At 39.1% G+C, this 72,089-nt stretch overlaps 1 protein-coding gene across 1 annotated transcript; it reads right to left on the bottom strand.

The window, feature by feature from the left end:
* Nucleotides 1–20,432: 20,432 nt before the first annotated feature.
* Nucleotides 20,433–53,874, bottom strand: LOC136374241 (coiled-coil domain-containing protein 171-like). Its single transcript, XM_066339546.1, has 26 exons — nucleotides 53,791–53,874; nucleotides 51,778–51,952; nucleotides 49,366–49,547; nucleotides 46,483–46,629; nucleotides 43,821–43,945; nucleotides 40,180–40,438; nucleotides 37,966–38,154; nucleotides 36,274–36,778; nucleotides 35,416–35,532; nucleotides 34,362–34,588; nucleotides 33,547–33,726; nucleotides 32,160–32,336; nucleotides 31,552–31,697; nucleotides 29,376–29,430; nucleotides 28,009–28,125; nucleotides 25,660–25,798; nucleotides 24,988–25,062; nucleotides 24,100–24,168; nucleotides 23,537–23,599; nucleotides 22,924–22,992; nucleotides 22,605–22,679; nucleotides 22,308–22,364; nucleotides 21,999–22,064; nucleotides 21,234–21,334; nucleotides 21,042–21,104; nucleotides 20,433–20,498 (listed from the first exon to the last, which is right to left on the bottom strand). Exons 1-26 carry the CDS (start codon nucleotides 53,872–53,874, stop codon nucleotides 20,433–20,435), a joined length of 3,528 nt encoding a protein of 1,175 aa, XP_066195643.1.
* Between the last annotated feature and the right edge of the window lie 18,215 nt (nucleotides 53,875–72,089).

The raw sequence follows: 72,089 nt of genomic DNA, 5'->3' as shown, positions 1-72,089 counted from the left end.
ACAGCTTTTGGTAAAAAAAAAAAAACTAAAAAGAAAGAATTTTAAAATAGTAATAAAATAAAAAATAAAAAATGAAAAATAAAAAATAAAACACTACACACCTGCCACCAATTCTCCACAAAACTTAAAAATGCAAACCAGGCACACTCCAAACACAATCAAAAATAAAAATATCCAAGCAATTGGGGACTAGGAAAAAAGATACTACAAAAAGTTAATTACAAAAAATCACGGAATTTTAATCCCTGCTTAGATTTCAGCAACAGCTTTCTGTTTTGGAAAAAGTCTCACAACCTTTCAGTTGACACTAGCTCTATTGCTCCTTTATGTTTAGATGTAAGTATTGTTGTGTTTGCCTACAGAAGCTGTGCAGCATGAAGGGAGGTGCTGTCTGGGAACCCACATCCAAGTCACTGTAACTGTTTGAAAAGCAGACTTACCATTAGGAGCAGCAGCAGGAGCAGGAGGTGTACTTGGTGCTTGGGGTGAAATGTGAGGCTGAAAAATATCTGTCCAGAGCAGGTAAATTTTAGAAAGCAAGTAATTATACAGAACTGAAATGGTTATGGTTGGAAGGAAAGGGTATTACAAAAATGTTAATGGTTTATAACAGGAAGAGAGGAAAAAGCCTTTTAGCTTTTGGTTAAAATAAAAAAGAATGGTAATTGACAGCAGTAATAAAAGAAAAAAATTAAAAAAATAAATACTCACCCACCCACCATGACCACTCCACAAAACAAAAAAAATCCATCCAACCAAGCAAGCAAACCCAAACTAAACTGAAACATACCCAAGCAAATTAAGAACCAATAGAAAAAAAAAATCACCATTCCAGTAGTAATTTTAATTCCTGTTTTAGCTAACACCATCTTTCACTTCTGAAAAATGTCTTTGAATGTTTCTGTTTGCATTAATCTTAATGCCAAATTATCATTACATGTATGTATTGCTACATTTGCCTACAGTGGAAAGCATGAAGGGAGATGTTGGCTCTGACCCACATCCAATTAACTATAATTCCTTGAAAAGCAGACTTACCTTCAGGAGCAGGAACAGGAGCAGGAGGTCTCTGGGCTGCTTGGGGTGAAACACGAGGCTGAAAAATATCTGGTCAGAAAAGGTCAGTTTAAAACAGCAAAGAAACACATAGAATGGAAATGGTTATGGATGCAAGTAAAGGGTCTAAGAAATGTTTAGGGTTCCTAACAGAAAGAAAGGAAGGCAGGGAGGCAGGGAGGAAGAAGGAAAGAAGGAAAGGCAGGCAGGAAGGAAAGGAAGGAAGGCAGGAAGGAAGAAAGGTAGGAAAGAAAGAAGGCAGGCAGGCACTCAAGAAGGCATGAAGAAAAGAAGGAAAGAAAGAGAGAAGACAAAAATTATAATATAAAAAATCAAAAATCAAACACCCACATGCCATCCGCAAGCAATCCCCAAAAACAAATCTGAAGAGCAACCAATGATCCAAACCCAAACTAAACCAATAAAAAATATTACCCCAAAAGAAACAGGGACCAAATAGAAAAGAAATTACAGTAATAATTTCAATCCCCATGTTAGCTTTAACCATCCCTTTTCTATTCTGAAAAAAGTCTCAGAACATTTCTGTCAGTACCAGTATTAAGGTTCTGTGATGTTTACAATTAAAGACTGTGGTATTTGCCTACAGAAGCTGTGCAGCATGAAGGGAGGTGCTGTCTGGGAACCCACATCCAAGTGACTGTAACTATTTGAAAAGCAGACTTACCATCAGGAGCAGCAACAGGAGTAGGTGGTGTACGGGGTGCTCGAGGCTGAACAATAATCTGAAATATTTCTGCTCAGAGAAAGGAAATTTACTTCAGAGGAGGCAAATTTTAAAAAAGCAAGGAAATGCACAGAAGTGAAATTGCTATATTTGCAAGGAAAGACGATTATAAGAATGTTCATGGTTTATAACGCAATAAAAAGAAAAAGCCTTAGGGGAAAGAAAAAAGTAAGAAAAAATGTAAAAATGGTATTAAACCATCGAAGACCAGCCCCCCACCCACCCACTACTGCTATTATGCAAAACCAAAAGATCCAAGCAACCAGGTAACCAAAGCCCCCCAAAAGATCCAAGCAATCAGGTAACCAAAGCCCTCCAAAAATCCTAAGCAAATAGGGACCAATAGAAAAAAAAATTCCAGTAGTAATTTTAATTCCTGTGTTAGCATTCAACACAGCCATTCTCTTCTAGATAAATCTCAGAATATTTCTGTAATCAATAGTTTTAATACTCAGTTATGTTTACGCTTAAACACCGTGGTATTTGCCTACAGAAGCTGACAGCATGAAGGGAGATCTTGGCTGGGAACCCACATGCAAGTTACTATAATTGATCAAAAAGCAGACTTACTCTCAATTTCAGGACCATGACGTACAGCTCCTTTGGGCACAAACTGGAGCTGAAAAGGTTCTGTTCAGAGAAAGTTAATTTTTGAAAAGCAAGGAAATGCACAGAATTGAATGGATTGTGTTTGCAAGGCAGGCCACCTACAGAAGGTTAATTATAACAGAACGAAAGGGAAAAAATAAGGAAGGTTGGAAGGAGGGAGGGAGGGAGGGAAGGAAGGAAGGGAGGAAGGAAGGGAGGAAGGAAGGGAGGAAGGAAGGAAGGGAGGGAGGGAGGGAGGGAGGGAGGAAGGGAGGGATGAAGGAAGGGAGGAAGGGAGGGAGGGAGGAAGGGAGGATGGAAGGAAGGGAGGAAGGAAGGGAGGAAGGAAGGGAGGAAATAAGGAAGGAAGGAAGGAAGGAAGGAAGGAAGGAAGGAAGGAAGGAAGGAAGGAAGGAAGGAAGGAAGGAAGGAAGGAAGGAAGGAAAGAAGGGAGGGAGGAAGGAAGGGAGGAAGGAAGGAAGGGAGGAAAGAAGGAAGGGAGGGAGGGAGGGAGGGAGGGAGGGAGGGAGGGAGGGAGGGAGGGAGGGAGGGAGGGAGGAAGGGAGGAGAGGAAGGAAGGGAGGAAGGAAGGGAGGAAGGAAGGGAGGAAGGAAGGGAGGAAATAAGGAAGGAAGGGAGGAAGGAAGGGAGGAAAGAAGGAAGGGAGGAAGGGAGGGAGGAAAGAGGGAAGGAAGGAAGGAAGGAAGGAAGGAAGGAAGGAAGGAAGGAAGGAAGGACGGAAGGAAGGAAGGAAGGAAGGAAGGAAGGAAGGAAGGAAGGAAGGAAGGAAGGAAGGGAGGAAGGAAGGGAGGAAGGAAGGGAGGAAGAAGGAAGGGAGGGAGGGAGGGAGGGAGGGATGGAGGGGAGGGAGGGAGGGAGGGAGGGAGGGAGGGAGGGAGGAAGAGAGGAAGGAAGGGAGGACGGAAGGGAGGAAGGAAGGAGGAGAAGGAAGGGAGGAAATAAGGAAGGGAGGAAGGGACGGGAAGGGAGGAAAGAAGGAAGGGAGGAAGGGAGGGAGAGAGGGAGGGAGGAGGGGAGGAAGGAAGGGAGGGAGGGAGGAAGGGAGGATGGAAGGAAGGGAGGAAGGAAGGGAGGAAAGAGGGAAGGAAGGAAGGAAGGAAGGAAGGAAGGAAGGAAGGAAGGAAGGAAGGAAGGAAGGAAGGAAGGAAGGAAGGAAGGAAGGAAGGAAGGAAGGAAGGAAGGAAGGAAGGAAGGAAGGAAGGAAGGAAGGAAGGAAGGAAGGAAGGAAGGAAGGAAGGAAGGAAGGAAGGAAGGAAGGAAGGAAATGGTAATAAAAATAAATCAAAACGAAGCATCCACCCATTGCCAAGACTCCCTGAAAGCAAAAAATCCCACCAACCAAACAACTAACCCAAATTAAAATATCCAAGCAGATAGGGACCAATGGAATAAAATATTACAGCTGTATTTGTAGTCCCTGGTTAGATGTTACAATCCCGTTTATGTTCAGAAAAAAGTCTCAAAATGTTTCTGTTAAAATTAGTTTATTTGCTCCATTATACACGATTTAAATGTTGTTGTATTTGCATATAGAGGCTGTGCAGCACAAAGAGAGATGTCAGCTAGGAACTCATATACAATGGACTACAATTTCTTTAAAGACAGACTTACCATCACTCTCACGAGCATGTGCAGGAGGTGTTCTATCTAGTTGCCGTCCAATGCGCCCCCAAAAAGATTCTATGCAGAGAAAGTAGTTTTAAAATTAAAATAGGTTTAAATTTTATACAACAAGGACATTCACAGAAATGGAATGGTTGTGATTGCAAATACAGAATGTTACAAAAATGTTTTTCGTTTATACCATAAAGGAAGGAATACATTTTTACCAAAAACCAAGAAAGAAATATAGGAAATTAAAGTAATAAAAGAAAACACAAAAAAAACCGCATAAAACAAACATGCACCTGCCCATCTTCATAACACCCCAAACCCAAGAATCCAAACAAACTAGAAACTAAACCCAATTTAACATGAAACATGTCCGAGCAAATAAGCAGCAGTAGAAAAACTCCTGAAAGTAGTAATTTTAATCCCTGTGACAGCTTTCAATATATTCTTTCTCTTCTGAGAAAAGTCTCAGAACGTTTCTATTAAGTGTACATTTTCTATTTCATAATGTTTGCAAATAAGTATTTTTGTATTTGCCGCCAGATTCTGTGTGGCATCAAGGGAGGTGCTGGCTAGGAAACCCATATCCAAAGGACTGGAATTGCTTGAAAGGCTGACCTACCATCAGGAGCAGGAGCAGGAGCAGGAGGTACACCAGCTGCTGTGGGTTCAAGGAGAACCCCAAGAGATTCTGTTCAGAGAAAGTAATTTAAAAAACAAGGATATGCACAGAACTGGAATGCTGGTGGTTGCAAGGAAAAGTTATTACAAAACATAAATGGTTTAAACAGAAAGAAAGGGACCGTCTCATTTAAACAAAAACAGAAAGAAAGTAATTAAAGAGGTAAGCAAAAAAAAAAAAATCAAACGCCAACCCAGCTACTACTACTCCCCAAAACCAAAAGCTCCAGGCAAGCCAGCAACCATTCCCAAATTGAAATCAAACATATCCAAGCAAATAAGCACCAGCAGAAAAACCTCTTACAGTAGTAATTTTAATCCCTGTAATAACTTTCAATATCATCTTTGTGTTCTGAGAAAAGTCTCCCAATATTTCTGTGAACAGTACTTTTTCTACTTCATAATGTTTGCAATTAAGTATTTTTGTGTTTGCCTCCAGAACTGGTGTGGCAGCAAGGGAAGTGCTGGCTAGGAAAACAACATCCAAGTGACTACAATTGCTCAAAAGGCAGACTTACCATGTTTAGCAGAACCAGGAGCAGGAGTAGGAGCAGGAGGTGTTTGAGGTAAAACAGGAAGCCAAAATGAGTCTGTTCAGAGAAAGCAAAATTACATCAGAGGAAGTAAATTTTCAAAAAGAAGAAAATGAACAGAACTGAAATGGTTATGGTTGCAAGAAATGGCTATTTCAAACTGTTAGCAGTAGTTTTACTCCTCCATTATGTTTGCAATCCAATCTTGTTTTATTTGTCTGCCATAGGTGTGGAATATGAAGGGAGGTGCTGGCTAGGAACCCATATCCAAAGGACTGGAATTGCTTGAAAGGCTGACTTACCATGTTGAGCAGGAGCAGGAGCAGGAGGTACACCAGCTGCTGTGGGTTCAAGGAGAACCCGAAGAGATTCTGTTCAGGGAAAGTAAATTTGGTAGTTGCAAGGAAAAGTTATTACAAAACGTAAATGGTTTAAACAGAAAGAAAGGAAGAAGTGTCTGGTTTCAACAAAAACAGAAAGAAAGATATTAAAACAGGTATATTAAAAAAAAAAAAAAAAAAAAAATCATTGACCCACCCACCTACCACTACAACTCCCCAAAACCAAAAGCTCCAGGCAAGCCAGCAACCATTCCCAAATTGAAATCAAACATATCCAAGCAAATAAGCACCAGCAGAAAAACCTCTTACAGTAGTAATTTTAATCCCTGTAATAACTTTCAATATCATCTTTGTGTTCTGAGAAAAGTCTCCCAATATTTCTGTGAACAGTACTTTTTCTATTCATAATGTTTGCAATTAAGTATTTTTGTGTTTGCCTCCAGAACTGGTGTGGCAGCAAGGGAAGTGCTGGCTAGGAAACCACATCCAAGTGACTACAATTGCTCAAAAGGCAGACTTACCATGTTTAGCAGAACCAGGAGCAGGAGTAGGAGCAGGAGGTGTTTGAGGTAAAACAGGAAGCCAAAATGAGTCTGTTCAAAGAAAGCAAAATTACATCAGAGGAAGTAAATTTTCAAAAAGAAGAAAATGAACAGAACTGAAATGGTTATGGTTGCAAGAAATGGCTATTTCAAACTGTTAGCAGTAGTTTTACTCCTCCATTATGTTTGCAATCCAATCTTGTTTTATTTGTCTGCCATAGGTGTGGAATATGAAGGGAGGTGCTGGCTAGGAACCCATATCCAAAGGACTGGAATTGCTTGAAAGGCTGACTTACCATGTTGAGCAGGAGCAGGAGCAGGAGGTACACCAGCTGCTGTGGGTTCAAGGAGAACCCGAAGAGATTCTGTTCAGAGAAAGTAAATTTGGTAGTTGCAAGGAAAAGTTATTACAAAACGTAAATGGTTTAAACAGAAAGAAAGGAAGAAGTGTCTGGTTTCAACAAAAACAGAAAGAAAGATATTAAAACAGGTATATTAAAAAAAAAAAAAAAAAAAAAAATCATTGACCCACCCACCTACCACTACAACTCCCCAAAACCAAAAGCTCCAGGCAAGCCAGCAACCATTCCCAAATTGAAATCAAACATATCCAAGCAAATAAGCACCAGCAGAAAAACCTCTTACAGTAGTAATTTTAATCCCTGTAATAACTTTCAAGATCATCTTTGTGTTCTGAGAAAAGTCTCCCAATATTTCTGTGAACAGTACTTTTTCTACTTCATAATGTTTGCAATTAAGTATTTTTGTGTTTGCCTCCAGAACTGGTGTGGCAGCAAGGGAAGTGCTGGCTAGGAAACCACATCCAAGTGACTACAATTGCTCAAAAGGCAGACTTACCATGTTTAGCAGAACCAGGAGCAGGAGTAGGAGCAGGAGGTGTTTGAGGTAAAACAGGAAGCCAAAATGAGTCTGTTCAAAGAAAGCAAAATTACATCAGAGGAAGTAAATTTTCAAAAAGAAGAAAATGAACAGAACTGAAATGGTTATGGTTGCAAGAAATGGCTATTTCAAACTGTTAGCAGTAGTTTTACTCCTCCATTATGTTTGCAATCCAATCTTGTTTTATTTGTCTGCCATAGGTGTGGAATATGAAGGGAGGTGCTGGCTAGGAACCCATATCCAAAGGACTGGAATTGCTTGAAAGGCTGACTTACCATGTTGAGCAGGAGCAGGAGCAGGAGGTACACCAGCTGCTGTGGGTTCAAGGAGAACCCGAAGAGATTCTGTTCAGAGAAAGTAAATTTGGTAGTTGCAAGGAAAAGTTATTACAAAACGTAAATGGTTTAAACAGAAAGAAAGGAAGAAGTGTCTGGTTTCAACAAAAACAGAAAGAAAGATATTAAAACAGGTATATTAAAAAAAAAAAAAAAAAAATCATTGACCCACCCACCTACCACTACAACTCCCCAAAACCAAAAGCTCCAGGCAAGCCAGCAACCATTCCCAAATTGAAATCAAACATATCCAAGCAAATAAGCACCAGCAGAAAAACCTCTTACAGTAGTAATTTTAATCCCTGTAATAACTTTCAATATCATCTTTGTGTTCTGAGAAAAGTCTCCCAATATTTCTGTGAACAGTACTTTTTCTATTCATAATGTTTGCAATTAAGTATTTTTGTGTTTGCCTCCAGAACTGGTGTGGCAGCAAGGGAAGTGCTGGCTAGGAAACCACATCCAAGTGACTACAATTGCTCAAAAGGCAGACTTACCATGTTTAGCAGAACCAGGAGCAGGAGTAGGAGCAGGAGGTGTTTGAGGTGAAACTGGAAGCCAAAATGAGTCTGTTCAGAGAAAATAAAATTACATCAGGGAAAATAGACTCTAAAAACGGGGGAATTGCACGGAACTGAAATGGTTATTGTGATAAATGTAATGTATAAATTCATGTATATAATATTGTATCAAAAGTTTGAAGTGTTTAAAAGCTTATCGATGCCGTCTCCAAGATTCCAAAGCCTATAGTGCAAGCTGTGAAACTGCAAAATTTACAACAGAAATTTCAGTGCTGGACTACAGATGGCCCATTCATCAAGGATGGGCCTCCACTTCACGGCTGCTCAGCATCTGATATCAGTCTTGGTTGAGGATCCGGAGGATGCTCAAATAAACACGCCAAATAAGAAATCTGGGAAGACTCTTGAATCGTCTTTTATACTTATGGGAACCCTTTTAAAACCTCGCTTGGAAAAAAAAGGAATACATGAGTATTTGGACTTTCAATGGACTTAGTCTCGGGATAATAAACTGTATAAAAACCGTACGCCAAGACCCAGTATTTGTAGTCAGAGGTTGGATGGCACATTTGCTGCTGTCGCTCTGCCCACCCAACATTCGATTGATGTTTTCTGATTTTATTGTGGCCTTTCAATTTGATTTTGGGAAAATTACTATATAAATTCTTTTATTTTGAATTGGCTTCTAACCATTTATAACTGATTGGTGCTGTGACGCAGATACAATATCAGCACCCTGATTTGTATGGGAGGCGCCGCACCAATTTTTGGTGACCTGGCAAAGGGGGAAACTCCATATTATCTATTGTATCATGAACAAATTTAGGTCAAGAGCTACAATAAAAAGGAGAGGTTCTGGATCCAGAAAACAGCAAGGAACTCAGGAAGTATCTAGGAGGGTCTTTTGGAGCTGCGGTTACGATTTTCACTCATAAAATTTCTCTGTGCATGAAGATTCCACGCAAGAAAATGGCTGTAAGTATTGCTGGTTGAGTGAGGGTGATTGGGTGAGTGAATGAGACGTGACCTCGTCATGATGTGAGTGTGGACCTGAACGCTGCAGTTCCAAACTCCTGCGAGGGATTTGGTTGGCTGACAGGGAAGCGAGTTAGAGAAAACTCATTTTGCTCATCAAACCTAGATTCGGGGGAGTCTTGCTAAACAATCACAGGGAAGCTAAAAGGAAGGATATGTTCCTTTGAGTTCAGGAAATTGGTAAACCTTTTAGCTATGGGCTTGGTGGGAGCCCAGGACACAAAACAGAAGATTCATCGCTGGCTGAAAAAGCAGCTCAGCTCGCAGCTCAGCTCGCTGCACGGGCAAGCAAAAAGCGGAACCCAGTTTGTGACAAAACAGTCTGGGAAAAGGTTTCTAGTTCTTAGTGGAAGCCAAGAAGGAATTCAGTGCGAGACCCACCAAAAAAGTTAAGAATTTTTTTTTAGATCAAAATATAATGGGGCAAGGAAAAAACAAACACCAAAAAGAGCCCAAAAGAAAGTACACCAAGTACACCCTTGAAAAAGAGAAGGGTGCTCTCAAAATCCCATAGGACAGCCCACTGGGATGGATACTGGAGCACTGGGAGGAGTGCTCCAGAGGAAGAGGTAAGTCAAAGGAAAAAATGGTTTACTATTGTATAGAGGTTTGGGGAGGTAAGGAAATAAAGAGTCATGTAATTTGGCCCACATTCGGCACATTTGAGAAATGGGTCTGCAAGGCATTATGCAGTTACATGAATAATAAGAAATCGCAGGACCATGAGGAAAAAGAATATGCTCTATTATGGATAGGATCTAGGATAGAATTGTTTGCCATAAAAACTAAGACGAGGACCTCAGCTCAGAGAGATGAATGAGATCCTCTTGAATATCTCCCTCCCCCATATCTTGTATTGGCGCCACCACCTATACAGGCTCAGGGACCTCCCTCCGCAGCCCCAGGACCCTTGAATCAGTCTATACTGGCACCGGGTCCTTAGCAAGGGGCTCCGATCATGGGATTGGACCAAGCCTCCGTGTCCCTCCGTCCTCCAAGTTTCGAGGTGACACCTCAATTGCCTCTCCTGCTTCTACCCCTACCACTGAATGGGCCCTCAGAGCACACACCCCCCCTCACACCCCTTGTAGTCCCATTGAAATCCTTGGCACTGTCTCCTCAAATTCCAGAGACTCCACCTTTGCAAGCTTCGGGACTACAAATCACAAAAACCTCCTTGAAAACCCCATTTTTGTTTTCCTCATAAACATCGCTGGTATCTCCTCCCTTGGCATAAACCCTGATTATCCCTCAGATGCTTTTTCCTCTGCCCCCACCAATCCCGCAGACCATGGGAGCCAGAAAACCAGTGTCAATGAGTTCTCCTCTAGGAAGCCGAACCTGGAGAAGGGTAAAGCAGTTGAGCAAGGAGGGGAGTGAGAATGAGGATGAAAAACACCATCTTTTCCCTTTATGGGAAGTGCCTACAGCACCTAGAATTATTTGATTCGTAAACATTCCAATTAGTACTGGGGATGTGAGAGCTGTCAAAAAGGAAATGGGTCGATTATTGGACGATCCATTCGGAGTGGCAGAAAGGCTAGATGATTTTCTGGAAAGTGGCATTTACATTTTTGAGGACCTTATGTCCATCTTAAGGTCACTATTTAACCCTGAGGAAACGGACATGATCCGACAGGCAGGGATCCGAGATTGGGAACGCTGCAACCCCAAGGATACACCCGGAGACCAGAAATGGCCTAGCCAAAGTCCAGGATGGAATTCCCAGATTGAGGAATGTAGGCGAAATATGATAGATCTTAGGAATATCATGATCCAAGGTATACGGGATGCAGTACCAAGGGGACAAAACATCAGCCAAGTGTTTGGGGAATGTCAGAGGAAAGAGGAATTTCCTTCAGAATGGCTGGATCGACTCCGGAAAAATTTACAGGTTTATTCTGGAACAGATCCTGATTCAACAATTGGAGAAGTGCTGTTAAAAACACAATTGTTGCAAAATCTTGGAAGGACATAAGGAGAAAACTGGAAAAAATGGAAAAAATAGCGAGAGAAAAATTTGCAGGAACTACTAAGGGAGGCTCAAAAGGTATACATAAGGAAGTATGAGGAAAATCAAAGAACACAGGCCAAAGTTCTTGTCACAGCAGTAAGAGAGGTGCAAAAGCAGGAACGCTATCGGGACCAGGTAAGAACAACGCGAAAAAAACCAAATAGATCCGTCAAATAGGAACTCAGGATCTAGAAAGGATCCTGAGTGTTTCTACTGCAAAAACAAAGGGAACATGAAGGAGGATTGTAGAAAGAGAATAAGGGATGAAAGGACTTTTCAAGAAGACTAGAGTTGTCAGGGGCTTTTTATTTTGGGGACCAGAACATCAAATGAGCCCTTGGTAAAGCTAAGGGTAGGTCTCCAAAAGAAAATAGTACGATTTTTGGTGGATACGGGGGCAGAATGAAGCACAGTGCAAAAACTGCCTCCAGGTTGTTTTAAAAGCCAGGAGAAGATGTTGGTCATCAGTGCAAAGGGGGACCCATGCAAAGTATCCATGATAAAAAATGTAGAAATAGAATCTGATAGCAAAATTTGTGTAGGGAATTTGCTTCTGGTGGAAGAAGTGGATTACAATTTGATGGGAAGAGACATGATTATAGCCCTAGGAATAAATCTGACTGTAAAATATTCACAATTAGTTGTACATTTATACAAGCTAACTATGAAGGATGAGGACAAAATTGATCCAAAGTTTTAGTATTCTCAAGGAGAGGTGGGGAGGTTGTAAATTGAACTGATTTCAACTGAAATAGAAAAACCTGAAGAACCAATTAGAATTAAGCAATACCCTATAGCCATGGAAGGGAGGAGGGGGCTGAAACAGGTCATCAATAACTTAATCAAAAAGGGAATCTTGGAGCCTTGTATGTCAAGGCACAACACACCTGTCTTGGCAGTAAGAGAGACGGATGGGAGATACCGGTTGGTACAAGATCCCTGAGCAGTAAATTAAAGAACAAAAACAAAGTTTCCTTTGGTGGCCAATCCCTATACCCTTCTGAACAGAATCTCTTTGGAGGATGTGTGGTACAGTGTAATAGATCTAAAGGATGCTTTTTTTACTTGCCCTCTGGCTGAGGAAAGTCAGGATTCTTTTGCCTTTCAATGGGAGGATCCTGAAACAAATATAAATCAGCAACTTACATGGACATCTCTGCCTCAGGGATTTGTGGATTCTCCTAACCTTTTTGGTCAGGCTCTTGAACAATTATTAAGTCAGTTTGTGCAAGTAGAAGAAACTAAGTTATTACAATATGTTGATAATTTGTTGATAGCTGGCCCAAGGGAGGAGGAAGTGAGAGAATGTACAGTCTCATTGTTGAATTTTCTGGGGGAAAAGGGATTAAAGTTTTCAAAATCAAAGTTACAATTTTCTGAGTCAGAGGTAAGGTACCTAGGACACAGGATATCAAAAGGTAAAAGAAATTAGACCCTGAGAGGGTAGCCAGAATTATAGCTCTTGCCCCCTCAATGGACAAAGAGGGAAATCAGGCAATTGTTGGGACTATTAGGATACTGCAGACAATGGATTGAAGGATATAGTGAAAAGGTGAAGTTTCTTTATGAGAAACTAAACATGGATAGGGTGGAATAGACTGAACAAGATGAATTAGAATTTAAGAGGTTAAAGGAGGCATTAATAACTGCTCCTGTGTTGAGTTTGCCAGATGTAAAAAGGCAGTTTCAGTTGTTTGTGGATGTTAGTAATCACACTGCTCATGGGGCTTTAACTCAGGATCGGGCAGGGACCAAGAAGCCTGTAGGATATGTTTCTAAGCTTTTGGATGCAGTAAGCAGGGGATGGCCCACTTGCTTGCAGGCCATTGTAGCAGTAGGCTCTGCTGGTGGAAGAAGCTAAAAAGGTAACATTTGGGGCTCTCCTGGTAGTGTATTCACCACACAAAGCATCCTGCAACAAAAGGCAGATAAATGGCTCACAGATGCCAGGGTCCTGAAGTATGAGGCTGTCTTGGTGCATTCACATGGTTTGGAATTTAAGACAGCAGCTGCCTAGAATCCAGCCCAGTTTCTGTTTGGAGAGGCACTGGGGGAAACCTCCCATGACTGCACAGAAATGGTGGAACTGCAAACCAAGGTAAGACCAGACCTGGGAGAGGAAGAATTGGAAGGAGAAAAATGGCCTGTAGATGGATCAGCAAGGACAACAGAGGGAAAAAGGAAATCAGGATATGCCATAGTAGATGGCAAATCTGGGGAAGTGGTGGAGTCAGGGCCTCTGAATGCGAATTGATCTGCCCAAACCTGTGAATTATATGCAGTGCTGAGGGCAGTAAAAAGATTAAAAAGAAGAAGAGGCACTGTCTTCACCAACTTGAATTACGCTTATGGGATTGCACACACTTTTGGTAAAATATGGGAAGAAAGAAGTTTAATTAACACTCGAGGGCGAGGACTAATTCATGGGGAAATAATAAGGCAAATCCTGGAGGCAATCAGGGAACCCAAGGAAATCTCCATTGTCCATGTCAAAAGACATCAGGTGGGTATGCAATTCCAGACCAGAGGTAATAATTTGGCAGACAAAGAAGCAAAACGATCAGCATGGCTCACAGTAAGTATCTCTGAGGTTAGGGAAGGGAGGGCTCTGGAATATCCCCCTTACTCTTCTCAGAAGGAAATTGAGGAATTTGAGAAAATGGGGAGTAAGCTAGAGGAAGGAAGATGGAAATTAACTGATGGAAGAGAACTGGTATCAAAAGAAGATACCAGGAAAATCCTGAAAAGATTGCATCAGCAAACACATTGGGGAACACGGGCTCTAACAGAACAATTTTTGAAATTTTTCAGATGTAAAGGAATTTATGAATTGGCTAAACAAGAAGTGCATGGGTGTATGATTTGTCAGAGGGTCAATCAAGCTAGATCCAGAGAAACAGCTTTAGGAGGATGCCCAGTGGCCTATTGCCCATTTGAAAGGATCCAGGCGGATTTCACCGATTTACCTAATGGACGTACAAATTTTTATTTGTACTAGTGGACAAATTAACCCATTGGGTGGAAGCCTTCCCCAGGGCAAGAGCTACGGCCCAAACAGTATCAAAAGTGCTATTGGAAGAAATCCCTCGCTACAGGATAGTGGATTATATTGATTCTGATCAAGGAACACATTTCACCTCCAAAATTATCAAACAAACTGCAGAAGCCTTAGGAATCCAATGGCAATATCACACCCCATGGCATCTCAAAGTTCAGGGCAGGTAGAAAGAATGAATCAAACACTAAAAGCCCAACTATCTAAATTAATGATAGAGACAAAAATGTCTTGGGTAAAATGCCTTCCTCTAGCTCTTTTGAACATAAGAACTATGCCTCATTTAGAAACAGGATTGTCACCATTCGAAATGCTTTATGGAATGCCTTATAAACCTGGAATGCCGGCTGGGCATCCTCAAATAGAGGATACCCAGATTCAACCATATCTAATTGCCATAAACATAAATGTACAGGACCTACAGAGAAAGGGGCTCATTCTTCAAAGCACCTCTTTGGCATTTGCTATCCACAAAATAAATCCCGGTGATGAGGTCTTGGTGAAAACCTGGAGGGAAGACCCTCTGGCATTTCACTGGGAAGGTCCTCTCACTGTCCTTCTCACCACAGATACAGCAATCAGGACTGCAGAAAAAGGGTGGACGCACGCTTTGAGAGTGAAGAAGGTTGAGCCTCAAGGCACTGCCCCGAAGTGGAGTGTCGTCTCCCGGAGACTTGAAAATCAGATTACAGCGTCACCACAAATGAACAGAAGGGATCACGTAAGTTGTATAAAGCCAGATTATGAATGTTTCCCCTTTGTTTACTTTAAGTGTGTATCCTATAAACAGATTTGGGTGGCTCATTGTAAAGGGGGATGTCGACCAAGTGGGCTGTGTACTAATTGTTTGGAGGAAGAACAGAAAGAGACTAACCATTTCTTAGTAATTGCCACTAATTTGGGTCTACTGGAGTTAGATTCTCCAGAATGGTATCAAATATATAAAAAAGGGAATAAAAAGACAATTGGATGCAGAGGCCGAAGTGCTCGATGTTGAGTGATGAAGGACAATCAAAGTACCTTGCTACTCAGATACAGTTGAGATATTAATTTTAAAGAATTAATTACAATTCACCATGATACAGAGACCATCAAAAGAGTTTTTAAAATGTTCTTCAAACATTTGTCTCATCATTGGTGGGATGTTCTTTTTGGGTGGTCTCCAACAGCAACTGGTATACTAAACACCTTAGTCCACCCCATAGTTGTGTTGCTTATTTTAGTTAGTATAAGTTTAATTTTTTTGTGGCAATACTTGTTTGGAATTGGAGGATGCTACGACGAGTAGCAGCCTTAACCTCACTATCAAAAGCATATGGCTTAGTCTTGAGAGACACTAGCTGTGTGGCTTGCATAAATGAAGAAAACTCTCTATATTGAGTAAAGGAATTTACTCACTTTAAAGAAGAAGTGGGGAATGAGATATTAATTTTAAAGAATTAAGGACTTTAGTTAAAGTAGACGTGGACTTGCTGACGTAGACTTCCCTTTACATTTTGAAGAATAAAGGACTTTAGTTAAACTAGACATTGCTGACGTAGACTCCCCTTTTACTAACTAGACATTGAAACTTCCTTTTTTTAACATAAGCCGGATTTAAGGAACCGATAAATCAGGAGACCTGTCAACTTAATCAATAGACTGCAAGAACACAATGTGATCATAAATCAGATAGTCTTGAGAAAACAGGATCCAGGTGTCACCAACACTAAAAGGTTAAAAAGGCAAAGCGAGGAAGACGCATCTTACTTCATCATTTTGAGACCCCACCCCATAAAAAGGACCACCGACCCATTTCAAAGAACAAACTACGCATGCTTAATTGCTTTTTGGCTAATTTCCATACGAAGCGGGGAATGGGATGGACCAGAGTCATGAATATGCATTTGTGTTTTGGGTATTCAACACTTTTGTACATAAAAAGACCCTGTGATCATCTGTAAATTGCGCGTGTGTATTTGGGAGCTATCCCGCACGCTGCCCAGCGTCGTAATAAACATACACTTTCTAACTTCAAACTGTTAGATAGTCTTTGTCCGTCATAGTTGGATATTTGTATTAGATCAATATCCATATTTTTTTAACAAATCACAGTCAGGTTTTCCCGGTGGAGTGTCTTTAAAAGGAGGTTTGTGGCTCGGACCAACAGGACCCCAGAAACATACACCTGCTGCCAAGAAGATGGGTTACCCTGCTGTGGACTTCTATCCCACCCGTGGGCGAAGGGAGAGGCAGAGGAGTGTTGTGGTGGAAAGTCCTCCTAGTCCTGAGCCTAGTCCTGAGCCAAGCAGGGGAATTCCATCCTCAGAACCTGCAGAGGCTGACTCCCATGAAGGAGTGTGAACCATGCCTAGAGGTTACACAAAAAGACAAGCAAGGAAACTGAAGTATCAACCATTATGATTGCCCAGGGAATAGAAGAAAGGGGTATTGTTTCTTTAATGGTACTCAATATAAAATTTGTGAATCAGAAAAAGGGGTGGTATGTCATGACCTGAGAGCAATTACTAAAGACGGGCAGTCAAAAGCACATGGAATTCATAAACGGGAAACCGAAAAGATGCCAACTATCCCCATTTGTGACTGATGTAACTGGACTTTGTGGATAGGTGGGAGAAAGAAATCTACTTTTCTGGGGTACTATCAAATCAATAGTACCTGTGCTATGATAAAAACAAATTAGAAATGTGTACTATGGGTGGAAAGATGTATTGGGTAGGAAAAAGCCTAAAACATGAGGTAAAAACACTTTCAGGAAATGAACCCATAGTATTGGATCTCCTCAAACAGGATGATGATAGGAAATGTTTACAATTTGATGAGACCTTCTGTTTTTCAAGAAATGAGGAAGGGCTCAACCCTGAAAGTAAGGCGCAAATGTTAACACAAGAATTAAGGAGACAGGAATCAGAGGCAAAAAGAAAAAGAATTGAACAGGAAAGACTAAAAACATTAAGTGAACATTATGAGCAGTTGGAAAAACAGTATAAAGACTGGGGATTGCCTGCTCCAAATCAGAATCAATTTACAGATTTGATGCAGGAAATCACCACGGAATTCGGTCTGTCTAATTGCTGGATATGTGGAGGATTGAAATTGGCAGAAAAGTGTCCAGGGAAAGGGGAGGGCTTAACTCTGGAACAACTCCTAAAATGGGACAATACCCAGATCTCAAAAACTATTCAGAGACCTGAAGGGTGGATTCTAGACAAAAGAATCCTTGGAACCATTTGTATCAGCAGGGAAGTAAGGAATACACTGAGTTAGTAGGCTACACCCCTGCATATCCACCCTAGCAATAAATTCAAATAACAATTTGAAAGTCTGGCAGCCTGAACCCCCAGCTGGGCTTTGCAGCCTGCCGAAATTATGGAATTACTTTGGAATTACTGGCCAAACAGCACTCCCAGATGAGGGCATTTGTTTACCAAAATAGACTGGCCCTCAATTACTTATTGGCGGAAGAAGAGGAATCTGTGGGAAATTCAATGAATTGGAATGTTGTATTGAAATTGATGATTATGGAGAAATAATAAGGGGATTGGCAGCTGAAATTAAAAAGGTAGCCCATGTGCCTGTCCAGAAATGGAATTCTATATCTCAAGCCTCATGGTGGGACCAGCTGTTTGGGAAAGGTACGTGGTGGGAAAAGGTAGCATTTTTCATCTTATGCTCATCTTATCAATAGCTGGAATCATATTTCTACCTTGTCTCATCCCCTGCTTCATTCAGCTGATTCACTCAGTGGTACAAGGCATGCAAATTGCGGCTTTACCCACTGACCCTGAACTAGCCGGAGGAAAGACTGGACAGTTTTCCAAAGCATCTAGATTAATGAAGTTGGAAGAAAGGAACATAGCAGCAGAAGCCTTGGAAAACTTTGAAAATAGTGTCAAGGAAGAAAATATATCCTCCCAGAAATACTGTGAGATAAGACAGGAAGAATGGGATGAGTATGATATATCCAAGGATGATTGGCAAATAGAAAATTAATATTTATAAAACACGAATTTAATGGGTAAATAAAAAGGTGAGGGACTGTGATAAATGTAATGTATAAATTCATGTATATAATATTGTATCTAAAGTTTGTACTATTAAAACTACTCAAGGGCGTCTCCGAGATTCCAAGCCTATTGTGCAAGTTGTGAAACCAAAAAATTTGCAGCAGAAATTACAGCGATGGACTGGAGATGGCGCGTTCATCAAGGATGGGCCTCCACTTCACAGCTGCTCAACATCTGATATCAGTCTTGGAGGAGGATCCGGAGGATGCTCAAATCAACATCCCAAAGAAGAAATCTGGGAAGGCTCTTGAAATGTCTTTTCATACTTACAGGAACTTGGAGACAAAGGAATACATGAGTATTTGGACTTTCAATGGACTTAGCCTCAGGATAAATAAACTATATAAAAACCGTACGCCAAGACCCAGTATTTGTAGTCAGAGGTTAGATGGCACCTTTGCTGCTGTCACTCTGCCCACCCAGCATTAGATTGATGTTGTCTGATTTTATTGTGGCCTTTCAATTTGATTTTGGAAAAATTGCTAAATAAATTCTTTTATTTTGAATTGGCTTCTTAGAATTTATAACAGTTATAGTTGCAAGAAATGGATATTTCAAACTGTTAGCAGTAGTTTTAATGCTCCATAATGTTTGTAATCAAATCTTGTTTTACTTGTCTGCAGAAGGTGTGGAACATGAAGGGAGGTGCTGGCTAGGAATCCATATCCCAGGGACTAGAATTGCTTGAAAAGCAGATTTGCCAAAAGGAGAACAAGCAGGAGCAGGAGGTGTACGGTGTGCTTGGGGTTCAGTGTGATGCCAAAAGGTGTCTGTTCAAATAAGGTAAATTTACTTCAGTGTTTTAGGGTATAATGTAAGATGTAACCAAAAAGTATGTGTCTTATTACTCTCTACATAAGCTGTTAAGATAGATGGGCATCCTCTACATCCTTGATTACTCTATCCAGGGGGCTATCTCCACTAATGGGTCATCAAGGCCTTACTGCATGACTTAAAAGATTACATTATCTCATTGTGAGACACTCTGCCCAATGGGGAGAACCAAGTATTCCTAGATGGATCTAATCTGAGATTTAGGAACACCAGAGCAGCCTTACCAACTGGATTCCTAGAGGACCAGAACTACATAACTGCCACGGGACCTTCAGAGGAGCAGCAGACCCTTCTACAGAATCGCCACTTCAACAGAATCACATCTATCACTTCAACAGAACTGCAGCCAGTTGCATTCAACTGGACTGCTACCAATACTCTAACCAACAGAGTGTCAGGTTGTATCCTGACTCTGACAGTCTAAGCCAGTGTCTTCTGCCTTTATTTTAATTTTCCTATCAAACTGTACTTCTGATTTGGAATCCTCGGCTGGTTTGTTTTTCAGCTAGTACATAGCATACGGCAACGGCTGTTTGGGGTTCAAAGTGCTGCCAAAAAAAAATCTGTTCAGAGAAAACAAATTTACTTCAGAGAAATTAATATAAAGAAACAAGGAAATGCAGTAAGTATTGTTGTATTTGTCGATAGATGCTGTGCATTATGAAGAGACACGCCAGCAAGAAAACCAAATACAAGGGCCAGGAATCGCTTGAAAAGCAGACTTACCAGAAGGAGCAGCAGCAGCAGGAGCAGGAGCAGGAGCAGGAGCAGGAGCAGGAGCAGGAGCAGGAGCAGGAGGTACACCAGCTGCTGTGGGTTCAAGAAGAACCCGAAGAGATTCTGTTCAGAGAAAGTAAATTTACAAAACAGATCTGGAATGTTGGTGGTTGCAAAACATAAATGGTTTAAAGCAGAAAGAAAGAAAGAAGTGTCTGGTTTCAACAAAAACAGAAAGAAAGTAATTAAAAGAGGTAAGAAAAGAAAAAAATCAAAGACACACCCACCTACCACTACTACTCCCCAAAACCAAAAGCTCCAGGCAAGCCAGCAAACAAACCCAATTTCAAATCAAACATATCCAAGCAAATAGGCACCAGTAGGAAACCTCTTACAGTAGCAAATTTTAATATCTGCGACAGCTTTCAACATCATCTCTGTCTTCTGAGAAAAGTCTCACAACATTTCTGTGAATAGTAGTTTTTATACTTCATAATATTTACAATTAAGTATCTTTGTATTTGCCTCTGGAATTGGTGTGGCATCAAGGGAGGTGCTGGTTAGGAGCCCACATTCAAGGGACTAGAATTGCTTGAAAGGCTGACTTACCATCAGGAGCAGGAGCAGGAGGTGTACTAGTTCCTCGAGGTACAGCATGAAGCAGAGATGGTCCTGTTCAGAGAAAATAAATTTTAGAAAACCAAGGAAATGCACAGAACTGAAAGGTTTATGGTTGGATGAAAAGGCTATGTTGGCTCCAGAAACAAGACAGATTGTGCAGAGTGTCACACCAGAGGGTATGTCGGATCCAGAAATACTGTAGGTTCCATAAGGGGTCACACCAGAGGGTATGGTGGTCGCAGGCACAGTGTAAATTCTGTGTCTAGGTTCTCTTGTAGGTGCTGGAATAAAACAAAGAATAAAAAACAAATCACGAGAGAATCTGCATTTGCAGTTAAATACCTCTCACAAAAGTACGTCTGTGAAGTACTTCTAACTGTTTGCTTCTTGTTCTAAATGTTTATTTGAAGCATAAGACACCTGATTCTGGACACTAATCTTTAACAGACAATGGACATTAGAACAAGTATCCTACCTTAGGAAGTGTTGGAAAACAATAACACTTCATATGAAATGGCAGAAATACTTACAGAGATCTTTTACCAATCATCATTATAATACCAAGGCTATGGTTTTTAATGAAATAAAGAAAGTTATTCTATATTCTCTCTGCTAAAAATTCTAATTGCACTGTTTACTTCCAGAATCCCCTTTCTGTTCTGAAAAATGTTTTAGAATGTTTCTCTTAACACTAGTTTTTTTCCTCCATTCTGTTTACAGTTAAGTCTTGCTGTATTTGTCTACAGAAGCTGTGCAGCAAGAAGGGAGATGCTGGCTAGGAACCCACATCTAAGTGAGCAAAATGGCTTGAAAAGGAGACTTACCAGCAGGAGCATGACCATGAGGTGTACTAGTTCCTCGAGGTACAGCATGAAGCAGAGATGGTCCTGTTCAGAGAAAATAAATTTTAGAAAACCAAGGAAATGCACAGAACTGAAAGGTTTATGGTTGGATGAAAAGGCTATGTTGGCTCCAGAAACAAGACAGATTGTGCAGAGTGTCACACCAGAGGGTACGTCGGATCCAGAAATACTGTAGGTTCCATAGGGGGTCACACCAGAGGGTATGGTGGTCGCAGGCACAGTGTAAATTCTGTGTCTAGGCTCTCTTGTAGGTGCTGGAATAAAACAAAGAATAAAAAACAAATCACGAGAGAATCTGCATTTGCAGTTAAATACCTCTCACAAAAGTACATCTGTGAAGTACTTCTAACTGTTTGCTTCTTGTTCTAAATGTTTATTTGAAACAGAGGACACCTGATTATAGATAATAATCTTAAAAAAGTAAATTTTAGATAAGCAAGGAATTGCACAGAATTGAACGTATTTTATTTTCAAGGCAGGCCACTTACAGAGGGTTAATTATTCATAACAGAAAGAAAGGGAAAAAAAATGGGAGGGAGGGAAGGAAGAAAGGAAGGAAGGAGGGAAGGAAATGGTAATAAAAATAAAATCAAACTTCCACCCACTGCCAAGAGCCCCTAAAAGCAAAAAATCTAAGCAACCAAATCCAAATTAAAATATCTAAGAAGATAGGGACCAATGGAATATAATATTACATCTGTACTTGTAGTCCCTTGTTAGATGTCACCATCATCTTTCTTTTCCAAAAAAACAGGTTTCTGCTAACACTAGTTTAACTGCTCCATTATGTTTACACCATCATGTTTGTGCTCCATTTAAATAAATGTTCTTGTACTGGCCTACAGAGGCAGCACAAAGGGAGATGTCAGCTATGAACTCACACCCAAGAGACTAGAATTGCTCAAAAGGCAGACTTACCATGTCGAGCAGGAGGACGAGCAGGAGCAGGAGGTATTTGTGGAAAAACAGGAAGCCAAAATGAGTCTGTTCAGAGAAAGCAAAATTACATCAGAGGAAGTAAATTCTCAAAAAGAAGGAAAGGCACAGAACTGAAATGGTTATGGTTGCAAGAAATGGCTATTTCAAACTGTTAGCAGTAGTTTTATTGCTCCATTATGTTTGCAATAAGTCTAGTTATACTTGTCTGGGAAGCTGTGCAACATGAAGGGAGGTGCTGGCTAGAAGCCCACATCCAAGCGACTACAATTCCTCAAAAGGCAGACTTACCATCTTGAGAATGAGATGGACGAGGTGTTTTGGCAAAAACAGGAAGCCAAAAAGAGTCTGTTCAGAGAAAGCAAAATTACATCAGAGGAGGTAAATTCTCAAAAAGAAGGCACAGAACTGAAACGGTTATGGTTGCAAGAAATGGTTATTTCAAACTGTTAGCAGTAGTTTTATTGCTCCATAATGTTTGCAATCAAATCTTGTTTTACTTCTCTGCAGAAGGTGTGGAACATGAAGGGAGGTGCTGGCTAGGAACCCACATCCCAGGGACTAGAATTGCTTGAAAAGGAGACTTACCAAAAGGAGGAGGAGAACAAGCAGGAGCACGAGATAGACGAGGTGTTTTAGCAAAAACAGGACGCCAAAAAGAGTCTGTTCAGAGAAAACAAAATTATGTCAGAGGAAGTAAATTTTCAAAATTATGGAAATTCACAGAACTGAAATGGTTATGGTTGCAAGAAATGGCTAGTTCAAACTGTTAGCAGTAGTTTTATTGCTCCATTATATTTGCAATCAAGTCTAGTTATACTTGTCTGGGAAGTTGTGCAACATGAAGGGAGGTGCTGGCTAGGAACCCACATCCCAGGGAGTAGAATTGCTTTAAAGACAGACTTACCATCACTATCATGAGCATGCGCAGGAGGTGTTCTGTCTAGTTGCCGTCCAATGTGATCCCAAAAAGATTCTATGCGGAAAAAGTAGTTTTAAAATTAAAATAGTTTTAATTTTTATAAAACTAGGAAATTCACAACAATTAAATGGTTTTGGTTGCGAGGAAAGTATGTTAAAAAAATGTTTTTGGTTTATATCATTAAGGAAAGACACTTTTGTGAAAAACAAAGAAGGAAAAGAAAATAATTAAATAATAAAAAATACAAAAAAAAACCCATAAATGAAACATGCACTCACCTAGCTACACCACTCCCCAAACTCAAGAATCCAAGCAAGCAAGCAAGCAAACCCTAACTAAAATCAAACATATCCAAGCAAATAGGCACCAGTAGAAAAACTCTTAAATGAGCAAATTTAATCCCTGTGACAGATTTCACCATCACCTTTGTCTTCTGAGAAAAGTCTCACAACATTTCTGTGAACAGTAGTTTTTCTACTTCATAATGTTTGCAATTTAGTGTTTTTGTGTTTGCCTCCAGAATCTGCATGGCATCAAGGGAGGTGCTGGCTAGGAACCCACATCCAAAGGACTGGAATTGCTTGAAAAGCAGACCTACCATGTTGAGCAGGAGCAGGAGGTACACCAGCTGCTGTGGGTTCAAGGAGAACCCGAAGAGATTCTGTTCAGAGAAAGTAAATTGAAAAAACAAGGATATACACAGAATTGGAATGCTGGTGGTTCCAAGGAAAAGTTATTACAAAATATAAATGGTTTAAAACTAAAAGAAAGGAAGAAGTGTACGGTTTAAACAAAACCAGAAAGAAAGTAATTAAAAGAGGTAAGAAAAAAAAAATCAAAGACCCACCCACCTACCACTACTACTCCCCAAAACCAAAAGCTCCAACCAAGCCAGCAACCATTCCCAAATTGAAATCAAACATATCCAAGCAAATAAGCACCAGTAGAAAAAACTCTTACAGTAGTAATTTTAATCCCCGTGACAGCTTTCACCATCATCTTTGTCTTCTGAGAAAAGTCTTAGAAATTTTGTTAGCACTAGTTTTAATGCTACATTACCTTTACAGTTAACTATTTTTGTATTTACCTCCAGAATCTGTTCAGCATGAGGACTAGGAACCCACATCCAAGAGGCTAGAATTACTTGAAAAGGAGACTTACCAGCTGGAGCAGCAGCAGGAGTAGGAGGTATACCAGATGCTTCAGGTTCAAAGTGTACTCGCAAAGATTCTGTTCAGAGAAAGCAAATTTTAAGAACCAGGAAATGCTCAGAACTCAAGCAGTTATGGTTGCAAGAAACGGCCATTACAAAATCTTAATCATTTATGGCAGAAAGAAAGGTCAAAGCCTTCATTTAATAAGTAAGGAGGGGAGGGGAGGGAAGGGGAGGGGAGGGGAGGGGAGTTCCGGGAAGTTCCAGGAAGTTCCGGGAAGTTCCGGGAATTTCTGGGAAGTTCCGGGAAGGGAAATTCCGGGAAGTTCCGGGAAGGGAAGGGAAGCTCCGGGAAGGGAAGTTCTGGGAAGAGAATGAAAGTTCCGGGAAGGGAAGTTCCGGGAAGGGAAGTTCCAGGAAGGGAAGTTCCGGGAAGTTCCGGGAAGGGAAGTTCTGGGAAGTTCCGGCAAGGCAAGGCAAGGCAAGGCAAGGCAAGGCAAGGCAAGGCAAGGCAAGGCAAGGCAAGGCAAGGATTAAAAAACATAATAACAAAAATTAAAAAAAATTAAAAACTCCCACCGGACCATCACCACTATTGCCCAATACAAAATGATCCAACCAACCAAGAAACTAAATCCAAACTAAAACAGAAAATATCCGAGAAAGTATCTGGGAAAAAAATTACCGTGGTAATTTTAATCCTTATGTTAGTTTCACCATCCCCTTTCTCTTCTGAAAAATATCTCAGAATCTTTCTGTTTGCACTAATTTTAATGCTCCATTACGTTTAACATTGAGTGTTGTTATATTTGCCCACAGAAGCTGCGCAGCAGGAAGGGAGGTACTGACTGGGAACCTACAATTAATGACTGTAATTGCTTGAAAAGCAGACTTACCATCAGGAGAAGGAGGAGGAGAAGGAGCAGGGGTTGCATCTTCTGCTTCAGCTTCAAAGTGAACATGCAATGATTCTGTTTAGAGAAAGTAATTTTAAAAACATGGAAATGAAAAGAACTGAAATGATTATGCTTGAAAGGAAAGGCTGTCCCAAAAATGTTAGTGGTTTATAACATAATGAAAGGAAAAAGCCTCTGGGAAAAAAAAAAAAAAAAAAAAAAAAAAAAAAAAAAAAAAAAAAAAAAAAAAAAAAGTAAGAAAGAACAAAAGAATAGTAATATTAAAAACAAAAAGAAAACACCCACCCAACACTACAACTCCCTCCAACCAAAAATATCCAAGCAACAAAATCCAAACTAAAACCAAAAATAACCCAAATCAAATATGGAACAATAGGAAAAAAAAAAAAAAAAAAAAAAAAAAAAAAAAAAAAAAAAAAAAAAAAAAAAAAAAACCCACAGTAGTAATTTTAATCCCTTTGTTTGATTCACAATCCCCTTTCTCTTCTGAAAAATACCCGTAAACATTTCTGTTTGTACTAATTTTATTGCTCCTTTATATTTGCAATTAAGTATTGCTGCACTTTCCTACAGAAGCTGTGCAATGTGAAGGGAGGTGCTGGCTAGGAACCCACATCCAAGGAACTGTAATTGCTTGACAAGCAGACTTACCATGAGGAGCAGGAGCTGGAGCAGGAGGAGTGACAGCTGCTTCAGGTTCGAAGTGAACCTGCAAAGGTTCTCTCCTTGTTAATGCTTCAACTCTGGCAGCTGCCAGTGAGTAGAGCTCCATAAAATGTATAAGCACATGCTTTAAATAAAAGTAAAAGGAATCATTAATTCCTGGCAAGCTACATTTAAATACCAAGTAGCATACACAAATTTGTTACAAAAGAACTTTTTTGGTAGAGAAATCAAATACCAGGCAGAGTTGTAAGCCGGGCAGAATTTCAGTCCCAGGACTTAAACATCAAAAAAGTCTAACACTTTTTCTTCTAAAATTGTGAATATTAATATCATTGAGGAAAAGGAAATTACTCCACACCCTAGTTAGAAGATGCTTTGATGAGATGTTTTCTAGCATACAATACAGCACTGAACTCTTGATACAAGTTTTTCATTTTACTTCAATACAAGACTCAGTGCAGGTTCAATTTCTGAATTTCTGTTCACAAAAAATTGCCACACCATTTCAGGCTAATGTTCACACTTCCAAAATGAGTCAATTTACTAATAATCCTTCCACTTCACAGAAAAAAGAAAAAAAAAATCCATCTGGGCAGTAGCAAAAAAAATTTAAAAACAAACAAACCAATGAAAACAAAAAAATCTTGGCAGTAAAGAAAAAAAAAGAAAAAGGCAGCATCTAGTACCAAATTAGCAGAGCAGAATTTAAAATTGCCACCAGGATTAAAATAAATCATCACTATACTGGGGAAGCATTTGAAATTATATCCTTTGATGGAAAAGTTAATCTGTGCTAATTATGCTTCATGGGAATCTCAAGGCATTAAATATTATGTAGTTCCATATTTTAGTGTGGAAACATAATAATGTACACATAATTTATATCTTTATCATATTGAAATGCATGTATGCATGCAAGAGGGCAACAACGAGAAATTTCCAGCTTAGAATCAGCCTTTCTTGGATGCTTGATTTTGTGACCTTGATCCTGCAACTATATACTGCATTAGAACAGAAAATCTACAATAATTTGGAAGGAATTACTGCAGAAACGTACACACTGTATGCAATACTTAGCTTGTCTAAGTTCCTTGCACTTTACTTGATTACCTGTTTTCTCACTACTTCAGACAGAGAAGTACAGTGAAAGAAATATGTGCTTACTCTGCCTTTTGTTCTCTCATTGGGAAAAAAAAAATCTGTCTTAATGTATTCTGCAATACCATAAAGACTAAGGGATAGTTTCTGTAGAAGACATCAAACTTAAAACCAGTAAGGAGGCATTGCACTGAATCTATGTTCAGAGCTGAAAATATGGCACATTTTCAGTTTTCCCTTTTTCTCCACTCATTGTTTTTTCTAACAAAACTATTATTTTGAAATGTGCAAGTCTTCAAACCTACATGAGCAAAACCTACATGAGCTTCTATATGTAAATATTCTAAATAGCAGTTTCTTTTAAATGAGGAATGCTCAAATACTCACAGTTAGTTCTAGAATTGTGGGTTGAAAAAAATCTCGTACTAGCTAAAAAGGAGCATGATAATCTTGTCTTTTTTGGTTGGTGGTTTTGTTTGTGCAGATCGTGGTTTTGATTTTGTTTATGGGGTTTTTTTGTGGGTTTTGGGGTTTTTGTTTTGTTTTGTTTTGTTTCATTAGTCTTGTGTATATTAAGGGGGAAAAGGGGAGGAGGATAGAGGGTTATAAATTTTCAGGTACATGTATTTTAGTCAATGTTCCTTGTTGCAGAAATATTTGGAATAAGGTGAGCAATTCCAGACTGGGCCCTTGGCCTGCAGAACCGGTGGGCCTTTGTGGCACAGCAAAAATTCAGGTTGTGGCGCAGCAAAAAATTCACCTCTCTCCCTTAAGGTGTTCCAGGTTCTAACGAGTGCTCATATGTAGTTTTAAAGTGTTAATACGGAAGCCTCCTTAAGGCAGCAAATGTGTACATTTTTAAAGTGCCTTGTAATGTCAATAAAGTCGCAAGAGAATAAATATGAAGAGACAAACAATAAACGCGAGTGCGGCATGAAACACGGTCTCGGTGTGGATGTCGTAGCTCGGCCCGACCTCTCAAAAATGGACCCCAACTTTAGTTCATATTTTCATTAGTTATTTAACACTGTAATTGCAGAATTAAAAATAGCCATCATTTCTGAAATACTGAAAAGAGTATGCATGGAAATTGTCTTTTAACTGTTGAACTCAAATAGTTTAGAAGCTTTTTGCTCTCAACATGCTCAGAGCAGTCTCTCTGCCTGCTCTAGCTCACATGCAAAAAATGAAAGAAAATAAAAAAAAAATGAAACAGGATTTGTTTTAGACTCTAACCTGGAATGCTATAGCCTCTGGCCTGTCCCTTAAAGCTTCCTCTGAAAAGGTCTCCAGCTGCAGGCTGGGGAGCAGTGTGGCTACTGCAGCACCTGATGCCACAGCCTGGTCTCTGACCTAAACAGAAAAAAACCCAGCATCAGCGGTAATTCTCCTTCAGCCATACCAGCTGGGGTGAACTCAGCCCTCTTGAGCCCATAGAGTGCACTTGCATTGACTGCTGGACCTAAGACCCATGAATAAAGTAAGATTGATTGAATTTTCATCAAAAATAAGTCTCTAATTCACAGTGCTACCAAAAAGAGAGAATGCTACCAAAAAAAAAAAAAAAAAAAAAGCACCTTGCCCCCCTCTGAAAAGAGAAATGTCAAGGATATGGGGATACGGCAGATATGTATTACTGTAAAAACATAGCACTTGCTGCATGACATACAGTTCCAAAGTTTGGAAGAAACCAGTATGCATATGGTGGTGGGGCAAAGGAAATTTTCAATCAGAACAGTTTGCTGCAGATGAAACACACAGTTTAGGTTTTGTCACTTTCCATGAAAATTAAAGGAAAGAGACTTGAAAAAGATCTCTGAAAATTAAATTACCCAAAGTTTTGGTGAATGCAGAAACTAAAATAAAGAAGATGTTCCCTTGTTGCTAGGAATTAAAGATATTGTAAGGGAAATTGACAGTCCAAGGTAATTACAGTACTTCTTTTTTACTCTGTGCCGTTCTAGATTAAAAACAGCTATAAAACCATCTGCCATTAGAGCAATAGTTGAAAATAGTCCTTTCTCCTAAATAATTAATATATACAGCTTTGTTGGACCTTTGAATAGTCCTATACCAGGGCACAATTGTACAAGTCAGAGAGAAAACTTGCGATTATTATTAAATTTAAAATATGCTTTAAAAAATACCATGCAAGTTTCTGACCACAGATTATTGACTTCCTGCCCTTTTTTTTTTCCATTTTATGTTGTTTCAGAGGTCAAAGTAGCAGACGCAAAACCAAATATTTTACAGCCACCAAGTATGTGACCTCTAATTACTCAGTAGAGGGTTAACTTCACAACAATTGCCAACTTTTTGTGTGTTCCATTAGTCTTCACTTGCCAACCAGAAAGAGTGCTCAATGAGGAAAGGAAGGTGAATATTGTCACAAGTTCTACATTTAGAATAAGTTATTTGTGTACTACAAACTTACATTTTATTTCACTGTCGTTTTTAAGATGGAAGAAGTTGAGGGGGGAAACTTCAGCTCTAAGGAAAGGAAGTTGCTTTGCAACAACTTCTCTCATCCCCTGAGTATAATGAGTTCTAAGGCTTTGGTGTGTTCGCGAACACAAATCAGAGGAGACACTTCAAATTCTTACCGCATTCAGTGTGGCATCCACAGCTTTCATATGATTAATGATGAACTCTTTGTCTCTAAAGGAAAGGAAAGAAAAGGGGAAGGGAAGGGGAAGGGGAAGGGAAGTTCCGGGAAGGGAAGTTCCAGGAAGTTCCGGGAAGGGAAGTTCCAGGAAGTTCCGGGAAGGGAAGTTCCGGGAAGGGAAGGGAAGTTCCGGGAAGGGAAGGGAAGTTCCGGGAAGTTCCGGGAAGGGAAGGGAAGTTCCGGGAAGTTCCAGGAAGTTCCGGGAAGGGAAGGGAAGTTCCGGGAAGTTCCGGGAAGGGAAGTTCCGGGAAGGGAAGTTCCGGGAAGTTCCGGGAAGGGAAGTTCCGGGAAGGGAAGTTCCGGGAAGTTCCGGGAAGTTCCGGGAAGGGAAGGGAAGGGAAGGGAAGGGAAGGGAAGGGAAGGGAAGGGAAGGGAAGGGAAGGGAAGGGAAGGGAAGGGAAGGGAAGGGAAGGGAAGGGAAGGGAAGGGAAGGGAAGGGAAGGGAAGGGAAGGGAAGGGAAGGGAAGGGAAGGGAAGGGAAGGGAAGGGAAGGGAAGGGAAGGGAAGGGAAAACACACAAGAAAAATGGAGTAAGTTCATAGAACTGAAGCTCTACCAATGTAGAAATTCATCTTCTGCTACTTTATGGCTGTCATGTCTTGTAAAATAATTGTTGATAACTCAAACTGTTAGGATTTTCTCTTTTTCATATCTCCAATGCAACCCTAAAAATAGTTCATGTACCGCTATTTAGTGCATTTCCATATGAAAGATGCTTCTCTTGAGGATAAACGATTAAAATAGATGTAATTATAGGCCTATCAATGAACAGGTATCATCATTTGTATATAGAGGTCATAAAAAGGCTTTAGCAGGATGGTGTTATATTATTGTATTGGAAAACATAGACAGACTCTGTTTATTTAATCTGCTTTGCTTATTATTTCCAAACGGAGAAAAAAAAACCCTATTTGTTGTGAAGAGATGCTAGAAGAAGGAAGGGAAGGGTAGCTGTCTTTGCTGATATTCAGCTGCTATATACAGGGGAAAAAAGCCAGTTTTAAAACCACTTCACATTCAAATAACCTTTTCTGGATATATGTATGACCACAAGGAATGTTCTTTACTAAAACGTCCAAAATAGATTGGAGCAGGATGAAAAGGGCAAGCTTTCTAGAACAAATCCTTCTTCAGGTCACACGTGCTTTGATCAAATCATACCAAATAACATTTGACATTTTATGGAGCTTGTTTAATATTTCATCGAGGACTATACAAATTGGATTATTTCCCCACTGCATAAAACCCTTAAAGCTCCTCAGATGTTGCTCTTCAAAGATTGAATTATCCCAGGCATGATAAGAAATTTTTATTACCTAATTTTTTCAGATCCTAGCCATGGGATCAATGATTGTCAACAATATTGTCAGTCAAACAATATTCATTATACATGCTTCATAATATGATAAGTATTAGAAAACAAAGTCTGCAACTATTTATTTTTTTTATCTGGCCATATGATTGCAAGAATAGGTTAGCAATAAGCTGCTTCAAGTCAAGGGGGCTTCTTTTCACTGCCAGTCTTTTCAAGACCAGTGCCTGAGCCTTTCCTTCCACTCCAGATTATGATGTAAATGGTGTGGGGATTAGGTCTAAATCCAAAACTCCCTGAAGTCAGCTGGAAGAGCTATCTCGTCCCACAGGAAAGGCTAGGTCCAAAACGGATTTCAGTCCCTTTAGCAGCTAAGATCTGTCCCCTAGCTGATGCTTCTGTACCTACTATAAATAAATTGTACTGTCTATAAAAAGATGGTGTGGAAACACAGAGAACAAACAAACATTTCTTAAATAAACAGAACTTCATGGATCTGACAAAGAAGTGTTGTCAGATCAGTTAGAAAGCACAGGAATTTTGTTTGCCAGTTATTTCAGCAGAGTTTGGTGCTCCCAGAATTTGGAGCACTATTATGGGATAACTGCATAAAATATATGACCTAGTATTTTGAACTAACAATTTTGTTTTGAGAAGACTATCCCTGAATTTAAAACAAAAAAGAGACAGATGTACTTTTCTCTTCTAGTTTACACTGGCCAGGTCTAAAACCCCAACCACGGAAGTAGGAATTTAATTTTTTGTCCATTTTAAGTGACATGACCCAGGCCTCAGGGCTCACTTTTCTGCCTGTTGGAGGGCATGTTCTGCCTCCTGGAGGTTCACTCTCAGCCACTTCTGGTCCTGATCCATGTCTTTTAGGAGTCTCATCTGGTGATTCAGAACTTTATCTTTTCTTCTCAGCTCCTCCATTGCATTAGAGAGGCTCTGCCAGCAGACAGAGAGCAGTTACTCATCAGCCCAAATACATTCACTTTATGCATTGGCTACTGATCAACATGGAAGACAAATTGTTTGTGAAATAGATTTGGACCGCTGCATACTAAGGTTTTAAGAATTTCCTGGCAAAAATATTACTGGCTCAAAATTCCCTGTCTTTAGTATATTTGCTATGTACTAATGTGCTTTAGAAAACAAAATTATTATAGGCAAAAAACCCAAAACAAACCCTCACTGAACACTGAAGACTATTTATTACATTTTTAAAAATAAAACGTCCACAGCTAAAAAAAAAAAAAAAAAAAAAAAAAAAAAAAAAAAAAAGCCAGCAGCAGACTGAGTAACGTGTGTGTATTTACTCCTGTTATTTTATTTACACAAGGACTACACTATTCGGCTTATTTAACAAAAGGTAAAATTCTGGTGACTGCTCCAGAAGAAAAATCTTACCATTGGAGCTGCATTTGAGTCTTGGCTTCTAGGTGCATCTGCAAGTGAGTGCAATTCTAGTCTACTATTTAAATCCTGAAGCCATCGCTCATATTCTTGTAAAAGCAGTCTTGCCTCACGCTCACGCTGCAAAGCATTATCTAATTCCTCATTTATATTGTCCTGGGTGATTATTTTCTGGAAAGAAAAATAAGTTGTGTCTGATTCTGTAACTATATTCAGTGGTTTCCCAACTTGACTTTCTAAGTTCCACTTGCAAGCATACCAAATTCTAAAACAAATGCATGCTTAGGATTAGTATTGAGGTTTTTTAACACAAAAACAGGTCACTGAACAATAAAATGGCAGATGTCATTTATAAAGCACATTCATGTAAAGTCTTGGCATATATTATTCTTTTCAAATTAGCACCTTATCATGCAAAACTTCAATATTTAGAAGGAAAAAAATGCAGATCAATGTTCAAAATTTTAGTGGATAGCTAATTAATGTCTGTGGACTGTTTTTTTCCCCCAAATCTGTTCCAGAAAGAAGAAATATTTCTTCCTGGAAAGTTATCATCTGCATTTCAACTACAATCTGAAATGTGATCATTTTCATCTAACTGTTCCAGAACACTAAGGGAATGAAACTTGTTAAGAACAAACCTGAAGACTATTAGCTATTTTTGGGTAAAAAAAAAAATCCATTTTACTACCTAGGAACAGGAAGGATGATGGGTGAGAAATCATCTAGCAGATATTCTCTGCTTGGAAGTGTTTGGATTGGGATACACTGACAGGTTCTACCAACTAGTCTTCAGGTTAGGGAACCCACAGTGTTTCAGTAAGTCAATCAGCAACAGCAAGAGACTCAGGGGGATTTTGTGCATATGTACTACCGGCAATGTAGGAAAAGGCTTTTTTTCCCCTGCCATAAAGTCACTTCTTCAGGGAAACAGGCCCACTAAAATTTGTATTTTGTTTATTAAACCATTCATCAACATCCATACAGAGTTTAAACTGCTGCATTTATATTTCATGAACTTTCCATGAGCATTCCTATTGAATACTCTCATTCTAGCTGACTTTATTGAAGTAGTATCTTTTAGGATCCATAAATCACATCAACATCTCCAAAAAATGGGAGAACCTGGATTGTGAAGACCAAACTGTAATTTATACAGGATACCTCCTTCTATAAATCAAAAGGAAACTCCAATGGAAAAGGGGTATTTCTAAATACAACTGACTTCTAGTTTAGTGTTATTTACAAGGCAAGTTTTCTGGAAAATTCTGTTTAAAGTAAATAATTTTTATGTTTGTTTTCCAAAAGAACAAAAATCAAAAAGTGTGTAGAAAAGAGTATCTTTTTTAAGCAAGAGAATCTCCAAATCAAGCAAACTTACATGCTGAAGTGCATTTAATTGCTCTTGAAGCATGTGGGCTTTTTCAGCATCTTTTTGCATCTCACTGAAAGTCCATTTGAATTCTGCAAGCTGCAGCTGCAATGAGCGGCACTCTACCTCTGTCATATGAAGTCTTTGTGATAATTTAAACACTTCTTGCTGCAAGATTGCTATGTTTCCCTGTCAGCAAACAAAAACAAGTTGATGGGATATAAAATCTGCTATTTTAGCAATAAAGTAAATCATATTTAAGACCCAAGATAATGAAGACAAAACTATCATTTTTCCTCCATCTCCAAAAGGCATATACAAGGGCAAAAGTTTGAACCTGTCATGTACCAAGGGTTATTGTAAATTCTGTTCACATGGAAGTATAATTTTCACTTATAGTCTATTGTAAAAGATTATGAGAGAAGGAGTTTATGCTTCATTTTGGTTAAAGGTAAGAAGGTTATCTTTACTGAAAAAAAAAAGATGGTAAACACAAGAAAATAGAAAACAATAATAAAAAGCAACCTTAACATTTACATCAAGCCAAGAACAAATATATTCTTATAAGCTAATACAGTTTCGATAGAACTGGGAAAAAAAATCTTTTACTGAGACATACTAAACCTCCTCCAAGAATTCTTTGTCAATAAAAGACCTATTCACACCCTAATGTGTGACAAATCAACTTCTAGTGTCCATATAGTGGTATTTCATGGTCATGGACTCATCACCAGCCTGAAACAAAATAAATGCTCCCATCAAGGGAGTTTTGCTGTTACTGTAAACCTTTTGATTCCATGCAGGAAGACTGTAAATCTGCTTACTGTACTGGACAATCTGTCATAACATCCAGCTTCCAGGGCCTGGGCATATACTCTTTGGAGTCCACAAGCCAGCCTCTGTATCAGAGAGTCCCTTTCCAGGTAAGCTCGGCACCCGCAAGGGTTCCCTTGAGCTGGCTCCATCAGTACGCTCAGATTGTCCATCAGTTTTGCAAAGGAATTCCTGGCTGCACTGACAAGTGAATGTCCAGAAAGCCAGGAGTGTGGATCTTTAAGAAACAACAAAAAAAAGGAAATATAAAGCAGGTTATTAGTTCTGGTTTCTTGTAATGTCTGGGGTTTCTTTTAATTTATACAGGATGGAACCTATAAATATTCTGAAACACAGTTCAAACTTTGCTTTTTATGGATATGAATTCAATTCATTGAAAACAGCATGATCAAAGACGAAAGTGTCTGAAACTGAATCTATACACAAATACACCTTAGATTCAATGGCAACTTTTATACTAATTTAGTGTTTAGCCTTTTGGAAAATGCATCACCTTGTCTTTGTCCTGCTATTTCCCTTTATTCATATAGATTGTCCCTCTTCTAAAATCCCTTTTTTTTCTGTGACAAAAATGTGGGGGAGTCTAAAACTACTGGTTAATAAAGAACCAGGGATGGCAGCAATGCAGATGAACCAAAGGAGCTTGTATCAGTTCTCACTGCAAATAAACTCCAGAATCACTCTCCAGCCTTCTGCTTCCATGGCTCTATATGCTAAAGGATAAAATATCCTATCAGTCATTAAAGAAAATTAATCTGTTCCAACAGTTCAGAGATGTGATCATTCAGAGAATGTTAGAAGAGCGTTATTATTTTACTCTGCAATAAAGATACTCCTTTAGGGAAACAGCCCCAGTAAAATTAGTATTGACTAGCTCAGGATATAGCCTCTAGTCAAAGGTATATATTATGACATTCAGAAATCTCCTCAGAGCTATGATCTAGAATAGTTTAGATAAAATCGTAAAAATGGAAATTATGAAACCACCCTGACTTATTTATTTTTTAATATATTTTTGCTACAACAATATTCTGCTAAAATTACCTGGTTTGCTGAGAACCTCCTGCAGTTCAGAGATGGAACTGATTATTGCATTGTAGAGGTTACAGCTAGTTAACCAGTCAAGTGCTTCAATACAGTCAACTCCTTCCTCTTCAAAAGCTGTGAAACAGAATTGCAGCTAGCAGGATAACTTAATCACTAAGATATGGCACAGTTCTACTTCCAGATCTTGCAGAAATTAATGAAAACAAGCATACAAGCCAGAAAAACTAAAAAAAAAAAAAAAAAAAAAAAAAAAAAAAAAAAAAAAAAAAAAAAAAGAACCCAAAATAGATGAATCTTCTAATTTGCTAAACATTTTTAATACCATTTACTCTTGAAGGGGGAAGCATAAACTGGTCTAGCAACAGAAAGGAACAAATAGATGTGATCTCAAAAGAAAATTTCAAAATCCTAATCTAATCTTTCACTTTAATCAGAAAGCAATTTTTGTGGGTTTAAGTAAGAAATAAATATTTTAGATTATTTTTAAAAGAAGAGGAAATCTCTTTAAAAAATAAAGGTGATGGTTGATCACTTAGGAACCCTGAAAGATGTTTACCACAGAGAAGATGCTGTAGCATCCAGTTCTGAAATCCATAACAAAAATATCAAGGATATCAGAAAGTGTTGAGTTCATGTGTATAATTGCAATTTTACTTGCAATGCTTACCAGACTAGGCATTTCCTCTTAGAGTGAAATACATTTGTCAAGAAACACAAAAACCCATAAATCCATAAATAATATTTGTCAAAATGTCATTAAATATGTCTTTATGCCCCAGCAATAATAATAATATTGCTCTTTGTTACTCCCTAACCACATAATTTGACAAAACACTTTAAAAACATCTCACTTACTTGACACATGATGCCTGCCTTTGGATTCTCCCACACAAACTTGAATTCCAATGCTTCCTCTTGAGCCATCTGTCCAGACTAAAAGGGAACAAGAATTTCGGGCCAGGGCTCTAAGCCTGTTAGCGGCCAGAACTGCAATTACAGCTCTTCGAAACACATAAACCAGGTGTCTGACTCTTCTCTGCCTCAGCCTTGCTTCATCTTGATTGTTTTCCACGTTAGTAGAGAGAGCATAAAGGAGAGTTCTGATCTTCTGGTTCACTAATTCGTGGAGGTTCATCTCGTCCTGGAGAAGGTGTCTTTGGGCAGCCATAGTGCACAGTCGGCCATAGAGGGGACACAGGGCCCCTGACAGCAGTGCACATGCTGCCAGCAGAGATGAGCGTGCCTTGTGAGCATCTGATAATGTATTTCTCACAGAGTTGTTTTCGTGGGCCAGTTTATCGCAGATTTGTTCAAGGTCATACAGTTTTTGCCTGTTTTTCTGTGCCATTTCTTCACACTCCTGTGACAGAAACAAACCAAACAAAAATGGAAAAAGTATTAACTAGATGGGTTTTACCCAGATAAGAGCTAAAAGAAAATTGCTAGTTTTGCCATTCGTATGATGCATTAAAGGAGCAAAAATTGTTAGTAATGATGGTGATGAAAGTATCTCCTCTAGTAAACAATTACAGAATCAGATATATGAAACCAAATCAACCTTATGAGAGAAATTTGCATAATCATCAACTTCAAATGGATTCTTGATTTCTGACAACAATCCACCAGTACACTCACAGAAGGTACAACACCACTTCTCTGCCTACAACACTGTTTTATGAGTTGACTTAGCATTAGTAATAACATCCTCCAATTTCGGAGAGAAACTTGGCTACCAAGCAGAAAGCCAGTGTAAGTGAAAGGAAAAAAGTAAGGAAGGCTGGAACATGTAACTAGACAGATTAAATTTTTCAGCATGCAAAGAATTCCAGTCTTGAAATCTGCATAAAATACAGCATTATTCTCATGAAGTAAGTTGCAGCAGCTTACAAATAGCAAGGGACATCTATTTCCTTTAGTCACAATGCTTTTAATTGAAACAGGCATGAAGCAATGTTATGGTAAAGACAGTAAATGGTGGTTGTGGAAAAACAGGGAACATTTTGGATTGCAAATGTCTCATCTAACAAACAGTGACAGTTTTACACTTTTAAACCACTTCTCACTGAAGTATCAGGAAAACAAAGTCAACACTGTTGAAATCTACCAATTCTTAGGGTCAGCACATATGTAAGTAAATTAATCCCCAGATGACACCACATTATCGTTGCTCTATACAATCACTGTAAGTGATGATGCTAAAAAAGTAGCTACTTCCCTCCGTAATTCTGAAAATAAAATTTGATCTTACAGCTTTAACATTCTCAGGAAAAAAAAAAAAATACTACCAACTGTAGACCAAATCAAGCTTTTGAACTGGGGCTGTAGACCAAATTCTCTTTAGAATGCTCCAACAAAAGAATTTATTTCTTATTTTAAGTCATGTAATACTAGCACAGTGATGGATTAATTTGTTGTTTGGTGTCTTATTTAATTTAAAACTATACTAAAATTCCCAACTGACCTTAAGCTGCTAAGGGGCTTAAACTACTGAAATAATCCATTAAATATTTAAAGAAAAAACAAAAATAGAAGTGCACAGCACCATACCTGTGCTCTTCTGTAAACTTCTGCAAGGAGATTTGAGTACTGCTGCTCAAGATATTGCTTTTCTTTCTGCCAGCAATGCTCCTGTGCTTTTAACTGTTCATACATTTTCTCAAAAGCATCCTCCTGGTTCTGCTGAAGGTTGTTCATAGTGTCAGTCTTGTGCTTGCAAATATATTCCAGGTGAGTAATCTGTGTGACAAGGATTTAAGAGGAAATTATTATTTACCTTTTCACTTTAAGTAAGTATAGACTATTCCAGCATAAAATCCAAACTGTAATTCCTTTAATATTTTTGTTAAAACTAAGCAAAACCCTTTCACAGCAGATTAATTACTTGGTTCTCAAAACAAAACCAAAATATATTTTGAAACAAAATATTTTATTTGGTTTTGGTTTTGCCATCTTTATACCACTTTGCAAATGTTTGTCACCTTCTTTGTAGGAAACCTGGGCCAGACACTTCGTACGTTTTTTTAAACAACTGCATTAAATTTTAGTAAATTAATAAGTTTGTAATCCAAGTATATCCTTTAGAAGTCTGTGATGAATGCAAACAATAATTTAAAAACGGCCTTTAATTTTTGTTTGTTTGGTGTCTGTGGGGGTTTTTTTTGACAGTGGTTGTTGTTGTTCTTGTCTTGAAAAGCCAAGACATTCCAGATTATAATAAAGTTTTAAAACGATTTCAGGGAATTCTAGCATAGAGGATGTTTTCTTTACAAATAGCTCACAAGTTTATAATGTGTTTTCAACAAGCATGAAGGGATTCACTCTTGTGGTTTAACACTGCACCTCCAATGCAAACTAAGTGGAGGAATGAACCAAGCCAACAATGATCTCCAAATGCACTTTGTTACTAGGAAATATCAGCAAGATACTTCCATGCAGATTACACAGAACTGTAGGGGAAAAATATTTTGTACAAAGCAGTCTATAATCCCAGAAAACTACTAAGTACGTGAGAAGAGCCCTTCAGACCTCAGAGTCGCAATAAAAATACTAAATCAAAAAGCAAGCAACAATAAGACACAAGTCACACAAACACTGCCAACAATATTCCCTTCCCTTCCCTTCCCTTCCCTTCCTTTCCCTTCCCTTCCCTTCCCTTCCCTTCCCTTCCCTTCCCTTCCCTTCCCTTCCCTTCCCTTCCCTTCCCTTCCCTTCCCTTCCCTTCCCTTCCCTTCCCTTCCCTTCCCTTCCCTTCCCTTCCCTTCCCTTCCCTTCCCGGAACTTCCCGGAACTTCCCTTCCCTTCCCGGAACTTCCCTTCCCGGAACTTCCCTTCCCTTCCCGGAACTTCCCTTCCCGGAACTTCCCTTCCCTTCCCGGAACTTCCCTTCCCGGAACTTCCCTTCCCGGAACTTCCCTTCTCTTCCTGGAACTTCCCTTCCCGGAACTTCCCTTCCCTTCTCCTTTTCCTTCCCCCTCCCCCTTTCCTGAACTTCCCGGAACTTCCCTGAATTTCCTTTCCCTCCTCAACTTCAAAAGAGAAATAAACCAGAACACAAAGTGAAACCCTAAAGAGTGGCGTATCTTAGTCTCCGGAGCCAGACGACTTACTGAAAAAAGGATTTTTTCCTTCCTAAAACCACAAGGAATTCTGGGGAGAAAGGTCATGTAAGCCCATTTGCATTAAAATCACTCAGAACAGTACAGCTCCTCCTTCACACAAATACTGACATGTTTTATAGCAGGTATTTCTATTGTGTTTTGGAATAAAAATGTCATGATATAAAAGTTACAATGAAACAAAAAACCCCACACTGGCATTCATTCTTTCAAATAATAAATCTGAATCATAAATATATAATTTAAAGATGATATTCCTGGAGAAAGTGTACTTTGCCTCTGAATTGTGGTAAAATAAAGACTTTCTTTATGACTGTAAATTACCACATTCTGTGAATTTCTTAATCAGTAAGATTTATTATCTCTTGATTAGGTCCCTGTGGCTAGTATCAGGTAGTCCTTTCAGAATGTCCTGCACAGAAAGTGGAGCTGAAGACTTGATGCACACTCCAGTTACATCTAAATGCCCACAGCAATGGCAAAGGCATCGAACTACGGAGTGGACAAGCCACAATTAAACTATTCATTTGTTAACGTCCAAATCCTTTTGGAGGGAGGAGGGTAAATATCAGTCCTCTAATAAGACTACAATATGAACAAATGTCACTGAGCTCAGCAGAGGCAGCTGGTGCCTGGGGTCACTCACCCTATTTTTAGCCTCATGGAAGTCCACGATCAGGGCTTCAACATTCTCATGCAAGAGTACGCAAAAGTCTGTCCAAGGTAACACTTCTAGTGGAACATCTGGCTGTTTGGCAAGCACATGGCCATCTGCCATTCTCTGGTATAAGTCTAGGAGGATGGGCAGCTCTGTCTGGAACACAAAGAAAAATAAATTGCTGTATCTGGACAATATTAAAATCAAAAGAGATACATCATATGTGTAGTAGCAGTGCAGCACGCAGCTGAAAACAAACCCACAAAGTTCATTCTTACAGGTTTACAAAATTCCTCAATTAATTTCTAATGATTGCAGCCATAATATTGCATAATATTACAGCAAAATAAGAAAACAAATTTCATAAAATTAATCTAATTAGACACAGTATGTAAATAAAGTATGTAAATAAATCCCAGTCCTGTAGGGGCCACAGCCATGACCTGGCACAAATAAAAATGTCCATGGTCTTAGTGGATGCAATTAATTCACCTGTGTTAATACTATCAGGTGCATTCAAACTGTGACCCAACACCTGCAACAGCGCACAGAAAATTGTCGGGTTGTCTTGACAGCACAACACACTCTAAATTATTTTTAAAAATTGTTTTGCATGGATTATATATGATTAAATAGCTGCTCAAAATAAGCTTATAGATCCATCAGTCAAACTCCACAAGCCATGCCTCATTAATTTACAGTGAATTTAATCGGTGATATAATAAATTGATTCAGGCTATAAATAAATTTTATCAAAAACAGCATCCAATCTCATCCTGAATTCTTGTCATATATAACATATATTTTACTAAGAACTACAAATAAAAAGGAAACATCCCACAGCAACAGCTAGCAAGTACTTCAGGTTTCTAATATTGTAATTTTGTTTTGTAGTACAAATAACAATCATTACTGCCTGTACTTAAGGCAGATAGCTGTTTTTCTCTCTTTGTATTCCTTTTGTTCCTGATAAAATTACTTTTTCAAGCTAACTAGATGTCTTTTAATAGATTAATACTTGCCTGGAAGAAAATGTTATTCTCCCAGAAAGAAAGAAGAAGGTTCTGATTCCATTTTTTTAGAGTTTATTAATTACAGATCTGCCTGGGCAGTGAATAACACTAAGATGAAGCATAGAATAACTCCATCAACTGAACAAAAGACACCCACAAATCTGAAGACCCTCTGATGCAAGTTCTGCCACTGTCAGCAGGGAATAGACCACATTTACCATGCTCAGAGCTCTGAGAGAGAAAAAGGAGAAGTTTCCAAGCCACCACCAAAAAACGTCTCTATTGCTGAGAGTAGAAATAGAGCAAATGTTATCACACTATGATAGGAGAGATTTTCTAGATATGATAAGATCTTTCCTTTGTCTCTGCTGCTATGCAAAAAAAAAAAAAAAAGGCAAAATTCTTATTCAAGGTGTATTTGGGTAAAGGCAGTAGAAAGGTCCAAAGTGGTCATATAAGAAGAGAAAGATTTCAAAAAATAATCCATTGAAATTTATATGTCCAATGTGCAAAATCCACAGCAAATCAAGGAAAAAACCAAAACAACAAAAAATCCCCTCTGATTTGCTACCTTTAAATAAACAATTTTCAAGCAGTTTTAATAGACAAATACTTGCACTAAAACCAAAATGGTGTCTAAAATAGAAATAAACATTTCTACAACGGTAGCTAATGAAACTTGACAAAAAAGTTTGGGTAGAAAGACAGAACATTCTTCACATGAAATCATATTCCATAACTACAAAATTTACTTCCTAATTAGGGATGTCAGTTCATCCTACCCATACTTTTTAAATAACAGTTTTCTGGAAACAACTCATCAGTTAAATAGGTGTATATCACTTAAAAAACATCTTCAAATTAGCTTCTCCAAGCTGTTGATTACATTTATTTATGTTTTAAAATTTTTAAAGATGAACACAGTAACAAACAGGGTAGGAGAATGGCAGAGTTCTTCCACAGCTCAGCACAGCAAATGCAGGAAATCCTCATCACAGTAAATATTTTGCCAGCATGCTTAAAAAACCCTAAACTATGCATGCCATGGGCTTTTTTTTTCCCTTACCACTGGGCCTTCATGCAGGCCAAAGCTGTTCGTAGCATTCACTAATCTCCCAGAGAGTTCTTCAGTTTCCTTCCTTTCTTCAGCCCCCTCTCTCCATTGCACACTTGAGGATGAATGTTGTCTTCCTAAACTGGAACATTCCCACAAGAAGATAATTTAACCAAAAGTACCTTTGTCAAATGCACTATATTCTTTTAAAGGATAACCAATGAATATGGCAGCTATTAGCACATCACATCAGCACATCACAGAGCTTTCTGAAGTTGCTTGCCTTTTTCAAATGAATGAAGAAATTTATATTCCTTCTAAAAAAGACTTTTCAAGTGGTTATGTTGTCAGTTATCAAGCCTCATGCCATGAAATTCAACTGTTTATTTGGATATAGTCTCATAATTACACATAACAAACAGAATTCTTCATATTTTAATTAACACCATAGCTCTCTTTAGAGAGACCATGTCTCTTCTTGCATCATCAACCCTGATTTCGAGTATGGTTCTTGCTCCTAAGCTTTCCACATGCCTGACTCCACTCTGGCATGACTTCTAAAGCAGACTACCCAGGATTTTAATCTGTTCTTGTATTGTTTCAGTCAGGAAAACAGATTTATCAAGAGCCTGGCATGACTAAACTGGTAGCTGATGAGAAAATTACAAGGTCAAACAACAGCATAAAGGAGACAGAAGCAGAGACAGGAATCCAAGGAAGAATTTAAAAAGATTGCCTGAGTATTTAGGCCTGGTGTCAGGAAAGCAAAAACTTGCTTAAAGTTGACGTTTGCAAAGGATGACAAAGGTTTTTAAGCTCAAGTTTTAAGTATCTTACTAAAAGCATCTCCATAACCATTAATCTTGAATGAGTTGCTCAGGCCACAAGATTCCTTTCTTGTAGGAAAATCAGTTCCATTCTCCACTACTCCTTATGTGAGTAAGTCAACATAAACACCTGTATACACAGACCCACACAGTTCTAGGCTAGAAGAGAGGTCACCCAAGTTCTGTTACCACAAACACAGCAGACTGTGCTGAGTAGGAAACATATCCCAAGTGATTTCCTCTGCTCTCACATATTTCAGTATTTTTTGCTGATTAAAACTTTCTACAGCCATTCGAAGTTGAAAACAAAGGTTAACCACAATATATGGTACACAACTTCTTGACAGGAGATTCAACTGGCTCACTAAAGTGGAAAACAATGTTTTCATCGTAAGTGTATATAGAAAAGTCATCTTTTCTAGACCTGCTGAATATGTTTTCCTACACTCACCCCAACCACTACTAGAGGCTGGATCCTACTGTAACTATGATTTTCAAAATTTTTGGTTTGGCAAATAATCTGTAACAGATCAGTTATTATCTGTACCCATTCACAATGCCTTTAGTTACTGCTATGAGCCTGTTATTAATGGACAGCCAGGTTCTGAATCTTTGGTCTGCCTTGGCACATTGCACTACACTTTCTGCTGACTGAAAACTGAAGACAATATAAACTACAAGTTGTACTTAAGATGTCTACTGCCATTTTTACAATGGCTTTAAAAGGAAACTTACACTTTTTTTCCACTCTCATGTGCATTTTCTGAGTCTTTGAAATCTTTCTGTACTACTACTGAAAAAGCTTCTCTCCTGCCGCCTTGCTCTTCATTCAAAGCATCTTCAAGTTCTTGAATTCTTAACTACCAAGTGATAAGAAAGCAGTCAAAGGAAGTTACAAAAGACAACCGTGGTCTTTAATTCTGTTCATTCTCTTGTTCTGCTTTTTACAGGTGAATATATCCTATTAATTCTCTATGGAATTAAAAACCATTGAATACATATAAAAATTTAATAATACATAGAGTTCAAAACAGAGAGAATTAGATATGCTGACCAAAACCACATTTTGTTGTCTTTTCATGATATTTGGATTCTCCTGTTTTCAATTATTTATATTACTGAAATTTTCCACATGAATTCTACTTTTTTTAAGTAGACTCACAAAAGGGTGGAATTAACAGTAAAAGCTACACTTGCACTCAGAACAAACCTATGTCGAGCTTGTTCATGTACATAAACAAGGAAGAAAACCTTACCAGTTCTACATCCATAAAAGATAAATCTCTAACTACAAGTAATGCTACCCTTCCAGTTCCTTTGTATATTGTAGAAGTAGAGTAGGAATCAAGAAAACTAAATCATCACTATTTATTTAATCATTGCTTCAGAAATCTAAGTGTCTGTACTTAGGGAAAGTCATAAGAAAATAACTGACTGAAGAAGTGGCAATGTTTATTTGTGTTCCTCAGAAAAGAAGAAATAAAAAAGATTAAATTCCTGTTTGTTTTCTCATTTAGTTTTTAAAAAATCCAACGTGTAAGCTTTGTTAGTCAGTATGATATCTTACAAGTTTTTCACACTTCCTTTTTAAAATAAACCCTAATTGCTTTAATGGATCAAACCCTGTGTCATACAGTTTAATAATAAAGGAATTTAATATTCAAATATACATATCACATTTCTTCGTATACTCAAACTTCTCAGGTAACTGCAGATATAATAGCTTTGAAGCTGAAATATAATCTGAATGATTACATTTGGAATTGCAGTCTCAGGATGCATTAATATTTCACACCTAGAGAAGCTGAATGTATGCATCATATCTCCAAAATCATCCAAGTGCCCATTCTAAAGATTTAGGACAGGGTATTTTAACAGTTTAACTGTTGTGAAACATTTCTTTCCCCTTGCTGTTTCAATGCTGCTTTGAATTCTCAAACATAAGAATGTGACATTTAATTTTATATTTATTCTATTAACTTGTTAGTTTCCTGAAAAAAGGAAATATTTTCTATTACTTTTTACAGTTTTGACCGTCAGTGCAAAAAATCTATTCAATGTTTTCACTGAAGCAAGGAAGCCTTAACTTTTTTGGAAGTTTGTATCTTTACAAGTTCATCTTCTGTTTTACTACAAACTCCTACCAAATATTTAATAAAAAATTTACCTGCATGATTTCGATCGTGTACATACATTGTATATGTGCTAGTCTTTCTGCTTCAGCATTTTCCTCCAGTTGCTTTTTTTGCACAGTTGCAGCCTAAAAGTGCATTTTTAAAATATTTAAGTCCAGAAAGATGATAACATCATGCAAAGACAGCTTTATTTGTTCAATTTATTAGGCCATAAACCATAAGCCGACCTGTGATATCTGAACTGCTTTGCATTTTGGAACTGTGAAAACTCATATCAGTAAATAAAGAAAAGAAAAAAAAAACTATCCAGAATATTAAAATTATGTTTTCAATTTAGTTAAAGGAATTGATGTAGAATTATGTTCTTGCTGCATGTTTTATAATCACAGATACCCATCTCCATATAGAGGCCTGGACATGGAATTTCAGTGGAAAAGAAATGCTTTTAGCAAAAGCAGTAACTACAGAGCTGCTATAAGGGAAATTCATATGCAATTTTGTTTTCTATCAAAAAATTTTTTTTCATTTAGACTGATGACTGATTTGAAAATAACAATACACTCCAAAACGACTCCTGCCTTCAAGTGATGGGACAAAGATGAAGAAAAATACATTAATATTAAAAGTTATTTTAGACACTTAAGGTTACATAGATACAAGTGAAATTGATTTTGGACAGCTAAAGCAAAGTAGCAAGTATGTGAGACTGAATTCTGACTCTAAGAACTTCAGTTAGCATTAACAGAAATATAAATCTTTTTAAAAAATTAAAATATAAGCTGTTTGCAATAAATTTAAACTGTGTGTAATCTCACACATTCACAAAACTAAATAACTGAGAAGCAGAGATCTGTGGAAGGCCTATTAAAAAGAGAGTCAGCACAGCACAGCAGCAGCATAGAGCTTACCAAGCCCACTCCACAACATCAGCCAAAAGGTTTAAAGGATTTGCCACCTCCCATCTGCTTAACATGCATAATAAAAAAAAAAAAAACAAATCCTGCACAAATACTTCCCCTATACCTCCATATTGCTAAGAGTATTTTCCCAGTGACATAAACCTCTCCCATCTGCTGTTCAAACACCAGTGCCAGGTCAGGCTCACAGCATTCACGTGTGAATCCACCTTTCCTGCAAAACTGACGTTCCACATTTTGTTAATCAAACACAAGGCACTCATAGCCTATCTCAGAGGTTTCACCCCTCGGAAATGAAACTGCTCGGTGCTTGCTGAGACTCCCAGGAGAAGTGGAAATCTTTACCTCCAATTCCTCCATGAGCCTCTTCTGTCGTTTATCCTTGAAATCCAGCTGGATGGCCTGGAGCCTCAGCATCTCACTGCAGCCATGGTATTCTAGCTCCATATCCTTAAACATCCTGAGCATATTTTGCCGGGCAGCATTTGTTCTCTAAAGATAAATAGGTAAATGAATAAACAAATACATTAAGAACTACTTTTTCTAAAATAAAGTGTTACAGCAGAGAGTTCAACAGAGGAGTGGAGACTGCTTCAGAAGATGTTAGAATTTTAAAATCTAAGATGCCAGCATATGTCAACAGAAGTGTTTACCCAACAGCAGACGTGCTCTTAATTCACCACCAAGAAATCTGCATTGGCTCAAAAATCACTGTGAATGTGACCTTCTGTGGCAAGACTAAAATCGGAGTCAGGTCTCCACGGAAAATCTTTCCCTAGAAGAGTACTGCCCTCACAATCTCTTCTGTATCTCAGCTTAGTGGCAATGATAGAAGCAGGGTACATTTGGTGAAATGATGCATTGGGAAAAAAGTTCATTTTTGTTCTGATTTTAATTGCTAAAACTTAAAACTTCAAATGCTTTTGAAACAGTTAATCCCACAGATTAAGAATTTTGATTTCTGCTATTCTGAAAAGGATTTTTCTTCTATTTAGAAATTGAATTACTTAAAAAACTTATGAAATATGAAGTCCTCAATAGAATAAAGTAAACTGGTCCCCACTTCAATTTCTGCGTAAAGGAATTGAATTAAACTACAGGTTGGGAGAATTACTGATATTACTGGACTCTGCAGTTCTGTGAAGTCACTGCTACAAAATCCCCTAGTCCATATGAATTTGACTACATTTAAGCTAATCCTCCAGTTTTGAATGTCCAGCAACACAGGTTTCCTCCCTCTGAAATGCCAAATAAATAAATAAATAAAACAAATTTAACCATTTCTACAGAAATATATGCCTGGAAAGATATAGAAATATTTATTTCTTCAGGTTTATGTTCTGGGTATTAACAAAAGTGAACTGGGAAATGTGAAATAAGTAACAGATAGTTTGCTGTAAAATACTGCAAAAAATTTAAGAACATTATTTACTGGAAATGTGATAAACATCAGCAAACTAAAATTGTCATGAATATATCAAGCTTATTAAACAAGTCAGAATGAGCTGCTGAATTGCAGAGCTTAGACAAATTTCTGAACTTTATGGAGGTGGTATGACTGTGTAATACTATCCTCATAGCCACTTGCAAATATTTGCTCATGAAAAAACCGGTTGGTCTTTTTTTTTTTTTTTTTTTTTTTTTTTTTTTTTCCTCTCTCTCCTTTTTTATCCAGTGTAAACGACATAATCTCACAAGTGTTCTAAGGAAAAAAAACGTGAAGGGATATGCTCTCCTGCCTAACCACGGGGTGATGCTATTGCTCTTCCTATAAAACCCCGACATTTCCTATCCCGGACCAGGATATGCCAAACAGAGCTCACCACGAACCTGTCACAAAGCAGAGAGGGTGGGTTTTGCTACGTGACCCAGAGACACATTTCAACACTCTATGACTCCACTCCCATGCATACCTTAGCATTTTAACAGCCAAGTTCAGACTTACAGTTCATGAAGTGCACTTTTTCCAGCCAGGATTTGCCTACGTGCTCAGAATCCCACTTCTCTGCATGTATTAGAGCTGCAATTAAATCTCCTTAACTTTCATTTTATAACTCTGAATAACTAAGGGAGATTTAAACCATGCCTATAAATGCACAGCACAAAAGGCTGCAACACATTCAAAGTCATAATTTATAAACGCAGATATTTCTGATGTTTATCTGACAAGTTTAAATGCAGTCAAGTCTAGATTTAACTTTTTTTTATTATTATTATTTCCCGGAATTTTATAACTATACATGGGGAACAGCTACAAAAGTAAAGTGGAAAAATAGAACACTTTTACTACGGAAGGCAGGTTAGGGCTTGGCACCTAGTAGTGAAACACATTTTTCTTTCAGAGCATTTTGAAAGTTCTGAAAGACTTCTGAGTATAAAAATGCCAAGATTCTGAAACCCTACAGCTCATGCTGACCTGTTCAGCAAGCTTGATGTATTCACGGCAACCTTTGTCTATTCATTTGTCTACAATTTTGTAGCTTTAATACATTTGCCAACAAAACTCCTTCCTCTACAACCATTGGCAGAGGACATTGACAAAACTGACAGAGAACACAATGTCCTGGGCCGTCCACTGTTCCTTTTGCCCTGTTTTGAGGACAAACCTCACTTGACAGAACATAGCATACTTTTTCAACACTGATCTTTTGGTGCAGCATTAAACTCTCTGAAGGTAGCTTCTATAAAGCACTGTAGAAGTTGCTACACTTGTGTTAGCAAGACAATACTCTTCCAGGGCCTCCTCAAATTAACTCAGCCACTTATTGCTAGCCGGAACTCAGAGCTTACCCTGCTAGAGCTGGCAGCCTAAAAAAAAAATTCTATCTAAAAGTAGGCTCTTCACAGCCTATATCATTCACTACCTTTATAAGAATCAGCTTTGAATGAAAACTGACTTATGTTTCTGCTTGTTCCAAGAAGGATCTTAGGTCCTGTCCACAAACTCCTTTGTTTTTCACTACCACTGTGTACTGATAACTTGGGTTAGGTGTTTACCATGACAAACAGCCACAACACGTTCCATCAAAACCTCAAATCAGCATTACACACTAACTGCATAAAGCTGTAATCTTCAGAACAATTTTGCAGCTTTTAGGTATTTGGGGCATTTTTTTCCCTTAAAAAAAAAACAAAAACAAAAACAAAAACCAAACAACCCACCACACACTTTGCACCAAAAAAACCTTTCAGTCAGCACTTTATGGAACATTTATTAATACAGCATACCTGACAAGCCAATTCTGCTTTATTTTTTTCTTTAAAAAGGAATTCCAATTCAGCAAGATGTTCTCTGCGGATGTTATCCCTCTCCACTGCAAATCTTTGTTGTTCTTCTTCCCACCTCCTCTGAGCATTTTGAAACATTTTCTCAGTCTCTGCTGCTTTCCGCTGATATTTGTCATTGGGTACTGTTGTTTACCAAAAAAAAAAAAAAGAAGAAAAAAAACAAAAAAAGAGAGAGAGAAAGAGAAAATGACAAATAGCAGTGTGCAAATAAGCATGCTCAGGAAAAAAAAAAAAAGGTATAATAAACATGAGTTCTGTGTATTGTGATACCCTGTGAAACACTGGAACATTAACACTTTCAGTTTCACTACAAAGAAAAAATCACGTTTTGTGTTCCTGTAGCATCTTTCACACAAGGACATAGAAATGCTTTGGAAATTTTTACAAATCAAATCTCTTCTCCCTTTGGAAAGGAATAAAAATTCAACACTTTCAAGTGAAGCCTCTATAGGATGGTGAGCTTGATTGCATTTTTCTGTAACACTTGGGAAGCTTATTTCCAAATATCTGATAGTATGTGATACTTTAGCCTGTATCAATTAATTTCAGGCTCAGTTTAAGTATCAATAAAGATACGGGCAACACAAAAAACTCTAGGAAAGCTAAGGCAGGTTGTGCTAGTGGGCAAAGGCTTAGCCTTTCCGGGGAAATTTACTGCTGCTCAAGAGATTCAAATCTTCAGCCCAGCAACTGCCCCAAGACAGGGAAATACTGCATATACTTCTCTGTGAAAGCTTAAATGCCAAGGAAAAGTTCTTTTCCTATAAACAGTTTTACTTGAAACTTAGCTTCATTTCACAAACTGGCTTTTGGGAATATTTTGTTTTAGCTTTTTATGTTACTGAGTACAACTAGCTATGTTATTATGTGATCACCACTTTCTAGCAGATTTTTCCTTCAAGTTCATCCCATTCTTCTGAAACTTCTTCCTAACTGGAGAAGGGTGAAACAACCAGAGGAGACATGTTGAGACAACACAGAGAATTAGTGGACCTGTCAGATTTCAGGAAGTCGAGCCTCAAGAAGAACAGCAGAAAAACAGTTTGGAGAAAATACTAAAGACAGGGTATGAGTGTATTGCTCAGTCTAAGGGGTTAAGCTGGGATTGTATTAAAAGCACCACACGAGGTGAGCAAACCTCCAAGAGATCAGGAAAAAGAAGTAAGTTAAAATCTAAAAAAGAAATTAGAAGCAACACCAGGAATATTTGGCTTCCTTGACATTTGTCACAATAAAAAACCACCAACAACAATATCAACAGCAAGAAAAACCAACCCAGAAAAAAGGCCAACAAAAAATCAAACTAAACCAACCAAAGAAACAAACAAAAACTTAAAAAAACACCCATAAACAAAAGAAAACAAAATACCCCCAACCAAACCAAAAACATTTTGAGAAATTTAAACCAACCATAAGATTTTTATCATTTGTGTGTTCTCCAAGTGAGTGAAAGTGCAAATTTCTTACTATCCTTAAATAAAAATCTGGCAGTATAAGTGCACTTGCAAGTTTTAGAGTTTCCTTCCATATACCGATGTTCTCAAACGTTACAAACTCCAGGAGGGCTCCAGTCCTTTCTGTGAACACCAAAGGTTTACATATACCTTCCCATACTAAGTTTAAAGAGTATTATACTTACGTAGGTAACAAAAAATGCATCTCCCCAGCTTTTAAGTGTGAGAAATCTCTCACTTGTTTGAGAACGATTAAGAAAATTTGAATTTCTGAATGCAAAGCTAGCAGGCGAGAAAATCTCTAGGTAAACCCCCCCCTTTCCACACACTACAGTCACAACACACATTATTTGTATAAAAAGAAAACCAAACATTACATGAAGAGGCCAGATATAAGCAACAAAAAACTAGAAATATTTGAAAAGCTGAAAGAAAAAAGCAGTATGATGAGAACTCCTAGGGGGAAAAGAATTAGAAAGAGTGTAAACAAATAAACAGGCCTAGATTTTTTTCCCTCTGAAATGTAAAAGGAAGAATTGCTGGACATACTGATAAGCAGGACATGGAGAGGGGTGCCTTAATTATAATTCTGCACACACTGAGGGAAGCAATAACAGAAGGTAAGGAGCCAGAGGGAAAAAAAGGTATCGATAGGATTAGCAGGTTATATTTAATTCTTATGAGACAGCAAGAGTTTTGTAAATGCCTACGAGCTTACAAAAAGTGGATGAGTAAGACAACAGAAAATAAGAGGCTTCTTATAAGTATATATAAAAATATATATATAATATATACTTATATATTAATAACTGGAAAATTTTGTTCAATCTCTGCTTGTTTTAATGACCTGGGACTGATGTAACCTCTGATCTTTTTTTTTCTTTTTTTGTTTAATTACCTTGCAGTTCCAGAAGTTTTGTTTTTATATCACATAGCTCATCCTTTGCAGTACACATCTTCATATGAGCCTGTTTTTTAACAAATGACATTTCTCTCTCCAGACCCTGACGAAGAACTTCTCCTCGCTGAAGTTCCACTCTTAATTTCCTTATTTCTTTTTCAAAGTAAATAATCTAGAAAATAAATATTTTGGAAATTACATTCACAGTTGCTATCTTATGCTGTCTGAATCTGAAATACAGTCTTGAAACTGCACATTTTAGATACTTTTTTTTTAATGCAAACTGATCTTTTTCCTAGATTAATTTCTTGTACCTTAAACATACCTCTCTCTTTTTCTAAACATAGTCTGCCTTAAGAAAATGAAAGTTATAATTATATTCCACAGGAATTTTTCTGGTAACTGTATTTAACAACTAGAGAAACAGTCATGTTGGGATACTCGATTATCAGACAACTAGTAATTCACTATGGTTCTTGTCCAGTGTAAGAAAGATAGTCTAGTCTTTACTGCCAAAAACTGGATCCAGGAAACCACATTCAAGGCATTTGAACAAAAGAAGTTGGAAAGCAAAACATGCCTTTCTTCAGAACATCTACAAAGTAGCAGTATCCTTATTAACAGGATTTTCATTCATGGGAAATCATTTCACCTCATTACAAAGCTTTTCTCTGATACTCTTGTGGCAAAGTAGTACTTAAATGAAGTACCAGTGAGAAAATACTTCATTCGAATTTTCTTTAGTTTGTGTTATTATTACTGCTCTAAGTAGCAATTATGCTCTTAGCAGTTTGTTACGGGGCAGCTGGTGTGGGTGCTCATTCATCTGTTTTTGATTAAATACAGCCAAGTAACCAAGTCTCTTGCTCCATATCTGTTGGAGTCCAGGACATCCCCTTAGATGGCCTGGGACCTGAGGAAAGGAGTTTGAGCCCTGGACAGGGGGGTGTGGAGCCGGTCCAGGGGGCTCGGAGACCTTGGCACAGAGCCCAGGAAAACACCGGGTTTGATTTTAATCCATGGGAAAAGCTTTCAACATTGCAGAAGTAATTACAAACCTCCAGGATGTGAAAGTTGTAATTTAGCACAGTAGATGATATAGAATTTAATAGTTTTAGAATTTTTAGAATAGAAGTAAATGGGGACAAGATGGTGGAATTTGGGTGGTACCTTATGTACTTCTCCTTCTTCCTCGTCCTCCATTTTTTGGGGCGGTGATGGCATAAAGTAGTTAGAGTGGATTGGATTGAAGTAGAATATCACTTCTGGTGTGGGCACTGGGCATTGGCACAAAATAGTAAATAACTAGTACAGTAACTATCTATATAAATGTTAGGGGACATCCCATCTGTGGGCAGTCGCCTCGTATCCCAGCTGCTGTCCGGACCTCGGCTGGGAGCAGAGAAAATTTTGAGATATCGAAAAATAAACAACACGAGAAACCTGAAAACAAACCTTGAGGACTCTGCTTTTTTACACGGACGCGACTTGGGGCTTTTTAGAGGGCCAAGGACTTTAAATCACCTAAAGCTCGGGTGAGGAAACCCCCCCGACACATATCCATTGATTTAGAGATTCCTCCTTCTTACACAGTGACTTGCTTTTGTTTTGCTCCTATTGCTCCATCAATGGTGGTGCGATTCTGTAAAACGGGTCCTCAGAATTACTGGGATTAAAACACTCAAACAAACAAACCACATCTTACACTGAGAATTCCAAAGGTGGGGGTGCAAAATATTCCTCTTCATGACTTTGCTGCTCTGTAGTGCTCAGGTTTCTTACACACACCTTCAACTATAAGCAATGACACTAAAAGTGATATCAGTGGCATGGACTATGGACTGGCATGAGAGGTCTGTACAGTGCTATTTCTTAGTTATTTTGCAACTACTGACTGATTTTGATTCACCTGATGAGAGGACTATCTCAAGGAAACAAATTGCATATAAGGAAGCAAATTACACTTATTCCAATGGTAAAATAAAGCAAGCAAACAAATAAAGTTCTTACCTCTTGATTGTGTTGATTTGTTAATTCCAAATTTTTTTTCTCAAGCTGATGGAGTTTCCTTCTCAAGTCTTCAACAGTGTCCATTTCTGATGGATTTCTATCCTGAGGTGACCGTGACACTTGTATATAATTACCTGAGCAGAAAAATGTGTTTTCAAAAAACATGAGTATTCCTTTGAAGTTTTAATGTTTTTTTACTTCAATTACCCCATAATGGGCCCAGAGTTTTAAACATTCACATAAATAAAATTACTTCATGCAGTTTTCATCTTATTATTGCTCTTTGAAGAAAAGATTATATAGAATTGCTTATTGTGAAAGACACTAGAGATGTGGCAGCAGGAACTTAAAAGAGAGATGCACTTTGGATTAACAAAATTGATTTAAGCATAACATGTTAATGATTGGTTTTTAGTATCTTTATTTTTAATAATGAACTCCCATAATTTTTTTAAATTAACCTCCAGGAGGCCTAAAACCATCATTCCAATCATTTAAGTTAAAACAACTAACAAGCTTTTTGTCTCCACAGTAAGTCTCATTTTTAACATGAGTTATCATCTAAGAACCATCTCTGTCATGAAACAAGATGTGGAAAAAAACCTCCCTTTTGCTAACTTTGTGTTCAGAGATACGTACATTCAAACTACAGACATGCAACTGATCACAAACACAACACAAACATTTAGTCCTCCAAATTAGCCTGTATTATCTTAATTTCCCTTATTATTTCAGTTAAAACAGAATCTACTTGGCAATTAGCAGAATCAGCCCTCAAGCATCACAAGCAATAATGAAAGAGTCAAAACAAGGTTTTTATATATAAAGTGAAAAATTTATACATAGAATATACAAATTTTATTTTTTATTATACACATACACACAAGTCTATATATACATATACATATATATGTATACATATATATATACACATACACCTACAAATATGTATATAAAATACATATTTATTAACTAGTTAAATAATTTTAAGCTAAATTATTGTAACTTCAAACTGGACAAATTTTAAGCTGTTTCAGTACTTGTAAATCAGTATTCACATTATTTGATATATGTTGGTTTTCACATTAGGTTAAGTATGTAAGACTGCAACAATTATTTTCTCCACACAAAAGGGCAAGAGTTTATGGGCAATAAATGTACGATTATACACTGATAAAAGAAATTTTATCATGTAAAAATTTCATTTTTATCAGAAAATCAATTTTATATTATTAAATTTAGCACTAAATTGTCATCATATAATACAGAAATGTAAACACTAAAATACTGTAACTTTTTCTACATGAAATATTTTTACAGAAATGACACTGTACTAGTATTTCATTAATAAATTTTTTTAATAAATACAAAGTGACCACTTTACACCTAGATTTGTGTATAGGCACAATTAAGATTTTTCATGACAAAAAATATACCTGATGATATTTGTTTTCTCACTTTTTGGTTGTTTTTTTTTGACTGGCAAAAAAGACACAAATGCTCCACGAGGGGATCAGTAACTTAGATTAAATCTTTCCTTTAAAGACATTGTTACTATTAAAGGATGACATTTCAGTTTTTAGCTTCAGACTATAAATATTTTTTTAATTTAATAAACACAAAGTATATTCCCATTTAAAAAGAAGACAAACTTTATCTGTGAGGTCGGAATAGCTGTATGTCCATCAGAAATTGTTCCACGTGGTGCCATGTTCTTAACACATTTTATGTATTTAATAAATGTAAGAGGTAAGAATTATTAAAACTTGCATGCACTGCCAGAAAACCACAAGCTCATTAATAGCTTTCAGTACTTACTACCAGAGCCATACCAAGAGCGAACAGCATGACACAAAGAGCAAGAGATAAGCAGCTATTAAAATAATTTTGTTTCATGCAACTCAGCTCCTGCAATAGGAAGGTTTGGAAATAAGTAGAACCTGAACAGCCAGAGCATCTGTAAGTTGAATAAAATCTTGTTTGTCGTTTGAGAGACCCTTTTTTCTCCCTCTCTGGGGAAAACACAGAAGAAATAAAGGCAAATAATTTTATTCAGAGATAATGAATGAAGTATCAATCTCAGCTGAAGATAACTAAAAGCCAGACAGCACCACGGGGGAAGAACGAAACCCAAACTTAAAACTGGGGAAGACTTGGTCTAAGAAACAAGGGTCTTGGAAAGGGTAACCATTTATCTGGTCTGTAGGCAGCAGGGGAGTCATTTGGCTTCTTTAAACCTGGTGAGATTTAATATTATTTTCATGGAGACCACATGGTATGCAAGCAGGAGAATAAACACTTCTTGCAAAAAAATTCTTTAAGGTTTTAATTAAATTACATTTGTTTGTATGGCAGTCAGAGTAAAAAAACCAACTATTTCTTCCAGGTCTCCAATTAAATATCCATCAACAAAAAAATCATAACGGAAGCACCTACAAAATAAAATTTACTCAGAGGAGAAACTAACTATGCAGCTAACTATTCTGCTTAACTGAATCAGGGCAAGGAGGGTAGGGAGGGAAATAAAAAATAACCAAAATCATACCATGCACAAATATAATAGCACCACAAATATTGGCAAATTAAGGATGTTACGGAAATGAAAAATGTGAATTAGAGCACTAAAACAGAAAACATAATATTAAGTACTGGCAAAAAAAAGCATTAGACATCTTTTTAAAATACCATTTTATGCACAGCTTCTTAGCTCATAATGCAACTGGTGGAAACTAAAAAATACATATCAGAAAACCACTATTTTTTTCTTAGCATAGAACCAAAAATACCCAAACCAACAAAAACAAACAAATAAAACACCCCCAGCAAACCAGTGACAGAACTGCTGAACTATTACTATGTTAACTACTTCATTTTGGTCGTCTACTTAAACATTTTCAAATAAAATATAAACCAGCCTTAAGAATTTTCGTTTCTGTGATACTTTCTTTAATTGTCACAGCATGGCGAGCAAATGCACTACTTTATGAAAGCTTCCTACTACCACTTGTAGGAAATTTTTCCTTCCATCTTCATGAAACATCTAGAAGTGCTACAACCATAAAGCTCTCAGAAGATTGAATCAAAGGAAAAACCACCCAAAGTCCCTGGAAAGCTTGAAAGCATGCACAGTTTGCAGTCTAACAACATTCAGATAATGTTTTCTACTTCCACTTTCACATATTACTAGTTCATCAACCCTTGATTTTTAACTAAAATATGTTGTTCACCATCTACAACTTTATCTAAGACACCATTTTTATCAGGACTTAAGAATTTTCAAGAAACCATATGAGCAGGTAGAATAGCTCTTGAGTTCTACATTGCAGAGGTATCTTGTAGCTCAAAACTTAAATTCTCAGTGTTCACAAATCCTCTGGTTAGAGTCAACACTGGCCATTGCAGAAAAGCAGCTTTTTACTAGCTTCAATTCCACAGCTGACAGAAAATGCAGAGTAATTTTGCAACAGAGAGAAATATTCTTTAACTTACTATCTAGGAGTGTAATTTTGCTAAACTTGTGAAGCTGTGCAAGCTGTGGAATTTTGCAGTTCCCATGTAACTGGCAGTTTTGTACACACTAAAGAAAGACCAAAGATCAAACTCTTATCAAATTATAAAACACTGGGATCATGGTAAGATTTAAAGCCAACCTCTGCCACCTCAATCTGCTAACCTGTGCCTCCTGGGCAGGGTTCCTATATGCTGGCAGAAAGTATCTCTACCTCCTAATGATGCTATGACAGCTTTCATGTATCACACCCTATCTGGTTCTTCCTCAGCCTGAACTGCATCATTTCAGGCATCTAGAAAATCAGTAAGCCACAAAAGGCAGAAATTAAACTGCTAGTCTTAAAAATCCAGAACTAGATCTCACCAATTAGCTTCCTGGTCTGAAGCGGGCAAACTCGTCATGGGCCAAAACGCGTTTTTTAAGTTTATAAGCTGTAGAGAATTAAGAAGATAGTTAACCATTTACTCTTTTACCTGATGAGCTTCAAAGATTAGGCTCATCTATATAATAAAATCATTAAGGCCTTTAGCAGAGACATGCTTTACTTTATTTGTCAGCCTACTGAAATACTAATTTTTTATCCAATTCTGAGCAGTTACACAAGAGAGTTACTACCATGTCATGTGAGCAGTTACCACAACTGCAATTTGACATCGGTTTTAGAAAACAGAATAGTACTGCAAGTCTTCTATGCCTGAATATTGTTGAGAAATATACATAGTAGAATAAATACAGTAGAATATACACTTTCAGAATACCAATAAAAATGTTATGTTTGCGTAGATTGAGCTGCATTCTTCTAAGCAGATTACAAACTCCATTTCTCTTCAATGAGAAATTCTAATGGAGATAACTGAACTATGATTTTTTAAGTAGATCAGATACCCAAGATTACCTAATAGAACACCTGCTATGTTAAAGGCTGCTAAGTCTTTCACAAATTGCACAGAATTTTTGCATTAGGATGTAGCCCTGAGAACTTAGTTTTTCATGGACCATTCTTTTTATTATTGCAACTTACAACAAAAATCTCATAATGAACAGAAAAAAAAAACAACAACTTGTAGTTTCATAACACAATCAAAATATTTTCAATCACATCTACTCATTCTGAAGTTTTAAAACTTCTTTAAATTACTCTGAAGTCACACAGAGGAAAAGAAACTAAATCTGAAGAATGTCACTTGGGAATGCTAAATTTTAAATTTGTAATATTCCTCTGTTAAAATACATAGCAATAGCTTTATAGCACGCAAAGGGATAAATTCAAAAAGCATGCTATTTCACTCAGAAAATAAAAAATTCCAGTGCCATGGAGCAGCTTGCGGGAGCTCCATAACTAAATGAAACAGCAGAGAAAGTTTTTGCATGGGGAATTATGTTTGATGTGCCATTAAAAATTTGTGTCCGCTTCTTCTTGAAAATTTCTGAATATATGCTGAATACTTCAGAATAGGCCACTGATTCAGAACAGATATGAGAAAGAATTTCTCCTCAGTGAGGTTGGTGAGGCCGTGGCGCAGGTTGCCCAGAACAGCAGTGGCTGCACCATCCCTGGAAGTGTCCAAGATCAGGACAGGTCTTGGAGCAGCAGCTTGGGATGGTTAGTGGAAGGTGCCCCTACCCTTGGCAGGGGGTGGAACAAGATGACGTTTGAAGATCCCACGACATTTGAAGGTGATAGAGACCACTCAAGAATAAATCTAACCGTGATCTTAAGGCGCACTAACTTTAAACAGGCAGGCTCTGGAGAAAGTAAAAGTTCTGCAGTGAAACTACAGAAACTCGCCGGACAGCCTGGCGCCGATGCCAGGAGCTGTTGCGATGGTGCTCCTCCTCCAGCATGACGAGCTGGGGACTGTTGGAGGACAGCGGCGCCTGGCGCTACAGGAATTCGAGTTCTGGAACGGGGTGGAAGGAATGCGAAACCCGAGGCGGGCATGCGGGGATTCCGCGGTTGCCATGGAGGGCGCTGTAATTCTCCAATGCCCCGAACCGAGCGTGGGGTTCTGCCGGGCGTCGCGCCGCTCTCTCCGGCCTCCCAGACATGTTTTAAGGCTCAAGGTCTCCCGACAGTAAAATATAAGTGCAGGAAGTTAAAACGACTGACTGACATAAAAGCCAGACTGTGAGATGTGCATATCCTCAGGGCAGGTTATATATCCCAGGTTATAGAGAGGAAATTCAAAGCAAGGGGCTCTCTGGACCAAAAGAGTACATTTCCCTCGATGAGGAGGGAGCTTATTTAGGAAAAGGTTCTTGTGAAACTTCTGAAGCCGAGAGATTTCGAACACCAGGTATGAGCATGTGTCAAAAACCAAGTGACTAAAACCCACCCTACAGTATCCTGGAAAAGCACTTTCTCCGTCTCTCAGTACTGCTGAACTTTCTGTAGCTCCTGTTTTAAAGTTCCTGTTAAATTCTCTCTGTCTGCACACTTAGCATGCAGAAGATTTAAGTTTGCATCAGCCAACTTCATGGTATCCTGAGTTTCTTCCAGGTTTTGTCTTACAGCACACATCCTTTAGCATACTTGCTTCAATACTGAAAGCTTTAATTGCAAGAGATAAAAACTCTATAACATTTTACACTCTCTGAGGTAAGTCTCAAAGCTTCATTTTTCATTTGTGACCTTATGTCTGTAAATGACCTTATGTCTTTCAGCTGTGCTTCTGCTAATTCTGTGTTATATAGTTATTTGAAATATATTGTGCCAAACAAAATAGGGGGCTGGAGGGTGTGTTGTGGGTTGTTTCATTTTTTCATTATTTCCAAGAGATTTTTATGCACAAGGTTGTGATTTTAAAACAAAATATTAAAGTAGAGATTAAGACAACAAACTAACTCCATGGACAAATCACAGAAAAGGGAGGTTTAAGTCTGGATATCTGAAATAAAGATTGAGTTATAAAATGCAGACTTTCTTTGTCTGTTGTCTTCTCTTCCATTTTGTGAACAGATATTGTCAGGTCCAGACCATCGCCAGACACTCTCTATGTGTATTCTTTTAGAATTTCGTGTAAAACTTGGCTTTTATCTGCTTCTTCATTGGAGTGCAATTCTAGTTTTTTGTCTGACTCCTGTAGCTGTTGCTCCTGTTCATTCAAAAGTGATTGTGCCTGATGTTTCCAATGTAATGTATTATTTAATCCTCCTACACTGTCAAACCTCTCATGGGTAATGAATTTTTGCTTAAGTTTTCTTAATTTATCTCACAGATTCTGGGCTCTGTCAGCATTTTGTTTTCATCTTACTGAAATTCAATTTGAATTCTGTAACTTGTAGGTGCAGTGAGTGGTGCTCCATCTGTGCTGCATGAAACCTTTCTGTATATTCAAATATTGGTTTCTGCAAGGATGCTTTATTTTTCCTACTGGACAGTCTGTCACACAATCCACATTCCAGATGAGGAGTCTTTCTCCAGATCAGTGGTGCACTTGCTGTGGACTAGTGGTACTGTCTCTATTATTTCATTCAGCTTGTCCATAATTTCTCGCTGCACCAGGAAAGGAATTTCTGGCTGCAGAAATTCACTTTACTACTTGTAAAAGTGAACAAAGCCGAGACCTTGGTTTGTTAACAGCATTCTGCTCTTTAGTGGTGGAACTGATTATTGCAGCATGGAAATTAACTAGGAAATCAGCTGAATGCTTCAAAGCAATCAATTTCTTCCTTTTCACAAACTGGCAGATTATGCCTGTGTGTGCATTCCCCTACATACATCGAAGTCCAGTGCCTCCTTCTGAGCCCTTTGTCCAAGTGAAAAGGGAACAAGAAGACTGGGCTAAAGCTTTAAGCTTTTCAGCTGCCAAAACTGCAATCACAGCTCCTTCCGTGCACATAAACCAGGCCTTTGGTTTTTCTTTTCCTCAGCCTTGCTTCCTCTTGATTGTTTTCCTCATCAGCAGAGAGAGCATTAATTAGGTTCACGATTTTCTATTTCAGTAATGTGTGGATGTTGACCTGGTCCTGGAGACAGTCTCTTTGGGAAGACATAAGCCCACATCTGGCTGTCGAGAGGACACAGCTATACCACACTCCTTTTTGCCTGCTCCGAATTCTTGCATTCTCTAAATCCTTTTCTAAATTGCAAATATCCTGGAGATTGCCCCAGGTTTGTAAGTAAGAATTAGAAGCTTATGGAATGTTTCTATACATGGAGAGAATTAAAGAATGCCACTATTATGCACAGGGGCAAATAAGGATGAATAAAATAAAGAGCAACTGCACAGCCATTGTTGCATATAAACTATGTGAGATTTTGTTTCCATGGCAAGACCGAGCTAAGGAGGTTTTGGAAATCAGCAGATCTGTTTGTGGGCAGCTCACTATTACTCTGGAGCCCAGCAATCACATGCCCTGACTATCACACTGAGTATACCCTTCAGAAAGAAAACATGCCAGGAAAAATTGTCTTCTTTCAGACGCCCCTCTGAATTCTGCAGGAATAATAATGATTTGTTTTGTTCTGAGCCAGTTAGCTAGTAGGATGAGAAATCCTCAGGAAAACATGGTAGGTCTAAATTGGACAAATGAGGACCGGCTCTAGGAAGTGGGATTTTGAGGCATTCAGCAGTTTACTCTCCATTCATCAGCTCCTGAGGCATAGACAGTGCAAAATTAGAGGCAGGAGGAGAATTGAGACAGAGAGGTTGGAGATTTTGGGGTTGTTACACCACGTAGAAAATGCTGGGGAGGTTTTAGCCTTCTAGCCTGCTGCTAAGAGCAAAACCTTTTCCTTTATAATCTCATTATTATCTGTTGCTTTTGGGGATTAGACCTCTGTTGCAGTCAAGGATTTTAGAGATATTTAACTCTGACTTCAATTTCCCTGGTGCATATGGGGAAAGGAGCTGTTTTCCCTTGCTCAAAAAACATGCCCTGCCCGCTAGCCTGCTGCCATCCCTATCACAGGTGCTGATATGGGAGAAAATGCCTTTGGGTTTGATCTCATTAGCCAGATTTTCAACTGCAAAACGGCAGCTTAACCATCACTGAACACTGCTGAAATTCAAGATGCATTTTTTTAAGATGTAAGCAAACAGTATAAAGTCTTTGTTAGGAAATAATTGATCTATCTGACTCAAGATATGTATCTCCTATAGGATAAAATATAGCTGTAAGAAACGTGAGTCTTTCTAAAACATGATCTTCTGCTTTCTTCCCTTCCTTATCCCACACAACTGATTTTATTTTGGGTTTAACCAGATGCTTTTTTATCTCTTTCCTTAGCCTTGTTATGCTTTGAGCATCTCTGGGAATAAGAGGCTCCACTTTGTTCCCCAAATGTTCCACCTGGTCCTGCATATTGTCAAGTGAGCCTTGCTTTGGGGTGATGCCAGAACTCCTCCCATCAAGACAATCCAGGTCCATCAGAACTTTGGTGCACCAAAAGCCCGTCTCCAGCAGTGCCTGAATCAGGTCGTGGAGGACAAGTTCTACTGATTCTCAAGATCAGTGATCTGGTGTGACGGAGGGTCACACTTGCGGCTGTTGTTAGGAGCACGAAAGGACGAGGCAGGCCAGCAGGAGGTCAAGCAGGAAAGCTTCTACTTTATTTTTCTGACTCCATATATATACAAATTTACAGACAGGCCAAGATTGGCTACACAGGTAGCCACCTCTTCGACCTCGTTGGTGACCATCACCATCAATCATCATTCTCCTCCTAGAGAGGAAGAATGTAAACAATTCTAATAATATACATAGTTTACTTGAAGCTGCATGAGAACAAAATGCAAAAAGTGAAAAACAGGCAAACTTGAGGCAACAATCTGGAGGTACAGTATCTTGCCTCTGCAAGGATCAGGGCAACATCTCATCTCAGAGATGACAAATGTTTTCAAAGCAGCCCTGAGCCATGACAGAGCAAGAGGAATTCACAGATAGCCCTGCCAGATGTGCAGGTATGCCCATCAGTGACTCCAACGTGGACATTTAAGAGAGATTCAATGGCACCCACACTGCATTCCTCAGTGCTACAAAGCAATAGTAAAAAGGCCATCAGAAAGTGTGTCCATGGCTGAGAGCCCCACTGAGCTCCAGATCCCCGAGAGCTTTGATGTCCTCCAGCCCTCTTAGGCACTGTCCACTGCTGGTGGGCAGCACCCACGAGATGAAGCTCCAAGCCTGATGATGAGCTCTTTGAGCACAATCTATCATGCTCTTTGCACTCATTTTTCCTTTATTCCCTCCTGCAGAAATGTGGAGCTATGGGAGTGTGATCCATTTTCTTAGTGAATGAGTGCTTATTTCAAATGTCAGTTTGAGGTTTTTCTTTCCCATCTGTATTGCTGGCTTTTCTGATTTGCTCTCTTGTCCAGCCATGGGCCTTGCTGGGTGAGAAATACCAAAATACCAGCTGTGGAAGGCAGAGATTATTGGTGCACTCAGACAGTTGGTAATACATTGAGTGGGGATTGACTCAGGCAGAACCATGGTCAAGAATTTCCAGAGGTTTGCTGAAGATGTTGGGGTACTTCTGCCATTCTCCAGTTTCTGTAATTGTGGCAGTGTCCTCCCTGGACAGCTCCCAGGCCCAGCACAGACAGCTCCCAGTGCATTTAGAGGCCTGGAAACCAAATGAGTATTCAGAATGATCTTGCTCTCCTTTGCAAGGGATCACTTGTTCAGGAAAGTATTTTCACTATTTTTCTTCTCAGGTAGAGGGCAGCAGTGCTGATGTCATGCTGATGACATAAATGGCTCATGCTTTAACTAGAAATGAAACATATGGCCTAGACAAGCTGAAGAAAAAGGTGCAGTGCTTTTTCTGCAAGAGAGCAGTTCCTTCCAAAGGTCCCAAGGCAATATGAAAATTACAAAACAGCCTTTCAGCTCTTCACAGTAATATTGGGTTTTTTCCCTCCATTTAACTGATTGAAAAATCAAGACTACTGTTTTAACTTGTATGCTGCAAGTGTTGCATGAATAGATAAGATGATTTGGTAAATACAAAGAGCAAAACGTTTTCATGATGATAATACATTATTATTGACAATTTGAAGCTTTTATCAAGTAATGGTAAGCAAACTTTACTTGCTTGATAAATTCCTAGCCCAGAGTGTTGATTTTATCAAAATTACCTTCACAGTTAAGGGTGTAATTTTCTGCTGGTAAAATGAAGGATGTTCTCAGTAATTTGTAATTGTACAATTATTTGGTATAATTTTTACATTTTAACATGTTCCATGAGTTTCAAGGCAGCTGGAGTGCTCTGCATGGTGTGTCAGCATACTGAATAGGAAGGCACCTGTCAGTGTTTTTATTATACACAGTCTTCTTGCTAACTAGGAAAATAAGACCTGAGAGTGTTTTTTATTGCTGGCTGTGAAAAACACATCACATTTTCTCACACCAGAATGCAAAACAAACAAATTATCCAATTCCCCCTCCATTTCAAAACCTATATTATTTATTACTGCCTAAGGCACAAAATGATGCCCAGTTAAAAGATTTTTGTGTTACTCAGTGGAGACAGCTGCTAACAAATGTGTGATGATTCTGGGTGCAGTGTTAAATCTGGTACCACTGGTGCACTGCATGCATGCCTATCCAGAAATTAAGGACTCTGCTGATTAAGATTGCAACCCCTAGGGAGGCTGGTGCTTTCCCAGGGCAGGAGGGAGAATTTGCTGACAGCATGGGCACTCTCATCACAGGAGCTGCTGGCAAGTCCAGCAGCTGCAGGATGAGAAATGAACTGACTTGCTATAGCCAGCTGCAATTCACAAGGTGACAAGTAACACCAGCAGGACAAGGAAATCCCTCAACCAAACCTGAGTTAAGAGCTGAAAAGAGGAAACCTTTCTTAATTTACCTCTATTTACCAGCTTCCTGTACTTAACAGCCACTTTCCAGCTTACCTTTCTCTATTTCCACCCCAGTTTTTCTTGCACTGTTACCTGAAACAGCAAGGAACATGTCTAAGGGTTTGCAGCTGAACAAGATGAACACCATACAGCTGTCTGAAATCCATGTCTGAAATCTGCTTCCTTGAAAATATTACTCCTGTAATAGGTTATGCTTAAGAAAAAATACCCTATAACTGATAATTGTAGCAGATGAACTTTGTTGCAGAAAAGATTGTCTGGGTCTTAGCAGAGAAGTGAAATACAGGTAACACATAGTGGTTTATACCACCAGGAATTCAGAAGGCCAAAACACCCTGAGCAGCAAGCAACAAGTGCTGCCTGGCAATATTACTGATGTTTTTATTCTGAAAGAATCTAAGCCAAAGAAAACACTAGAGGTCACAGTTGCAGGAGAGCAAAACCAGCCAGGTCTGGACTGCAGTGAAACATTTGACACACTGACAAAATTCCTCTCTGATAAATTAATGTAAATCAGGCTTGGAAGGAACATTCTCATTTCAAAGTTGGCTGAAGGACCAGAACAAAATGACAGGGGACAATATAGCAAATTGGGGAATGTTTGTATAATATGATGGCACAGGGATAGGTGTTAGGAGTTGTTCTATTTAACAGCCTCACTAATGATTCAGAAAACACAAGCAGAAAGTAATGAGGATACTTGGGATGATTAGTTAGAACTGGTGAGAGCTGCAAATTAATGGAAAGCAACAGACACCAGAATCACAGGCAGAGAAAAGCAAAAGGCACAAAGCATGTGCGTAGAAAGCAAAATTTAATAAAGAAAACCTGTGGGAATTACACACAGAGTAAACATCAATCCAGCAAGAGGAAACCTAGGAAAGCCTAACATGGAAAGTGACCTCAGCAGGATAGCTGACAAGTTACCACAGGCCAGGCTGTGCTGTGAAGATGCTTCAGTGACATCTGGGGACACATATGGCTGCATTACTCAGTGAGGAGCTCCAACACCTCTGGGTCCTGGCACCATACTGGGAATTAATTCTCACCGTTGTGCTCAGCTGACCTGACCTGCACATCCCTCCTGCAGCTGGAATTCAGATAAGAACAATAAGAGTAGTGGAAAAAGAGCTGGGGTAGCTTGATCTCCAGGAAATGCTGCAGCTTGGCTGAAGTAGCACAGATCAAGAAAGGCATGGCTTGGAAAAGGTGATGCAGAGGCACATCCACCACTGGCACAGGAAGGAGGCATAGGAAAGCAACAGGCAGCTGAGAGCACGAGAACCATAGCTTTGCCTGTTGAGCAAGGAGGATGGGACCTTTTCCAAAGTATTTAGGCTGTAGTTTACATGGAAATTCCAACATTTCAGAATATAAGAGCAATCTAAGTAAATTGTAATAACAGAGAAAACCTATAAAATCCCCTCTGTGGAGAGACCTACTGTTGAAAACTGCAAACTGTTGTTGCAGAGGAGCAGCAATGGCAGTGAGGATTTTTCTATGTCTGGACAACAGTGGGATGTGGGTTTCTCTGCCTGTCCTGACCAGAAAGCAGACTCGTGTCAAGGAAGTTGCTGAGAAGTATCCAAGGAGAAGGAGCTCTGGAAGCTGCAGCTCCCAGCAAAGCTTGCAGTCTTTCTGTTTACAGCAGAAAACAGCAAGTCATCCACAGAATCCCAGGATGGTTCAGGTTGGAAGGGACCACAGTGGCTCATCTGGTCCCATCTCCCTGCTCCAGCAGGGTCATCCCAGAGCACATGGCACAGGATTGTGTCCAGGTTCTGCAATATCTCCGGTGAGGGAAACTCCACAGCCTCTCTGGGCAATCTGTTCAGTGCTTGGTCCCTGCACAGGAGAGCTCTTCTCATATTCAGGTGGAACTTTCTGAGCATCAGTTCCTGCCTGTGGCTCTGGTGTCACTGCTGGGCCCTGCTCAGAGCCCTCCCTGCAGACAGGGACACCCAGGGCTGAGAGCCCATCTCAGGTGGGGCTCCTCTTGAGGCTGAACAGCCGCAGCTCCCTCAGCCTTTCCTCATGAGGGAGATGGTCCAGGCCCTTCCTCACCTGCACAGCCTTTGCTGGACCCACGCCAGGAGCTCTGCATCCCTCCTGCCCTGAGGAGCCCAGAGCTGGACACAGCACTCGGGAGGTGCCTCCCAGGGCTGGGCAGAGGGGCAGGATCACTCCCTGACCTGCTGGCAGTGCCCTAACAAGTGCACTCCAGGATCCCATTGGCTTCCTTGTCCCCAGGGACAGCTGTTTGTCCCCCAGGACTGCCAGGTCCTTCTCTGCGGAGCTCTTTGCCAGCAAATCACTCTGGCCTGTGCTGGAGCTTTCGGCTATTCCTGCTCAGGTACAGGACTATGCATTTCCTTTGTTGAATTGTGGTGTGTTCCTGACATCCTTGGCTAGATTGATTCCAGAGGGGCCTTTCCTTTTCTCCTTGTCTTATTTCTACTTATTCTGACAACTCCTTTATGTTCATTCCAAGTGGCCTGACCCTGCTCCCATCTCCTGTGTATTTCTTGCTTACTCTTGCATAATTTCAGGAGTTCCTTGTTCATCCATGCAGGTCTCTTGCACCCTTTTTACTCTTCCTCTTGCTTCATTCTGCTCCAACTCTGGTCTGCTCAGTGCTGGGGCCATCATACAAATCCCATCTGCCAGCTGTCTCCTGCAGCCAGCTTCATCTTGTTCCAGGAGTGTCTATCAGGTAAAGCCAGAGTTTTACCTAGCAGAGAAAAGCAGTGTTGGGAATTCATGTACTACCTGAAGCCAAAAAAGGCATAAATAACATTTTAATCTGGCTGAGGAGCTTCTGGGCAACCCTATTTGTCTGCAGCAGTAGTGAGGGTATGCCAAGCATTACCCTAGATCAGAAGGTTTTTGAGCAGCAGTCACACAGATGGCACAAGTAAACAAGAGATGTATAGGAAGATGACTCAGCCTTTCCCCTCTTCAGGGCAAAGAAAAGGTGATCCTGCCCGACCTGTGTTATTTTTCTGGTTAGCTGAAGTGCTAGTGCTCATCTAACAAGGGTTTTTTTCCACATATTAATGTCAAAAGGCACTGTAGAAATAACATTGCCCCATCCTGGGATGAGGATGGTCACCTCACAAACAGGGACATAGACAAGGCAGAGGTGTTATTAATACATTCTTTACCTCTGTCTGCAACACGAATGATGGACCATGGGAGTCTTAGTGCCCTGAGCTGGAAGACCAGAGCTGCAAGAATAATTAACTCCCAGTTGACCCTTATGTGGGATCTGCTGCTCCAAAAGGATCCCTACAGATCTGTGGACCCTGATGGGATTTGTCTGAGAATCCTCAGCTGCTGATGTCATCTCAAAGCCTCTCTCAATGACTTTTGAACAGTTAGGAACTGAAGAGGTCCCAGCTGTCTGGAAATGGGTGAACATTGTCCTGAATTTCAAGAAGGGCAAGAAGGACCCCAGAAACAACAGGCCTGTCAGTCTCATTTCACTGACTGGTAAAATCATGGAAAAGATTATCTGGAAGATATAGAAAAACACTTGAAGAACTACACAGAGTCACAGCCAGCATAGCTTTATGAAGAGAAAGTCCTGCGTGCAAAACCTGATTTTCTTTTACAAGATGATCCCCCTTGTGGATCAAGGGAAAACAGCAGATGTAATCTTTTTGGATTTCAGGAAAGCTTTCCATACTCTTTTCCAGGATCTTTCTGTACAAAATGTCCATCCTACAGCCAGATAAACACGTCATGTGATGAGTGAGCAATGGCACATGTGTTGGGAAGAAAGCATTATAGAGAATCAGGTAACATCAGGCTGGTGACCTGTCATTAGTGGGGTTTTGCAGGGCTCCATCTTAGGGCAGGTTCTCTTCAACATCTTCACAAATAACTTGAATGCAGACCTGAAAGGAGTCTAAGTAAGTAAGCATGACAACAGTATTAAGATGGGAGGAGCTGTTGACTGCCTCAGAGGAAGAGAGGTCCTGCAGAGAGACTGTGACAAATTAAAGGGATGGACAATCACCACCTGTGTGAAGTTCAATGAGGGAAGATGCTGGATTCTGCCCCAGGATGGACCTGGAGCTCCTGGTCAATGGCCAGTTGGACATGAGCGAGCAGTGCCCTGGAGCCAGGAGGATCCCTGTCCTGGGGGCACCAGGCACAGCATGGCCAGCTGCGCCAGGGAGGGATTGTCCTGCTCTGCTCTGGGGTGGCCTGGAATATTGTGTGCAGTTCTGGGCATGACAATATCAAAATGGCATTAAACTGTCAGAGACCATTCAAAGGATGCCATTAAGATAATGAAGAGCCTGGAGGTGAAGCCCTATGAGGAGTGGCTGAGGGCACTTGGTCTGTTCAGCTGGAGGACACTGAGGGGAGACCTCACCGAGGCCTCAACATCTTCACAAGGGGCAGTGTGGGGGCAGGTACCAATGTACTCACTCTCTGAGACCAGAGACAGGACCCCAGGAAACAGCCTAAGGTTGAGCTGGGGGAGATTTAGGTTGGATATCAGAAATGTTTTACCCCGGAGGGTATTTGGCCATTGGAACAGACTCCCCAGGGCAGTGGTCATGGCACCAACACTGAAAGAGCTCAGAAAGCATTTGGACAACACTTGCAGGAGCGTTGTCACATTCATGGTGTGACTCTTGGGGTGTCCTGTGTGGGGCCAGGGTTTGGACTCAATAATCCTGATGGACCCCTTCCTACTGAGAATGATTCCATGAATCTATGACCTTTCTCCTGGCCACTTGTGGGCTGGAAAAAGTTAAAAACATGACAACTGTTGGAACAGGAGGGCTCTGACACTCTGGTCTCCACTTTCTGTCTACAAAAATGTGTGAATCATTGTCACCAAAGGAAAATTGATGCTACTCGAGAAAGTAGTTAGTTAAGCTTGCCTTTATACATTTTCCACTGATTTATGTAGAGATATATCCATGCTTGTTTGTATATATTATTGGTAATACTAGAGGACAGTGACCACTACCTTCAGGTTTGGTAGTTCTGCTTCAAATCTAACAGCTTTTGGCTGCTTTACAGCTTTCTGGTCCTGAGGATATATTTTTTTCAGATTAGCTACTGTCTGGAGTCTGCTTTGGAACCTACAGGAGAACCATCATATTCACACGTTACTGGATGCAAATCTTGCAAACAATGTGTAGATCCAAGTGATGGTAATGAGAATTAAATGCACAAGACACTGTTTTGTCATTAATTTTACTCCACCAAAAATGCCCTTCACTGAGGGTGAAGGCAAAGAGAGTTGAGGGCAGCCTCCATGAAGCAAAATCTTTGTTGCTTTTAAATGTCTAAATTCCAGGAGGCTGTTAATCTTTTTTCATGATTTGGTTATTACTGAGAGACAGCAGTACTGCCTGAAAAAAAGTGCCTGAGCTGATGAGCTCCACTTGTGACTCAGGAAAGGAGAGGATAATAGGGCAGGGTGATCTAGACATCAGGTGCATTGCTATGTACAACGCAATAAATAAATAAACTCTTACTCCCACACACAGAGAAACTAATTGTATGACTTCACACACTGCAGTTGCAAACACAAGCTATTTGGAAGCTGAGCCTTGACTTTGAGCTAACAGAAGATGACAACATTCAACTAGTTTAGTGCATAATTACAGTTGGAAATCCATGCATGGATGTTTCGTTCCAGGGAGGTAGAGTAGGCTGGGTTTAAAAATATATCTGAAGGGATTTAGCTTCTCAGATACCACTGAAAGGTGAGGAAAGTTGGGTTCCTCCTTTCCTCTGCTTCCTTTAAAAGTTTCTGTAAAGGCAGACCCTTCTATCATCAAGAATGGTGTGTGGTGGTCATGCATTTGATAGGCGTCTGTAGGGTTTTTGAACAGTGCAACAATCTGAGCTGAGGAAATTGCCATTAGCTTTTCTGAGAAAAGTAAACTCTGGTATCTCTAAAGGTAAGTACATGTTGATGACTGTTCCCAAAAATGGATAATGGCTTAGGCTCTCAGCTAGTATAAAATTACAGGGGTGAATTCAAAGAACTGAGCTCACAAACTGCAGAACTGATGAACCTTGAATAGCTGGAAATTATGGGCTCTGGATTTTATAATTAGACTTCTGATAGGAGAGAGGGACATGAAAGATCAAGGAATCAATTAATTATCACAAAACAAACCATATCTGACTCATCAGCATGAGCAGCAGAAGGATCTCTAAAATTTGCCCTTTGAAGCCAGGGTACAGTAACAGAGCTGCTTGAATAAAGAGGATGGAAAAGCACAAAGTGTACAAAATGCATGCCTTTTTGCCTGACTCCGTTTCCAAATTATTATCTCTTTCTTTTTAACCACTGTAGAATAACACCCAAGTCAAATAATTTTCGTCTGTTTTCATTTCTCAGGTATGTGAGTGTGTTCAGAGTGAGCATTGCTGAATTACTCAAAATTCATAACAAAGTGTTTATCTTCTGACTGTTTTTTCATCTTGATGCATCTGTGCAGCCCCATAATATTAAAATTAATTAATTCTTATAATACACTACACATGGTCTAGCTTTTTATAAAATGGAAAGCATTCCCTCAGCTTTCAAAGAAGAGTAGGGTCACACAGGTGTGAAATATCTGAACATTTAATATGTTTATTAAGGATATGAAGTTATCCTGTGTGGAAGTAAGGTCTCCAAATGTACCATGCTTTTTAGGGGCTCTGCAAGTGTTGTTTCCCTAATAAAGGAGGTTTTGTATGTTTCCCAGAGGAAAAGTGATTTATCATGCCAGGTTGAAACCTAATACACTGCAGTGTAAGCAGCTCATGAGACTTGGTGGCACAGTGTATGGAAATCCAGGCATGACTCACACACTCAATATAGGATTGCAAGGAGGTATATGCAATAACTGAGCAGAACTTTAACATCATATCCCCTCAGTTCTGTGCAAAAGTACCATGCAGTACCATGCAATCCTTTCTGATTCAGCCAA

The sequence above is a fragment of the Sylvia atricapilla genome, chromosome Z (genome assembly GCF_009819655.1).
Source record: "Sylvia atricapilla isolate bSylAtr1 chromosome Z, bSylAtr1.pri, whole genome shotgun sequence".
Classification (NCBI taxonomy): domain Eukaryota; kingdom Metazoa; phylum Chordata; class Aves; order Passeriformes; family Sylviidae; genus Sylvia; species Sylvia atricapilla.
This window is presented reverse-complemented; position numbering and strand designations above follow the sequence as displayed.

Excerpts from the sequence above, each read along its gene's own strand:
- LOC136374241 (XM_066339546.1), bottom strand. The coding sequence starts at position 53,874 with ATGGACACTGTTGAAGACTTGAGAAGGAAACTCCATCAGCTTGAGAAA. Across the intron at positions 35,533-36,273 it reads AGGCAGGCATCATGTGTCAA|CTTTTGAAGAGGAAGGAGTT; the intron begins GTAAGTGAGATG and ends TCTGTTTCACAG. Across the intron at positions 23,600-24,099 it reads TCCTGCTGCTGCTCCAGCTG|AATCTCTTCGGGTTCTCCTT; the intron begins GTAAGTCTCCTT and ends TTCTCTGAACAG.